General features: G+C 40.3%; 4 protein-coding genes across 5 annotated transcripts; all 4 read left to right on the forward strand.

Moving 5' to 3' along the window:
* The first annotated feature begins 8,318 nt into the window (after positions 1–8,318).
* Positions 8,319–20,093, forward strand: LOC124256102. 2 transcript variants are annotated; one of them, XM_046690043.1, is made up of 6 exons: positions 8,319–8,677; positions 10,558–10,791; positions 11,100–11,250; positions 12,607–12,650; positions 18,789–18,812; positions 20,048–20,077. In XM_046690043.1, the coding sequence occupies exons 1-6, from the start codon at positions 8,400–8,402 to the stop codon at positions 20,049–20,051; spliced, it is 735 nt and encodes a 244-aa protein (XP_046545999.1). In that variant the 5' UTR covers positions 8,319–8,399; the 3' UTR covers positions 20,052–20,077. The 2 variants fall into 2 exon arrangements, with proteins under 2 accessions (XP_046545999.1, XP_046546000.1); XM_046690044.1 differs by lacking the exon at positions 18,789–18,812 and having other exon boundaries at positions 20,048–20,093.
* Positions 20,053–47,118, forward strand: LOC124256091 (polyadenylate-binding protein 4-like; the record flags this gene model as incomplete). Its single annotated transcript, XM_046690022.1, is given in 10 exon segments — positions 20,053–20,083; positions 20,086–20,237; positions 21,023–21,138; positions 34,002–34,161; positions 34,450–34,524; positions 34,775–35,098; positions 35,251–35,413; positions 44,895–45,178; positions 45,699–45,920; positions 46,287–47,118. Coding segments are annotated over 10 exon segments (1,602 nt in total), but the record flags the coding sequence as incomplete, so codon positions are not given.
* Positions 47,119–62,315: 15,197 nt separating this feature from the next.
* On the forward strand, positions 62,316–64,700 carry LOC124256092. Its single transcript, XM_046690023.1, has one exon. The coding sequence runs from the start codon at positions 62,316–62,318 to the stop codon at positions 64,698–64,700; it is 2,385 nt and encodes a 794-aa protein (XP_046545979.1).
* Positions 64,701–65,907: 1,207 nt separating this feature from the next.
* Positions 65,908–69,415, forward strand: LOC124256103. The gene is made up of 5 exons (XM_046690045.1): positions 65,908–66,452; positions 66,653–66,885; positions 68,250–68,381; positions 68,922–69,087; positions 69,324–69,415. The coding sequence occupies exons 1-4, from the start codon at positions 66,431–66,433 to the stop codon at positions 69,081–69,083; spliced, it is 549 nt and encodes a 182-aa protein (XP_046546001.1). The 5' UTR covers positions 65,908–66,430; the 3' UTR covers positions 69,084–69,087; positions 69,324–69,415.
* Positions 69,416–72,089: the final 2,674 nt, after the last annotated feature.

Below are 72,089 nucleotides of genomic sequence, written 5' to 3' on the forward strand. Positions count from 1 at the left end.
GTTCGGGTTTAGGGTCCTAATCCAATATATTAGGTACATGTCCGGTGTAGTACATGAGTACCATTTGTTGTTTTTCCTTTTGCATTTTAATACTGCCGGTTCAGTCAATCCATTCTATTTATTAGGATTATTTCAAGGAGTTAGGGTTAGGGTTAGGGGTTAGGGTTAGCGTTAGGGTTAGGGACCTAATCCAATATATTAGGTAGATCTACATGTCCGGTGTAATATGTGAGTACCATTTGTTGTTTTTCCGTTTGCATTTTAATACTTTTTTTCACACAAAAACGGGAAACGAAAAACGTCGAAAGTACACTATGAAATGGTTTAATGTAGAAATTTGGGGCTAATGGAAATTGGCCTGGAATTGCACTCAAGCCTCTTTCACACGCAACATTTCTTCAGTAATGATTCGACGGCTAACTCACCCTCGTGCCGTCACTACACATGCTCATGTCGTGCGTGAGCACCTTCGGTCAGCGCTTGCCAACGTGTGCGTAATTCGTCGGCAAGGCTTCCTCTCCTCTTCTTCATTGGATTCGGAGTTCAACGGAAATTATTCCACCAACCCTGGTCATCGTCGACACTGTTTAACAATGCCATTCATGACATTTATCGGGAGGTGTGTGAATTTGACAAAGGGGAGACTGCCTTGAAAGCTTTTCAAAAAGGGACAACGTCCTTCCTCCATGCAATCCAACACCTACCAGCCTCGGCGACCGTCTGTTCGGCGTGCCAGAAACACAACGCCGTCTCGTGGCAGGGGATGTGGTGCCAAGCCTAGATCAGACAGGGGAGGATATCAACGTCGCTGTGCTCCCGCCCAGGGCGACGGGCGTAGAGGCAAGTGAAGTGAGGGACATGCACGACTGGACACTCCCACCTCCAGTCGTCCCAGATTATCCTACACCGGTAGGTGGGAGAATAGGTATCTTTTGGGAAAATTGTTCCATCCTAGAGGATCCACACGTCACCGATATATTGAGGCAGGGGTTTCGGCTCCCCCCTCCTCTCCGATCCACCTCTGACGCTGTTCCCGCTCCGGCACAATCACTCCCAGATTCAACACGACCTCTTAGCGGAGAACATAGCGATTCTGTTGGAGAAAAGAGCCGTCGAATTACTCCTGTATCCCGTCACAACACCAGGGTTGTATTCTCCAATATTCTAAGTGCCGAAGAAAGGGTCCACGAAAATGAGGATGATTCACAATCTGTCCTATTTCAACGAGACTTTCCTGGAACGTCCTCCGCACTTCCGAATGACGTGCCTTGAATACCTCAATCTATGGTATGCGTAAACGACTTCCTCATCAGCCTGGACCTGCAGCAACAGGAAGTACCTGATCTTTATTTTCAACAATCAACATTTCCAATGGGCTGTCCTCCCATTTGTAATTTCAACGGCCCCGTGGTTGTTCACGCGTATCACAACTCCTATTTCCCGGTATCTGCATTTGAGGGGCATCAATTTCGACCCGTACCTGGACGATTGCCTTATGCACCTGTTAGACCATCTGCTTCTTATACAACAACGGAATTTCACCCTTCGTCTGTTGCGCCAACTAGGTTGGCTGGTCAACTTGGACAAATCGGAGCTTGTCCCGTCTCACACACTGACATTCATCGGAGGCCATTTCCAGACGGACAAGAACCTAGTTCAGATTCCTCTGGACAGGTGGGAAAAGATTCAGTCTCTGATTCCATGTGAGCTCTCCGAACCTCTGTCTCTCCGAGAGTGGCAGGCACTCTTGGGATTGTTGACGTCGGCGCAGGATCTTACCAGCAGAGGGCGTCTTCAACTTCGTCCTCTGCAGCGTTTTCTTCAACCATTCATTCGTCGGGCAGACGTTCATCAAGGGTTTTGTCTTCCACCTCAGTTACATCGCTATCTTCTGTGGTGGACTCGCCCATTGAGCGTCTTAGGAGGATTCTCTTTGACAGAGCGGCCTCCGGATTACCAACTGTTCGTGGACGCCTCTATGCAGAGTTGTGGTGCTCACTTACACGATCAGACAGCCACCGGCCTTTGGTCGGGTCAACACCAAAGCTGGCATATAAACAGTCTGGAGTTGGAGGCCGTGATCCTCGCTATCCATCACTGGGCGCATCGGCTACGAGGAACTTGGCTTCTGGTGGCCACAGACAACACCACGGTGGTATGGTACATCCGGAAGCAAGGGTCGACACGCTCACAGTTGCTTCTCGATCAGACTTTTCGGCTCTTTGAACTGGTCGATGATCTCCACATTCTGTTGAGATTTCGGCATATTTCGGGGGTGCTGCAATATACTAGCAGACGCTCTCTCGAGACCCGACAGGGTTGCTCCCACGAAATGGATGCTACACAAGGAGGCCTTCACTCTCCTAAGTCACGCACTGGGTTCTCCAAACATGGATCTGTTTGCCACCAGCCAAAACCATCAACTGCCAGTGTATATGTCTCCAGTCCCAGATCCAGCGGCTTGGGCGGTGGATGCTCTCAGCCTATCGTGGGAGGGGCTGTACGCGGATGCGTTTCCGCCACCAGTTCTACTACACAAAGTTCTCGCAAAAGTCAAGGTGACAACTTGCCTGCGACTGATTTTGGTCGCCGGCCAGGAACTGGTTTCCCGTTCTAAAAAGTCTAATGGTAGGAAATCCCTTCCCTCTACCCACGTGGAGGAACGTTCTCGTGCACCCTCACAGCCGTCTCCCGCATCCTGCTCCAGATCAGTTCAATCTGCACGCATGGACTATTTGCAGAAAGCACTGAGTGCTAAGGGGGTTTTCGGCCAGTGCGACGGCGCACAGAACTTCTACTAGACGCTTGTATGACGACATTGTATGGTGCACCTTATGAACCTCTTGAGAACGCTTCCCTCGCTGATTTATCCAGGAAGATGGCTTTTCTTTTGTCTTTAGCGACTGCGGCTAGAGTGGGTGAGGTTCACGCCCTTGACGTGACTAGGGTCAAGTTTGAACGTCGCCGTCATGGTTCTGTGCATTTGGGTCTGTGTTGGGATTTCATCGCTAAAACCCAACTACCAGGTCAACCAGGTCAACCTGATCGACAGTTTTCCATTCCGCCATTATCATCTATTGTTGGCACTGAAGACGATGCTGAATTGCTTTTATGCCGATTCGTGCGCTCAAAACTTACATTGATCGCACCAAAGGCGTCCGTGGTACAAGGAAACGGTTATTTCTTCCCCTATCCCGGGCGTCACTGTCAGATGTCAGCAAAAAACACAATTGCCTTAAAGAACGACCATTCTTCAGGCATATAAAGCGGCTGGGCTGGACCCTCCTACGTCCTCTCATCCACACGAGATTCGAGCACTTGCTTCGACTATGGCACTTCACAGTAATTGTACTGTGTCATCCATTATGCAAGGTTGTTTTTTGGCGGTCGGACACAGTTTTTTCCAGTCATTATTTGCGTGACATGGCTGTCAAGGACGTTAACGATGTCCACAGCTTCGGACCATTGGTGGTTGCTCAGCAACTTGCCATTCCCCGAAGAAAGTGACCCTCCTGCATTGTGTTGTCTTCCCACGGACCACCATGTGGGGAATGAGTTGTTTTTCTTCAGAAACAACTAGGTATGCCAGTTAAGGAGTTATCCTTGTATTTCAAGTCCATACTTTCTACTGCATTCCTTCAGCTTCGCCAGCTTTAAAGTTAGTGGTTTCTTTTCATTTAAGACTCGGTCTTATTTGCGAATTACCACTGTACCTGATCGTCACTCGCCGATTCGCTCTCTGTTATAGGCGCATTACCAACGCTTCCCGAGCACGGGATTTACGGATTGAGCTGGCTGCTATTACCTTCCAGCCTGTCGGATAAAAGTGCAGGAAGTAAGTAGTACAGGATTAGTAGGTCACATGCAACCAAAAAAATCAAACATAATTAAAACACAGTTATCACTTATTCATGACATATAATATACATTGCTGGTTATGAAAAAACAAATAAACAAAATTATAAGCGTACAATCGCAAATCAAAAGTGCAATATTTTGTACTTGGGTTTACTTCCCAAGAAACGAAGCAGCCGGGATACCGAACCCAGTCAGAGCGGGTGGGTGTGCACTCAGTGTAACAGCTGGCTCATTTGCAGATGTCCTCACGGCTCATTGTGTGTGTATATATAGAGATGTTGGGTTTTGTAAATACATGTACATGCTCATTTTTTGTGTATAACATTTCGCAATCAACAGACATCATAACATGTCATGTGTAAAAGTATCACACCTGCCTGTCTGTGTAATTACATAATGTGACAGAGACCGAACTCGGGCCATAAATCAATGCGTTTTGTTTATGGTGTATAGCCTGATAGGTGTTAAGTTCAAATTGCATGTGGTCATATAAAAAGCTCACGCCTGTGAAATATCAACAAAACATTAGAAAAATAGCTCACACCAAAGCATCCACCGAGAAATCACCGGACAACCCGCTTCCAAGCTGCGCGAACCTATTTCACTGCGCATGTGCTATGAGCGCAGCCCAGCTGTTGAAACCACTTAAATTCCCCCAAGCGCTTGGGGAAAATTAGTGAATCGTTTGAACTACGATTTCGCGCGGTTTTTTTCATCGCTTTATTTTTCAACTTTATAGGTTGAATTTGCATTTTTGATGATTTGTTTCGGTAAGTCCATACCGAAAGGTATCAGAATCTGCAAAGTTGTGTTTTACGTTGCATGTGACTTTAATTTAGTAAAATCTAAATATTTTTTATATTTGTATACTTATCCTGCACTACTTATGATAAGGGCCCACCCTGCGCTATCAGCTACCTCCCCGCTTATTTGCCATCTGTGGGTTATTTGGCAATAATCTGAGGTGGCTGACGTCACCTTCAGGTGACGCATGCGCAGACGAGTAGCAGCCGAGACCAGGAAGTGATTGCAGTTCTACGTCTTTTAACATCGTCTGGCAAGCCACGCCTTTTCGAGCCGTAAGCAATAAGTGCAGGAAGTAAGTAGCGCAGGATAAGTACACAAATATAGTTTTTTTTATAGATTTTACTAAAATTGCATATTGAAGTTGTTGACGGCCTGTGAAAAGAAAATGCGCACCACGAGGTTTGGATTGTGAAGGCAGGCAACATGTTGAAACATTTCCTCACGCCTCTGGCACGTTTGCATCATATATGTTTACTTTCATCGTTAAAGACTGTATGGATGGTTTGAATAGACCGATCCAGTCTCGGCCGATAAGCCCCGCCCACTTCGTTTTTGACGTTAGGGGGGACAACCACGGACTAATCACAATGGCGTCACCGCCGGCGAAACGTACGTGATTGAGAACGTTGTTGATGAATTTTGCTTGTAGTACGTTGGTATCCGTCGTTTGTGAATGATATTTAAAGACGAAAGTTATACGTACTTTATTTTTAATATATTTTAGTTGACAGATTGTAATTGGCGAGTGAAAATGATTTGCATGCTCGATGAAAAATCGCCAGCTGCTGAGTGAGAATAAGAAGCGTGTTTCCTTTCGAACCAAATAACATGTCTGGCAATTCACGTCCGTCTAAGATGTTAGCAGGGAAAGGGTAACTGAATTATGTTGTTTGGGTTTTTTCAAAAATTCCCATCGTAATATTACAAAAACCGTGAACACAGCCACATGTTCAAGTTGGAGATCGTTTCGGTATCTATAAATAGATTGTCAAAACTGCGCGTGGCGCCTTTATTTATTTATACCTTGTTCAAATTTAGTTAAATCAATAATGTGAAAACATGGGTTTCTACCTTTTAATGAACTAAGCAGAAAAATATGTCCCGCCTACTACTTCGTCCACCTTATTTGTCTATATTTGTAAACAAATAAATCACTGCATATCCTATTTGATCTTATTTGGGAATCTGGAAAAAGGTTATTGGGCTTGTAAACAGTATGTTTCCATGGATGTATCTGGACATACCCAGAAGCAAATATTCAGCAGCTAATCTGCAGCAATTCTCAGTATAATTTCTCACTTCAAAATCTGTACACAATCCTAAAATGACACTGAATATAAGGAAATCCATTTTTAAATCATCCTTTCCAATATATTTTTCTATGTGTACTTTGTTGTGGTATCATAATTTACAAACTTCCACGATACCGGGCTTCATGAACTGCCAGCATTTACGTACAGTTATGTCACACCACAATAACACAAAGAAGATCCATGATATAGTCTTCACCTGTACACTGACCCATCTTCCAGAAATAGGAAACATGTGATGCAAAATCTTTGAACAGAGGATCCACAGCTATCCAAACAATTAACTAGCATTGAAATAGAATGTTACACAAAATACATATATACTGCTTTTTCTTCATAGATATTTAACTGCTAACTACTAATGTAAATAAGGTGTAAAGAATATATCATAAGTTCAAAGCTTTTCGTCAATAAAATTACATATTGTCATTATTGCTTCTTAAACAATGATAATCTTTGTTTTATTAGATCTGAGACCATATCCCTAAGGGACATAACACTAATTTTGATCTATTTCCTTTTCTGAGATACTTACTAGTGTTATCAAAAATATATTTAAGTTGTTTCCAAATTGGTAACAAAATAAAAGTTTAGGAAAACACACATGAAAATGTCCTGAAGCTTTCACCTCCTTCAAACCCGTGTGCAATTTAATATGAAGCTCATTTTCCAAATAACCATCAACAAACCTTGAACAATTTGTCCAAAACCAACATCTTAATAAACACTACTTTGGCTCAAATGTCTTCAAATAATGGTAACCTCCTCAAAAGCTGATGATTTCTAAGAAGTTTTAAATCAAATCTGGGATAAATATATGTTTCAATATTCATTCCAGTTACATGACTAGTCAACTGAAAATTTTGTTATTCTGTTCCAAGACTGAATAATGCCTAACCAGGGTGTGACCTTTATTTTTTTTCAAATTCTCTGGATGTTGAAATTTATTATCATGAGCTTGATACTAGTAATCATTTTCAGAATAATCCTTTTAGTAAATATATTATTTAAAAACCCCAAAGATATCTTACAGCAGGAGCCAACAAACTGAGTTAATTAGTAGCAAGTGATTGTTCTGCCAGGGTACATATTTAGTGTTTGTTTGCCTAGCTCTGCCTTAAAATCACATGAAACTAATATGTCAGTCAATTAAGTAGTTATGTTATTATTTATTATTTTTATTACCTTTCCACGTTTACTTAAGGGCCTTAAGATTCTAAAACATACCTTGCTGTCATTTCCAGTGAATTATAATTAAAATGACAATTATGTTATTACTCCTAAAATGTACCAGTGCACCTCCCCTACATGTTAAAATTATGTTGTAACAAAAATTCAAAAGAAATAATGTTCTCATAGTTAAGAAATACACTTTTATTTCACTCCGTCCAATATTCCAGAAAGTCACTATTCTTCTCACATAGTTTTCATTTCTGATCCACATGGAGTAACCTAATTCAATTCAAGGTCCCATCTCATTATAGAAATTCTGAAATATTTATGGCATGGTTTTATAGACACTCATTTGAATTAATTTTGTTATTGGGATGTTGTCTGATAGGCAACTGCTGACACTGACTATGTTTCCGTTTGAATAAAAAAACCATTATTCCTGGAATATTTTGCACTAATAACAGATACTGTACTGTAGGCTTTCAGGTTGTGTTTTGAAACTTTAAAACATCCTATAATGTGTGACAAATTTAAGAAAATCTAAGGGCGATGGAAACAACATCCATCCCATTGTTCTTTAATGTAACAAGTTCTGCTATTTCGATCGACCGTAACCAAAATTTGTTTACATTGTGTCATGGCTTTCTCGCCTGTCTCATTTCAGCTTTATGGTGTACCAACTCAATGCCCAGTATTGACAAAACACGTTAAGCAAAAACAATTCTGTAGTTACAAGAATTTCCCGTGTTTATAACACTTGCAAAGTCTTCAACTGCTATTTGTTGTCATCTATTGGTAATGATTTTGCACATGTGCGAAAGTGTGTAAATTCATGCAAATTCTCACCCTCAAGCAGACCGTAGGTTTCGTGAGCGATGATACAGACATTTCATTGATCGTGAGGCCTATCGCGCTCCTTGATCCGCCTCAAATCTTTTGTCTTGGCCGTAATTGTCGTGTTAAAGGTACACATCAAATCGCAGCAATATGTAAGAGATATAGCGAGTGTGAATGGCATAATTCGAAGCACATCGCTTCCGAGGCATCGTTTGACCCGGAAATAAGTCTGACAAATCCACAAAGCGCGCCCGGCCTGCTGATTGGCCAAAATTGACGCATGCGCCAGTTTTGATTGACAGACTGGATCGGTCTATTAACGGATTGCCAGTGGAGAGTTAACCACGCCCCCAAAAGAAAGGGAGATAACTCTCAAAAGGTCCAACAACATAGCTGTCAAAACCAACTGTCAAAATGGCAGTCGTGATAACGTTTAGAGACATTCCCGATGATATTGGCCCGAAATATTTGCCTTATGAACCTCCTTTGCGGCAAAAACAACGTGGAGTGGCTTTTAGTTCGGCCTCATACCTTTATTCCGTTACTTTCCATTCATGTTGTGATAATATCATGTCAATTTGCGGGAGGATTTATAGAAGTCAACGGAAAACCGAAGCTCCTCATGTAATCAACTTGTCCCTTGACAGAATTCACAAATCGTTCACTGACGCCCATTGTAGCTGCAAATGTGGGTGAGTAGTACACGTAATAACTTCGGGTGCCTTTCCAATTTATGGCATAAATCTGTTGGGGTTTTATAAGCGGCATATATAGATATCAAATCAATTACACGTCTGTGTGCCGTCCGTTTCAGTTGTTGACAATGAAACCAATGTTATCCCATATAATTACGTTAAATTTCTATCATCGTGTAAGAAACAGATCTGTAATAAATGTAAGAGGTAAATGCAATATCTGTTATTAGGCATTGCGGGAATAAAACCATGTAAATGTATTTTCTTCTCAATTATATTATATACTGAGTCAAAAAAGAAACTTCACATTCTTTCTTCAGGGCACTATAAAAGAACACGAGATGGTAAGATGGTTAAATTGTTATTATTTCATTGCTGAGATCTGTGTGATGTACTCGATACACTGACAGTGCCATAATCAGTTCCATTAGGCTACACCGCCGTTCCAAAACATGGGAATACCGAATGTCAAGTCACAAGAATAAAAATGCGAAATTTCTCAGTTCAATATCGTGTATGGCCGCCCCGCGCATTCACCACTGCCAAACACCGTCTCCTCATCGACTGCCTGATGCTTGTGAACACGTGGTTGGGGATTCTGCGCCATTGCTCTTGCAAGGCAGCGCCAAGTTCCTGCAAATTCTGAGGTTGGTTCCTAAGACCACGAAGCCTTCTCCCAAGTGCATCCCAAAGCGTGCTCTATTGGATTAAGGTCAGGGGACCTCGATGGCCAGTCCATGACGTTGATTCCAGCGTTTTGAAGGAAATTTTGTGTCAACATCGCGGTATCGCGGCCCGAGCATTATCATGCTGGAACTGTAGACCTGGGCCATGAGCGCCATGAAAGGAACGAGTTCAGGGGTGAGCACCTGGTCGCGTAAGCAGCAGCTGTGAGGTTTCCGCGGATGACCAAAAGTCGGGAACGGTTGTTCCCACAGAAAGCACCCCACACCATGCAACTTCCACCCCGAATCTGTCGACTTCCTGTACACAACATTGGGCATACCGTTCCGGCGTCGTCTCCAGACTCTATGCCTGCCGTCCCGCGAATCTGAGGGTAAACCTGGATTCATCGCTAAAGGCGACTTCGATTCCAGTCTCTCTGGGTCCATTGGAGGTGGCGTTGGGCCCACAGCAGGCGTTGGCGTTGATGAAGCGGCGTCAATATTGGCCCACGATATGGGCGTCGAGAATGGAGATTGGCAGCCATAACCGATTTCAAATGGTCTGTGAGGACAGTCGACCTCTAAACATCTCAGCCCTGGTTCGTGTAGCCGGCAGAAATCTGTCACGTAGGTGGCGTAGGGACGATTTGACGGTCTTCTGCTCGTGGACGTCACACGTGGGCGACCGACCTTAGGCGATCAGAAGTGGTGCCAGTTTGTTGCAGACAACCTCACAAGTCATACACAGTACGACGACTGCATCCCATTGCTCTTGCGACGTCAATAACTGATCTTCCCGCTTGCAACATGCCAACGGCACGTTCACGTTGCACATTAGACAATCGTGGCATTTCAAGTACCGTTAGAACTGTGGTTTAAAAGTGTTTTTTCAATTCTTGAGGCCAATGCAAACACGTGCATATGAAGAAAACTTCGATGCGAAGATCACGTGATCGACTGCACGTGCAAAACCTGATTTGGCACTAACGTCGAATGGATGCACGACGAATAGATGGGTTTGAGTGGGTTTTGCTAACGTTTTTCTAGAGTCAAAAGAAAGGGATCCCATTTCGGATACATAGATGTATCATCAGAGAAAAATTATTCATTCTTTTTCAAATTACATTTTGTGAAGTTTCTTTTTTGACTCAGTATATATTCCTGCTGTCAATCACAGTTCTGTAACAAATTTATTCACATTATTCTCTTCAGTGCAAGTGGAAAGTGTTCCCATGTACTGGCACTTGTCCCGATACTGGAAGGCTGGAAGATATCAGGCTATCAAGCCATTCCTTCACAGCCCTCTTCAACTAGCCTGCCTCAGCAGTGGGATAAACCAAGGGGACCAAAGATTGAATCTGAAGCAGTGACACAGATAATTATTGCCAGGCCTGGAAATCTTAATAGGACAAGGAGACCTGTGATGGCCACATTCAATGACAACAGGTGATGTTATTATATACTTAAAGTTTTATTTCAGATTCTGAACTTGTTTTATGAAAATGATGTCTCATAATGCAAGCATTATCTATATGACATTTTTACTCCATGATCATCAGATATTTCCAAGGTAGAAAATACTCATCACAGTTTAGAAAGCAATATTAGATGACTATTGAGCAGTTGTTTGCATAAATATTACAGTTCAGTTAAGTGAACAAGGAACAAGAGCACGTACAAAATATTCATTCCCATTGCACGTTTTTAACATACACAAATACAATATTTGTGACTAATACTTTTTGTACTTGCAGGAAAGTTCAAATACAGGAGTCTGACATGTCTCTGCTGCACAGTATGAAGGGATTCCCTATTTCATACCTGACAGATACATGTACCAGCACCAGTCAGACAGTTCACACACCAATAGGTCCTCAGGTTGTTGGATCAACTCTTGGACATCAAGTAAGTAATCTTTATCTTGAGAATTAAATATGGCATAAAACAGCACACAAACCAAATTTGATTTACTGAGGAAAACAAACTTAAATGCAATTTTTTACCAACAGTTTTGAATTTTTTACCCTTCCAATGGCATTTTCAACCACCACTCTCTGTGTTGCAATTTTCACTGTTTCTGCCACATCAGACACATGCATCTGACCTTTACCTGGTGCAAAAGGGGGAATGTTGAGGTGTAATCCAGTGGCCCTTATTTTCTATGTTAAAGCCCTTGTCTGCCATCAAACCATCTCTTTAAGTTTCCCACACTTAACCATTTCTCTGAGGAGGGACAGATAACTACTTTTTTCAGTTAATTCTTTGTCTGATATCGCCCCAGAAAACAGCATTGATATGAATGTAATTGAACCTCTTGGATCCACACCAATGAGACCTTTCAGGGTAGTACTTGATTTGTAATCTGAGTATGTGTGACTTTGCCTTGTCAGTGAAGAGGGTCTGAATTTTTATTTCTGTTCCATCGATGATACTTAAAGTGTTTGGAAATTCCTGGCGAAATTTTGAAGGCATATGTTGCTGCAAACCATCACGGTGAGGCAAAATTGACACAGATCCAAACCTGTAATACAAGTAATTCATCCAATTTGAAAACGCAGTACTGCAATCTTGGGGTGATATCAGAAACAACTTTGAGAGATGTTTAAAATCAAAATTCTGTCTAAGTTTGATCAGAACAAGCAAAAACTGGTCTTCAAGACCCATACACTTCAAACTGCTAACTGTTCTGGTAAATTGAAAAGGTTCATCTTCAGCATTGCCAGGGACAACAAATTTATATCTTTTCTGAAACTGTTCATAGGGAAATCCTGTGTAATACTTGTAATCGTTTTTCTCTATATTTTTACAAAAAGAATACACATCATGCTTAACATTTTTAGCACTAATTTTGGTGTTGATCTGCTGGGCACACATGAGCTCCTCCTTTTCTAGGATCAGTTTGGCCATATCTTCTTTAAGTTGCTTGTTCTCTGTAGAGCCAGCATATCCAGTGGCAGAGGACCTGGCAATTACAACTGTTTCAAGCAATAATACATTCTACAGAGAAGAAATGATCTGGCTAGTTTAGGGCACCAAACTCATTATTAGGCCTGAAACAGACTTACCTATTATCAATCTGACTTCTTGTAATGTTTAAAAAATGCTTTGCACACAAAAAAATAAGTTAAGAATGAACACATAGCACCCACAACATACTTGTTTCAATTTGAGATTTAAGCAATAAAAACAGCCTTATTACCTCTGTAACATATTACACTGTATAAAACTAAGTGTGAATAAACAGACTTCTTCTCTTTACAGGCACCCCTAATCAGACCAATAGTGGTTCCAAAGATGGAGGACAGGTGCGGAGATGTCACATTTCCCAAAGATGACAACTTACCCGAACTGGATTCATTTGCAACTTTAAAACATTAGTGGAAAGATTTAGAACTTTCAGTTGACGAGTCCCAGAATTTAGAAAAAAATACAAGATCTCAAAGCAAGTCTGATTTGTGGTACAAATCGAGGAAAGGGCGAATTACTGCTTCAAACTTTGGTCTGCTTATGACTCGCAAAAAACAAATCAATGACACATTTATCAGAAACACCTTTGACAAAAAGAAAATTTCCTCCAATCCAACAACTTATGGGAATTCTAATGAGAAAATAGCTAAACAAATGTACATGAAAAAAACTCAAAATCATCTTCATGACATTGGCTTTGTTGTAAACCCATCTATTCCATTTATAGGAGCCACCCCTGATGCTATAGTGTGTGACACTTCTGTTTCTTGTATTGTGGAAATTAAGTGTCCTTATGCTGTAAGGGACTTTACCATTAATGAAGCCTCCCGTATGACTGGTTTCTTTTTGAAAAAAGAAGGAAAATATTACAACTTGAAGAGAGGTGATAGGCATTGGTATCAGGTACAGGGCCAACTACTTGTAACTGGGGCACCATTTTGTGACTTTGTAACCTACACCAGACAAGACTTTAACATTGAACAGATATATCCAGATAGGAATACCTTGAGGACTATGCTTGAAACTCTGTCACAAACATTTGTCAATCACTTCAAACCATACTTTGCAAGGAAACAAACGTCATAAAAAATTACCCATGGTGTCACTTTGTTGGACAAGAATATCAGATTCCTGCTGCATGGTTGTAGGCTCTGGATGTTCCATATCCATATGATTTGGTGTATCAGAAATACCAGTACCATGATTACATCTGAAAAAGAAGATGAAGACCAAATTATCTTATACCTGAACTTTAAATGTATTTCAGCCTTTAAATGGTTACCATCTTTGTTGATTTCCTATAACTTCTTGATTACCTATCAGGACTATTTATGCCTGGATTAACTTTTCTAATATATGTGTTTATTGCTATTACAATTCAGCGATAAATAACTTTTGGCTTCACTTGTTAAGTGCCCACAGTTGACATCATATGACTGTTGTTGTTTCACATGTAAATTTTTAAACTTATCCTATCTCACGGTATGCACCATCTCTCTCTTCTACGACCATGTGGGAAACGTGCTGTCAGGTAAGTTGAGTCAAATCTACCTGGCCTCTGACCCGCCCTGACCTCTGCCCTCACCCCGACATCAATGCTTGTCAATCATCCACCAGAGCGCTCGCCCAAATGATCACATGACCACCTCTACCTGTCATTCTCTTTCTTGTCGCCACGTTGTGTGGACGTGTGTTTGTCTATAAGAGAGTTTGATTGTGTTTCTACAATGGGAAAATCGAGTCGTTATGGTTCTAATAAACGCAAACATTGTGATAACTGCAACAGTAATTTCTCGGCCGCAGACCCACATAACCTATGTGTTGACTGTTTAGGCCGGTGTGAATGGTCTAGACGTTGCACTTTGTGTGCAAACCTTGACGACGATGTGTTTTCCGAATATCGCCGGGTAGCTTGTAGACGCAAGTTTGACAGAGATTGTCGGAATCCATCTGAGGGTCTGAGGGTCTGAGTAGTAAACGTCCTAAGTTAGATCGCCGTTTGATATCTGCAGTATGACGTTCGAAGTCGAAGTCTCCTAATGAAGATTTCTTAGAGAGGCGTCTGATTCCTACCTCAGTGAAAATCTGCGTCAACTCTTCTGTCCGCATTCTTATAGCCTCATTACTCTAGAAGATTCTTCTGCACCATGAGTTGTTGTATTATCTACGTCTGGTATTCATCCCGGCCGTCTTTGGTGGTGAATGTTCCTCAGCGCCTTTACGTGTCGGAGATGGGGACTACTCATGCGGCGCCTATTGTGATTCCTAACATTACATCACAAGTGACGTTTACTTCCAGTTCGACGCTTACATCAGGAGTTACCTACCTTTAGAGCGCCGTTTGTCACTGATTCCACGTGTTTGCTCAGAGTGCTGCTTACTTCCAGTTCGGCGATTTTCTACCAGTGCGCCGATTACTTTTGACGCGACGCTTACATCAGGACAGGTATCTACGATCAGAGCGCTGATTGTCATGGATCCAATATGTTTGGTCAGATCGCCGTTTACTTCCAGTTCGGCGCTCTTGTTTGGTTCCGGTTCGACGCTTACTCCCGGTTCAGCGCTTCCTCCCAGTGTTCCTTGTTCGGCGCTTCTCCCAGTGTTCCTGGTTCGGCGCTTCTCCCAGTGTTCCTGGTTTGGCGCTTACTCCCGGCTTGGCGCTTCCTCCCAGTGTTCCTGGTTCAGGGCTTCCTCCCAGTGTTACTGGCTTGGGGTTTCCTCCTGGACTCCCGGTTCGGCGCTTACTCATATTGACTTTGGTTCGGCGCTTGCTCCCGGTGTTCCCGGTTCGGTGCTTCATCACTGTGCTTTTAGTTCAGCGTTCGCTCACAGTCTTCCTGGTTCAGCGCTTACCTACAGTATTACCGGTTCAACGCTTACTCCTGGGATTCCTGCTTCGACGCTCACTCATGGTGCTCCAGGCTCAGCGCTTACTCATGGTGTTCCCGGTTCGGTGCTGCCTCATAGTTCGCTGGCTTCTGTATTGACTCATGGTACAACGCTTCCTCAGGTTTCAGCGCTAACTGCCAGGTGTTGACTTCGGCGCTGGGTCCACTCAGATCAGCTCATGGATTCAATGCACTGGATCTTACGTCAAGGCTTTCTGTTTAGTTCCCAACAACGTGACATTATCATCCACTGGAAGGGGGACTTAATCTTCCTCAAGTTACCAAAATCCAGAGACGTTGCCAATTGAGTGATACACGGTCGAGGTGGGAACGTGATGGAACCAAAATTACCTGGCTTCATATCAAAATGGATAATAAATCTCCCAACGAAGTACTACGCTGTATACGGAGGTTATCGGCAATCCTGACGAGTAGTTAAGGTGTGTCAACAACATCCATGCTACCATCCGATTAGGACGTACCATCCTAAGATAGAGACGATGTCATTGAACGATGAACCTGCTCTAAAGGTAGAGCTGGAGTAGTCGCAGGTCTTGATGACTGATTAACAGAGGAGGATACTGGCGCCTCATGCCGTACGCTGAGGCTACTGCTAACACAAGGCATCAAAGTCAACAAGTGGCAGGGCTTGGTCTATCATGGATCGCGCCTGTCGCATCAAGGTTCTGGAGTTCAGGGGCGGTGATTTTGGCAATCAGTCACTGGAACGATGACCTATGAGCAACTTCCCTCATGGTCAGATCGGACAACGCAGCAGTGGTTTGGCATATCAACAGAATGGGGTCAACGGGGTCTCCACAGCTTCTACAGTGGACTCAACAGTTCTTGGATCTGGTGGACTTTCTCAACATCATGGTACGAGCCAACCACTTTCCGGGGGTGAAGAATGTCATCGTAGATGCCCTGTCCCGACTGAGTCGTCCTTCTCCAACGGAATGGAAATTACATCCTCAGGTGTTTCAAACCTTCTGCCTTCCAATGACTTCTCCGACAGTAGACCTCTTCGCCACGAGGTTCAAGTATCAGCTGCTTTGGTTTGTGTCACCAATATCAGACTTTTGGCTTGGGACCTCGAGGCTCTAGCCATCCCGTGGGAAGACCTGAATGCTTACGCGTTTCCGCCAGTGGCCCTTTTTCCTCGCATTCTAGGGAACTGTGAGCAACACGGAGGTTGACTCTACTATGGTCGCGCCCTACTGACCGGCCAGAAGTTGGTTCGTAAATCTTCAAGACCTAGCCTAACCAGATCCCGTACCGCTTCCCGATCGACCCGATCTACTGGTTCATCCGCACTCCCACCAACTACATTGGTCCCTGTTGACGCTACATCTGCATTTGGCGCATCTACATCAATCCTTAACGGCTAAAGGTTATTTGAAGCGGGTTGCTACTGCCATTACAACAGCGCATCATACTTCTACAAGGTCACTCTACGAGGACAAGTGGGAAAGTTTTAAGCATACTGCAGGAAGAAGGGCATCTCATCCCCCACTACGGCATTCCCGCAGATGGTGGCAGATTATCTTCAGCATCTCTGAGCCTCCAGGGAACTCAGAGGTTCTACACTGTCTACCTACCTGGCTGCTCTTAACATGGTTATTGCAACGGCCTTGGGTGTGAAGATTTCCACTGTCCATGAACTCCAGTCTCTCCTAGGTCTTTCAAATTGGCTGACCAATCCTGGAAGTTCCGGATCCAGCTTCGGATATCTCCGTTGTACTTGCTCATCTCGCGTCAGCTGAATATGAACCTCTGGAGGAGAAGATTTCGAACATGTCTCATTTAATATCTTTTCTCTTGGCCTTGGCTGCAGCTGCCCATATATCTGAGTTGCATGCTCTTGATGTTTCTCGGGTATGGTTTGGAAGGTCTAGACATGCGAGAGTTGTCCTTGGTTTGTGGTGGGATTTCCTTGCCAAAAATCAGGTACCAGGACAGCCGGATCGCAAATCACGATCCCACCATTGTCTACTATCTTGGGCCCAGAAGACACTGAAGATCTTTCCTTATGCCCAGTTCGAGCATTGAGGATTTATCTAGCTGCCTCGCAGGATCGTCGAAGACTACATAAGAGACTGTTTATCCCTATATCTACTGCCTCCACCCGGAAGTCTCCCGTACTACCTTTTTGGATGAAAACTACAATCCTGCGTGCCTACACCTTTGCTGACCTACCTCCACCAGCAACGGCCAAGCCTCATGAGACCCGAGCTCTTGCGTCATCCATGTCGAGAAGACTATGAGGCAAGTCCTGTACTACATGCAGAGATGGTCGACATTCCACTTACTGACCTCTACTCTTCAGTGAAGTGTTGATTCAGATTACCTGTGTGGTTTTCGAAGCGTTCTGCTCCTAAGTCCTTTCTCACCTTTGGTAAGTTAGGGAGATTGGTACTGAACGTTAAACTAGTTGAGCAACCGGGCTATTCCCTCTTTCACCGCCTTCCAGCGTGTGTCTGTGGGGGGTAGTTTCGAAGCAGGGACTGGCCAGATTAAGGTCCTCGACTTTAATTCACTGGGGTCACCTGATAAATCGCGGGGCGGCGGGGTCTACTTCCCAAACTGCGTCCTTTTGCTTGTCAAAAGTTGTGGCTGAAAACCACATTAATTCGGGAGCGCCCACTCCCTAGAGTTTTTGTGCTGTGTAAGCCAAGGGGTTACCTGAAGAAACCCATCTCAAGTTTGGAGTTTGCATATCGGGAGTTGGTGCTTTCTCCTGGCCTCCTTGGGTTATGCGTTTTTCCTGGTGGTAGTAGTAACGGGGTAATCTGCGACCCGCCTACCAACCGTGGGATTATGCATACCGTGAGATAGGATAAGTTTAAAAATTTGTAAATTTGATAATAAATTGTATATTTATATACTTATCCTATCTCACGCGATAGAACCCACCGGACCTGCCCCACATCACAGATTACTGGAAATGACAAGTATGAATGGACTAGTTGTATGTGGATATTACCATCTGATTCATACATTATCTCTATATTTGAGAAGTCATCTTTTCTGTATGAAATATTAGCAATCTCTGGATAGGGGATTAATGGCTGTGTCTGGCCATGCCATATAAAAAAACATCTATAAATATGTAAATTAATGTTGTATTTAAACATATTTATAAAAGAACCACTGTCGTGGCTGATTTCAGTGGTTACAGCAAATGTCCATGTAAATTAATGTTGTATTTAAACATATTTAAAAGAACCACTGTCGTGGCTGATCTCAGTGGTTACAGCAAATGTCAGTGTTGATGAAATATTCATGATGGATTGTGATCAATAGTTTGAATCCTTCAGAGTTATTGTGTATTATCACTCAATGTTATGGGACCTGCGTGAAACAGTTTTGTCTGGAGCAATTAGATTTTTATGTCAATATGCACCTGCGATATCAGTCCCTTCATCATGCTTATATGAATAGAACTTGAGTATGATTGTGATCTTGTGATGCATGTGATACTTCTGTCTTTTCGTAACTACAAAGGATCAAAATGTGTGACATTACCTTTACTAACTTTCTGTGATACTCTCAGAATAAACAAGGATTTGTTTGATTTTTATGTTTCAATGGTTTCTTCGTGTTTTGTGAGCAGTAAGTATAAAGGCAACAATGTTTTACCTGTGTGTTTCAAGAATAACTTTCCTCTTTCTGTCACCCATAAATGTCAAGCGTGGTTTGGGTCGTGGTCTTACTGTCTTTGGATTTTCATTTTGTTCATGTGCAGACGCAGGGTCCGGAAATGTCTTGGAGGGTTTTCCATCAACAAAGTGCTGTAAATAAGCTCGCATTTATTAGTCGATAGAAACGACGAAAAACAACATGGATGTATCTGAAATCGTATGCTCAAACACAGACATCGTCTGTCCTTGACATACCACGCGGTGAAATATCAATAATTAAATCAGTGAAAATCGGTGTAAGCTGGTTATATAACAACTAAAAGGCATTGAAAGTCTACCAAGTCAAAGATTTCTAACTTTACATTAACTTCAACATTGGTTAAGATGTTATTAAATTTTAGTTTCCATACCTTTGTACATACGAAGAAATGTTTTCCTCGGCTGTGGTCACGAAGTATGTCCATGTTCAGTTGATACTTGGGGCGACCACACAAATGTATCCATCGTTGACATTTGTCAAAATTTCTGGCAGGCGTGGGAAATGGAATAAAGGTGATACCACCAGCAAGTCATTCCGGGTACAGCGTGTCTGAGTTGTAGGTACCCCAGCTACACCTTTTCACCATGATCAAAAAGTTGACTGTAAACGTCGATTTATTTTTGAAAAGTCCGCCAGACCGCTGATGTCAGACAAAATGGTGGTCAGCTGTCAGCTGACAGCAGCGCGATACGGATTGAATAATTTGACGTTTCTCATTGGTCAGGTCATTTGTTTGATTGACAGGTGGCGATACATTAATTAGAGCTATCAACCTCAAGTTTAGTTCATATGAATAAACTCGTATTCCAGCCAAGGCCTACATCGTCGAGCACACCTTGGTATAGTGCAAAGTCGTCTAGTTATATGCTGCACTACCTCAAGCTGTGTTTCCTTGTTAATCAAGGATTTGACATTAACTTGTTTTCGTAATTACTCCCATAAATTTACATCCATGCACTTGGTGTTTTTAGCTGTAGTGTTGCCATTCATATTTAGATGAAATGTTGTGCATTTCTCCTGTAATATCATTCTCAGCTATTATTTGAATGTACCCATTAAAAAATCAGTTATGTTGCATTATACCAACAATGAATACAAGCTTTTTGTAGTCTAGTCATTTTTTTTACCATGTTCATGTTCTTCAAGTATTTTCTATGTATTTACAGCTGAAAGGGCTTTGGACACGATGAACTTTGATACTATCAAGGTAGACCAATCAGAATAATGTCTCGAAGTGACCCTTCCTTGAGAAAGTCTGGTGTGGGCAATGTGTTCATCAAGGATTTGGACAAGAGCCTTGACAACAAGGCTCTATACGATACTTTCTCAGCTTTTGGGAACATCCTGTCTTGTAAGGTATGTTAGACAAGATTATGTTGATCTTGACATTGGATTTTTGGGTAGTGGCAATTGACAAGGAATTGAATTGAATATAATTTTTGGTAGATTATTGGTATTTTGGTAGACAGTTGTGAAAGATACACTGGTGTATTGAGTTTTAATGAAATAAGTTTTTCCTCTATTATACAAGGTGATATGCTTAGTGTGCTTATTGTTTGTGGACTTAATGCAAAATGAATTATAATCAGTGTTTTGAATTTACTACAAGAAATAGCCATTATGTACATGCTTCTACTGCTATCTTTTTCGGTAAGAGCTCCTCCCGTTCCCCCATCCCAAATAAATATTTATATTTATGAAAATATGAAATTATTAACAAAACTTAACATAACAATTACTGGAGAACTCATAAAGTGACTAAAAAGTTAGGGTTAGGTTTAGAGTAAGGTTTAGGGTTGGGTGAACGGAAGGAACTCTTTCTCCTTTTTCTTCGAGATATGACATGACTGTCTATATCGCATTGTCCTAGCGGGTCCTTTGTCATAATATTTTTATATAGTGGCCTTGGTGTATTGTTTCACACCTGATGCACACAACTAATCTACATTTGATTTCGATCGGTGCAAGCCTGACTTAACCACTAGCCCAAGGCTATTGTCAAGTTTATTTTGTGTAGTAAGCTCAATTGTAAGTCTAAAAAGTACAATTATCTGATTTCCAACAATTCTTTATAGTCATTAATACTGACATTCCTTTAGTCTGTAGATTTTAAGTAAGGGCCCCAAATTTTGCTTTTGCAGATAGCTTCCGATGAAAATGGCTCCAAGGGTTATGGCTTTGTCTATTTTGAGACTGAAGAAGCAGCCAGACAGGCCATTGAGAAATTTAATGGCATGTTGCTCAATGGCAAGAAAGTGTAAGTTTGTCTTAAACATAAACTGTCTTAACACAGGAAAATGTGTCATGGCCGGCTTTTGTTGCAAAAGTTTCATGAAATAGTGAGGTGAATGCAATCCTCTTTATGGATAGTACTTGCAACATTGGACATCTCTAGGGACAACCATCCTTGAGAAATGCTTATGCAGGTTAATCTGGTTGTATTTTCCACTCAGTGTCAAATTATCGAATGGCTTGTTAGACAAGGTCACCCAGTCCTATGGTTTTCTGTTTAAAGGAATGTTCCGTTTTTAGGTATTTTTGGCCATTATCAAATCCTTGGTGTACCTTGACAGTCTGTTACATTTTTCCTTATCCTGACTCATGCTTAATTGCTTGTCTTCTTCTTCTTGCGAACTATAGTGGAACACTTGAATCCTCTTTCCAAGCTCCCTTATAAAAAGTGGATGTAAAATCACTCACCCCAGTAGTCTCCCTTTCCCCCCATCTTTTGGCGCGAAAAGTTGGTCACATGATCAGACATGCTTGTCACTCTCTCCTTCCTCGCCCTAGTGGACGGTTGTGAGAGCGCCTGGGTCCCCTATACGGCTTTTATACTAAATTAGGCTGTATAAGGGCTTTAGCAAGGATTTACCAGCAATATGGTTTGCAATTTATTCTAAATTTGTCTGTTTTTCACGTTGTTGACAACATGTTTACATTTCATGAAGACTTGCATTTCTTGCAGGTTTCGGTTGTCAGCTGCTGATCCGCATTCTTTATGTCCTAACTGCACTTCTGTATGTTCTTCCAGCCTCCGCTGTAAACTTTGTCAGCATTTATCTCAAATTGAATTTTGTAATTATTTATATTCTATTCATAGACGTGCCAAGGACAAGTTGAGGCGGCAATTACAAGTCATGTCTCAACAGGGTGAATGCGTTAATAACCGTGGGTTGTTGTCTGTCGAGGTACATCATTCCAGTGAGCTGCCGGTGGCGTCTTCAGAGCAGAGGAATGAGGTTTCCGGCCTTAGGGAAAGATCTTTATCGACTCAACAATCCTCGTCGCAGTCCAAGAAGACTAGGACGTCGTCTGCTGTGAAGACTAAGCCGTCTTCAGACAAGTCTACAGTCAAGTCGTCAGTGGGGGCAGCGAAGAAGTCGAGGTCCTTCGCCGCTGATATCAACCAATCGGACGAAGCAGACGTTTACGATGAGCAGCCGATCCTCATCCATGAAGTACCGGTGAGGAAGAAGACGAGATCTTCTTTTGCACTGACGTCTGCAACTATATCAACGTAATCAGACGTCCTATCTACGCAGACTGCAGATACCAGAGAGGACAGGCAGTCCTTAGATGACACCTCAGCACTGTCAGATGCGGCGTCATCTGTACAACAGCACACGTTATCAGCGCAGACCTTCAACCCGGGCATCTTTATGCAGAACTTAATTATTTTTCCTTATGGCTAATGGATTGGAGCTGACTCATGCTCTTTTGCTTGTCTTCTTCTTCTTGCAAGAACATAGTGGAAACACTTGTATCTCCTTCCTTATTGAAGCTCCTTCAATGTAAAATCACTAATCAGTACTCACCACGAGTTGCTCCCCTTTGATCCCTTTTGGCGGGAAAGGTGTAAGCCACCCTCTACCTCGTGCTTCACTCTCTCCTTCTTAGCCCAGTGAGCAGGATGTGAGGCGCCTGTGTCTCCTTACACAACATATCCTTTGATTTTTCTTAGTTTTTACCTCCTATAGTGTACTATAGAGGTATAGCTAGTATCCTTCAGCAATTTGTATTGATTATTTATCGTATTTCTACTGTTTATTCCGTGTATTCGTGATTGTTCAGCTAGTATTACGTTGATGAAAATCTGTACTATTTGTAGATTACGTTTTCTGCCTCAGATCCATGTAATATGCCCTAGTTGTTCTCGCCGTGTGCGTTTGATTCACGTTGCAGTTATTGCATTAATTTATCTAATTCTGCATTTAATAAATACTATCTTTGCGTCTTAAGGCGTGCTGCAGATAGAGTCCGCGCAAACAAGGGCTAAATATGGCTGATACTCCAGATACTCCATCTAGTCAGCTGCTGGCGATCGACCCCCTACCGTCTGGTGTTCTGCTAGAGACCCCATCGGAAGAGGGGCGTGGGGCGCAGTCCGTCACCTCTAAGAAGCGTCCGGCCTCCCCAGACATCCGTCATCGCAGATAAAGTCAAAGAGGGCCTCGGCGTCTTCTCAGCGCAGACCGTACCCCAGGGCAGCGTCGACATCAAAGGGAAGTCACGAAGACAGCGAGAACTTTCTCAGCGAGATCGTTCCAGCCGAAGAAAGGGGCCTCTCGATGACCAGCCGATTATCATCCCGACATACGGCACAAGAAGCGGCCCGGTGTCAGCGACAGTGACTTCAGCAGAGATCTTCATGCAGCCTGATGCCTCTACACCGATGTCAGGCGTTATTGCTGTGGACCCCATCATTAACACCGCAGAGAAGGCGCAGACAACATCGTCGCGCAGACCATCCCTGATGACCTGATGCAGCAAATTATGGCGATGATGGAAGACCGATATAGACTGCAGAAGCAAGGACCGAGCCAGCCAGCGAAGGCTCCAAGCGTGAACAGCACCCCAGAGGCACCCCCGTCAGCGTAGCAGCCAAGGCGATGTCACCTTCAGCGAAGGAAGGCCGCGGACCACCTCCACGAAGGACCTAGATGTACAGCCCAGCGAAGGCCTCAGCGGCGGGATAGATCTTCACCCTCGTCATCTTCATCCCAAGATGTGGACTCGGACCATCAGACATCACGAAAGCCAGCGAAGGTCTTATCGTAAATCCCCGGACGGACGCAGAGGAAGCTTGGCGAAGGCATTAGCGAAGGCCAGCTGAATCAGATCTTCATCATCTAGAAGGACATCGAGGGACTACACAAGAGCTTCAGTGAAGCTATCAGCGTTCTCCTCACAGGTCACCGAGAAGATCAACCCATAGGCGTAGATCACCTAGGCGATCGCCTCTTCGTTCATCACCGCGTAGATCACCTTACAGATCACCATACAGAGCTGCACAAGCATCGCCGGACGTAGAGACAGAAACGCGCGAGTCCAGAACAGCACCAACCTCTCATCAATGATGATGGTATAGAGGATGATGGAGGAGTTATTTTCTCCGATGCTGAGATACGGTATTGGATGGTCAATAACCTAGATCTCTCATCACCATCTAAAAATGGCAATGTGAAGCAGACATATCTGATGAAAGAAGGCGATGCAGATGCTATCACACTACCACCCGATCGACCCGATTGCAGCAGTTCCACAGAATCTAGATGCAGCATTCCACAAAGCCACGAAAGTTCAGACACCACATCTACCAAACTTTCATGCCAAGAAGTTCTCCCGCATAACATGGACCCCTTCTTCAAAGCTCAGGACATCGATGAGAACTATAAGTTGATCAGCGATGTCAAAGTACAAAATTACAAGATTGATGATGCCAAGTTAGTCCAGATAGAAACCATGGCCGAGGGCGTATATGTTTTGGTTTAAATAGATCTAGAGCGATCAATGAGACTCTTATCACCAGATTTTCGTGATCACGACTTCTGAGGATGATAGAATGATTTATTCTGCCTTACTTATGCAAAGAAAGACCAGCAGTTCCTAACAGATCATCTTACATCTATTTCAGCAGCACTGACCTTAGCTCGTCGTCAAGGCCTCCTCGCTTCCTGTAACTGGGGTGAGAACTTTACAGCCCCACTGTATACAGCCCGTGGTCTTCAACATCCATCTTTAATGGAGAAATAGACAAAGTTTCCAAGGAAGTCACTAAGGATTCCAGAGAAGTCCTGATGATTAAATCGATGGACACACTAGCCAGTGTCATCCGACAGACCTCTCAAAGATACTCAGGAAGATCTAAATTCACGGGCCTACAGAGAGCACGAGACAGGAAGATAGCCAGCTCTAGAGGAAAAGATTCTTTTAAAGTAAGCCCATTCGGCAACTATAGAGGAGGTTCAGGAAGAGGCAGGACACCCAGAGGTTCCCGCAACTATAAACGCTGAAAGACAGGTTCGGAACGACTGGAGTCTTCCACCCCCAGCCGTTCCAGTACAACCATCTCAAGTGGGTGGACGCCTCCAACTTTACTGGGAAAACTGGGGAATATTACAAGACCCTTATGTCTCCAACATTCTTCGTCACGGATTTCGTATCCCACTAAAGGCCAAGCCTCCGCTGACAGTCAACCCTCACAAGTTCGACGTACAGGCACAACAACTACCGAAGTTAAGAGAGGCTGTTACATCACTCTTAATAAAGCAGGCCATAGAAGTACTAGACCAAGACAACATAGAACCAGGTTTCTACTCCCCAGTTTTCCTAGTTCCCAAGAAAAACTCCAAGGAGAAATACAGACTCATCTACAACATGAGCTTTTTCAACAAGAACTATCTCGCCAAACCACGAAGTTCCGCATGATACATTTACCTCAGTTCACGGCAGTTGATTAAGCCCCATGGACTACATGGGCAGTATCGATCTACAGGGCGCTTACCTGCACATCCCGATACCGCGCCAAAGCCAGGAAATACCTACGGTTTACCTTAGGCGGGCAACATTACCAGTGGAAAGTGCTCCCCATTGAATATCATCAGCCCCTGGCTTTTCCGCGAGGATAGCGAAACCGATTATCACCTATCTTCATCATCAAGGGCTACGCAGTGCGTTTTACCTCGACGACGGGATACAAGTAGATCAAGATCCACAGCATCTCAAACTACAGTTAAATTACATCATAAAGCTACTAACACAGCTAGGATGGTTAGTAAACTTACTCAAGTCGGACCTAGTACCGTCACAAGACCTACAGTTCCTAGGCATTTGATTTATCACAAATCTCAACCGTATCGTCGTACCAGAAGACCGTTGGATCAAGATCCAACAGACCATTCCACCAGCTCACGGCTCTCCGTTACCCGCCGACAATGGCAGAGCCTCCTAGGTCTCCTCACATCAGCCCAAGACATGACAGTCAGAGGCAGGTTACAGTTCACGTCCCTTACAGGTCTTCATCAATGCACATCTCGACGATTTACAGCCATTCAGTCTACGAAACATCTCAGACCTCATCTACTATGGTGGACAAAGAAATCGAATGTCTGCGAAGGGATTTGTTTAGCAGAGCAGAATTCAAAACCCATCTATATGTGGATGGCGTCACTTCAAGGTTGGGGAGCTCATCTAAGCCAACCAAAGCGACATCGGGAATATGGAATCAACAAGAAAGCAAACTCCACATAAACAACTTAGAGATGAAAGCTGTAATCAGCGCCATTCTACATTGGAGCACATTTCTACAAAATCGCACCTGATGATTCATACAGACAATTCTACAGTGGCGTTCACGTAAACAAGCAAGGCTCAAGCGAGATCACTGAACCTTTTGAATCTAAGCTTTCAACTATTCGATCTAACCCACGATCTAAATCTACAGATCAGAGCAGTTCACATTCCGAGCCAAGAATGTACTAGCAGGCCGGCTATCTCGGCCTCATCTACCATCACCGACAGAGTGGATGCTCAATACGGAAATATTTGCTCAGATAATCAAGCCCGTTAGCGCCGCTAATAGATCTATTAAGCCACAAGATTCAACAATCAGTTACCGACATTACGTGTCACCAATCCCAGATCCACAAGCTTGGGAAGCGGACGGCTCTAAGTATATCTTGGGAAGGCCTCCTCAGCGTGCAGCGTTTCCGCCGCCAGCAATAATACCTCTAGTATTACAGAAAATCAAACAAACACAGAGTCTACAACTCACTTTGGTGGCGCCCTACTGGCCAGCCAGAGTATGGTTTCCCAGTCTAATTCAAGAAATCGGTCAACCAGTATTAGAGCTACCCAAAGCTCAAACCTGTTAATACATCCACACACAAAACAAGTGCGCGGAAACCCAGAAGTTTACCAACTTCGCGTATGGACTGTATACAAATGTGTTTAAACAAGAGAGGATATTCTGCCAGGCGGCAAAAGCGGTCGCGCTTGCCTTACGACACTCAACTTCGTGGCAATGCGGCGACAAGTGGCACAGTTTGAAAATTATGCAGCTAATAAAGGATTTACAGCGAGGGATGCTTCACATCCTCAAGTGGCAGACTATTTGTGTTACCTGCGGCAAAACAAACATTTAAGAGGTTCGGACGATATCAACATATCTTGCAGCTTAGCTCTGTGATTACTATGAGAGCGGGTGTCAAGCTGACAAAATCTCCAGAGTTACTGGCCTTACTACGTGCTTTCGATTGGAGGACCAAAGCGGAAGTTCCCGCCCCAGCTTGGGATCTGAATATAGTGTTACAACACCTCACAAGTGAGGCTTATGAACCCTTGGAATCGACAAACTTTGAATTTCTCTCACAGAAAACACTATTTCTGCTATCTCTATACGGCAGCAAGAATATCTGAAATTCACGCTCTGGATTACGAAAGGATACAGTTTGATGACAATCAAAACATAAGCACCTCGGAGTTAAGATGGGATTTCATCGCTAAAATCAACTACCAGGTCAACCAGACAGGTTATTCCATGTACCAGCTATCCTCCATTCTCGGATCACAAGATACACAAGACTTGTCACTGTGTCCAGTCAGAGCTCTCAAAGTTTACCTCTGACGATCCAAAACAAAGCGAAGATTTCTCAAAGATTATTCATCCCTTATAAGCCAGCGAATCAAACAGAAGTCTCAGCGTACTACCATATCTATTTGGATAAGGACTGTCATGCCGGCATACAAGGCAGCAGGCTTGGACCCACCAACAGCATCAAATCCGCATGAGATTAGGGCACTGGCTTCCACCCTAAGCCCTGCGGTAACTGTTCATTGAACACTATTATGGAAGGATGCTTTTGGAAATCGAACATGGTGTTTGCGAATCACTACTTGAGAGATATCACCACAGAAGATGTCTCTGGCATTCACCATTTCGGCCCTTTGGTCCTAAAGCTCAACAGCTGACAGTCCCTGCGTAGAGGCGTTAAAATATTACAATCACAAAGTTAATATGTATTATATACATAATTTAGTTAGCTTATAACTCTGAGGAGTTCTAGAGCTATGTATATATATTCAGCTTAGGTCTTTCACCCCTAAGTATATATGGACATTATATTTAGTTGTGCAGCGACTCTATCAGAGTCTCTTATGTATATATAATTTATGTAATGGGGTTTTTTCAATATATATCAATGTAATACACAATTATGGCATTATAAAACCTATGGTTATATACAGGAAATATCCTAAGTCTATGCCTTCATGAAGTTCCCATACCAGTTATTACAGTTATATTTATACAAAATCACTAATTATAAATCCAAAGTATTCTGTTACTCCCTCCTCCGTTCCGTAGGATTCTACAAGCAAAAGAGCATGAGTCAGGATAAGGGAAAATATGTAATTTTTAGAATAAAATTGATATTTTATACTTATCCTGACTCATGAATCAACTCCCTCCATCCTCCCCACATAACACTTTGGATTTCCCTGTAAATTCAAGTGTTGGGCTCATAAAATCAGGAGAGAGTGAAGCCGCGAGGTATGAGGTGGCGACACCTTTCCCGTAAAAGGGATCAAGGGGAGCAACTTCGTGGTGAGTACTGATTAGTGATTTTACATTGAAGGAGCTTCAATTAAGGAGATACAAGTGTTTCCACTATGTTAGCAAGAAGAAGAAGACAAGCAAAAGAGCATGAGTCAGGATAAAAGTATAAAATATCAATTTTATTCTAAAATAGCTGTGGGAGGAAGGCTCCATTTACAGTCCAGTTAGCAGGGTACAGCGTGATTCGACTGTCTTCACGGTCATAAGGACCTTCCCTGTCAGCAGTTTGAAGATTGGTAATCTGACGAATTGCAGCAACATACTTTTGACGATTTCTGCTCGAGGCAGCCAGTCTACTATAATTAGACTTCACAGCGATGGCAATTCCAGTACATCTACAGACGATGAATTATGCATCATCACTGCACTTGTGGTGAATCTGATGACAAGTCCTTTTGACATATTATCGGAAGATTGAAGAAATAAACTTCCAAGTCATGATGCCAGAACCGGACATTTTGCCTCGCTGCCATTACGGACATGGCAAGGGTACCTACAACGTAGTATATGAGCAGATTTTTGGGAAGATGTTCATCTCACCGCAGAATCGCATTGTCGTCTCAAAGAATAGTTGAGTCTAGATACAAACCATGGTATCTCAAGCACTACTCTCTCCGTTACCACTACGAAGTTGGCAGAGCCTTCTCAGTTTTCTCACGTCAGCACAAGACATGACTCGCAGAGGAGGTCTACAATTGTGCACACTACAAGTGTTTGTGAACGCCCATCTCAACCGTCTGGTCTCCTTAGGACTACCGGACGGATTGAAACCATATTTTCTATGGTGGACTAGGAAGTCGAATATTTGTGGAGGATCCTACTTATCAGAGCTGGAGTGCAACACTCATCTCTACGTAGATGCATCACTTCAAGGCTGGGAAGTTCACCTTGACAACGAAGTGGCAGCAGGGAAATGGTCGAATCAGGAGCAGAGTCTGCACAACAACATGCTCAAGATGGAAGCAGTAATAAACGCCTTACTACACTGGTCCAGCATACTAAGGAACGCACAACTGATGATCCATACGGACAACTCCACAGTGGCGTTCTTCATCAACAAACAAGGGTCAAAAAGATCAAATAATATGTTAGACCTCAGCTTTCATCTATTCAGCATAGAAGACAACCTGAACATCGACATAAAAGCATCGCGCATTCCCGAAGCCAGAAATGTGGCAGCAGATGCCCTATCCCGTCCAATGAATCCATTACCGACGGAGTGGATGTTATATCCAGAGGTGTTCAGAGACATCATTCAGACAGTAGGATCCCCACTGGTACACTTGTTTGCAACCAAGTTCAACAAACAGCTACCAACATTCGTCTCTCCGTTTCCAGATCCACAAGCATGGGCAACAGATGCTCTAAGCATATCTTGGGTAGGACTAAACGCTTACGCGTTCCCTCCTCCAGCGTTAATACTGAAGGTATAACAGGGAATCAAGGTGACAAACAAGTTACAACTGATTATGGTCACGCCCTATTGGCCAGCGAGAGTGCGGTTTCCCAACCTTATACAAGATCTAGGAAAGCCAATCCTACAACTTCTAAGTAGCTAAATCTACTGATTCATCCACACACCAAGCAAGCACACTGAAATCCAACAATGTTTCAGCTACATGCATGGAGCGTATCACGACTTGCTTGAAGAAAAGAGGATATTCCACCAGAGCGGCCAAAGCAGTAACTTTAGCCTTACGTAGATCAACCCGTAACTTGTATGATGACAAGTGACAAAGTTTTGAGAAATATGCACGGAATAAAGGCTTCACTGCGATGGAAGCAACACATCCTCAAGTGGCGGAATATCTTTGTCATCTTAGACAGACAAAACGATTGAAGGGATCTACACTCTCTACATACCTAGCGGCCTTGAGCACAGTTATCACGATGGAATCGGGTATAAAACTGATCAAAGTACCAGAGATACTGGCACTACTACGCTCATTCAAGTTGGAAGACCAACAAAGGAAATTCAAGGAGCCCGCTTGGGATCTCAATGTGGTGTTACAGCATTTTACCAGTGAAGATTACGAACCACTAGAAAGGACATCATATGAGAAATTAACTCATAAAACCCTGTTCCTCGTAGCCCTAGCAACAGCGGCAAGGATGTCAGAAATTCATGCTCTAGACTTCGGAAGAACAAAATTTGACATGCATCGTGACACAACAGAGTTACGGTTTTAAATTCCATGCGCACGTCTAGGACAGGCTAGCATGAGTGATGGACCCTGTACTTGTAAGGACTTACTTGTACACGAAGTAGGGTCACTTCTCCACTTGATGCAAGCATCAAGAGATGGAGTTGCATAAATCCACACAGAATGTCAGGAGAAGATATTCCAGGATAAATCTGACAAGCTGTGGTCCCCCACATTCATCAGAAGAAGCTGGAAGAAAGGACAAATGCCATTAGAAGTACCCAAGGGGGTATAAGGACATAAATCAGCAGAGAATCCAGAGTGGCTTGACCCACCACCGTTTCTGTCGGATTCTACAAGCAATTAAACTTGTCAGGATAAGGAAAAATATGTAATTTTCTGATTAAAATTGATATTCTAACTTATCCTGACTCATGAGGTTAACCCTCCCAACCTCCGCTCATGGCACTCTGGATTTCCCTGCAAATCCAAGTGTCGGGCTCGAACATACGGAGAGAGTGACAAGCATGGCCGATCATGTGACCAACTTTTCGTGCCAAAAGATGGGGTAAAGGGAGACTACTGGGGTAAGTGATTTTACGTCCACTTTTTTCAAGGGAGCTTCAAAAGGGGATTCAAGTGTTCCACTATAGTTCACAAGAAGAAGAAGACAAGCAATTAAGCATGAGTCAGGATAAGTATAAAATATCAATTTTAATCAGAAAATTACATTTTCCTGACATATGCAACTGTATGTTAGGAATCATAACTGCATCAAATTGTGTACATCTGTTAAAGGTCACATGCAACGTAAAACACAACTTTGCAGATTCTGATACCTTTCGGTATGGACTTACCCAAACAAATCATCAAAAGTGCAAATTCAACTTATAAAGTTGAAAAATAACGCAATGAAAGAAAACGCGCGAAATCTTGGTTCAACTGCATGTGCGCAGTGAAATAGGTTCGTGCAACTTGGAAGCGGGTTGTCCGGTGAATACTCGGTGAAGGCTTTGGTGTGAGCTATTTTGCTAATGTTTTGTTGATATCTCACTGGCGCGAGCTTTTTATATGTTATGACAGTAAATTAACTGTTTATATAATTTCATTTGTCTATTTCACCACACGTTCTTCTTACCGAGACACTTTCTCAGTTCCATACTTAAAAGCAATGTCATTATTTAGTGTTGACAGAATTTCTAACTGTGATATAGATATGTTGTTGTCACAGACAAAACTCAATGCCTTGTTTTATTGACACCTGTGTGTCTGCCTGCCTGTCTGCTAATGACAATATTCAATACACAACTGCGATCACTGACCACATGCAATTTGAACTTAACACCTATCAGGCTATACACCATAAACAAAATGCATTGATTTATGGCCCGAGTTCGGTCTCTGTCACATTATGTAATTACACAGACAGGCAGGTGTGATACTTGAACACATGACAATGTTATGATGTCTGTTGATTGCAAAATGTTATACACAAAAAATGAGCATGTATTTACAAAACCCAACATCTCTATATATACACAATGAGCCGTGAGGACATCTGCAAATGAACCAGCTGTTACACTTGAGTGCACACCCACCTGCTCTGACTGGGTTCGGTATCCCGGCTGCTTCGTTTCTTGGGAAGTAAACCCAAGTACACAATATTGCACTTTTGATTTGCGATTGTACGCTTATAATTTTGTTTATATGTTTTTTCATAACCAGCAATGTATATTATATGTCATGAATAAGTGATAATTGTGTTTTAATTATGTTTGATTTTTTGGTTGCATGTGACCTTTAAGGTAGCCAAAGATGATATTGCTTGAAAACATGTTTAAAGAAGGAAAATGTCCCGCATGTTACACAATGCCAACAAATGTGTGGCCAAGAAGCAGTCGGAGCATCCGTGAAAATGAGTATCTGACCAAGACTGAAAGTTCGAAGCTTCAGAGAAATTGTTGAAGGCTGCTCAGTGGTGCAGATAATTTCTGTCAAACTGACATCTTCAGCCCAATCACAATGTATCTGCCTGTGAGGTCATAAGTCGTTTGCGAATGCTTCCCCAATGTGACAGACGGCGTTGCGACGATTACACATCAAGCAGACATTTTAATGTCTCAAGTGTTCACAAGGTCACTTTTGAGTAGGGTGAAGTAATGTCTCTGCAGTTAAGAGAGAATGGTTTTACTGTTTTGGAACAGTGTTGACCACCTGCATGTTCCTGGGAAGCTGATTCAGCCGTATGGTATTGATTCCATGCCATGCTCGTCACTTCGGTTGATACCAAAGATGTTTGCATTGTGTTGCTGACCCAAAAGTCACCAATCCTTAACTGTTTAGTTGTCAGATGACATCTTTGATACTGAGGAACATGAGTGCATTCAGTTGCATATAGTGGCCATGGTGGTATCTAATAATGATGTGCAATGTTAGTCACAATAAATCCTAACACAGGTTTTCTCTTGCCCATGATTACATGTCTGTTTATACTTTGTGGAAGATCCTATGGGGTTAACCAATTATTATGCACCAGGAGATTTCAGTCTGGTTGCTTTTTAATCTCATTGAATTGAAGGGGAATTGATGGACATCAGCTTTGTAATATGATGAACATTTCAGAGTACATTACCTCATTACTTCATCAGGTGGAGGATTAAGGACATACTCTGAAACGTTGTTCCTCATTACAGAAGTTCATGTCCATATGTTCCCTCATTTGCATATGAATGCCATTCAAAGCCTTGAAACGTTTAGTTCTATGAATTAAATCAGTTCTGGTTTTGCATACATGAAACTAGTCTTTTAGGCATGGTCTGACATTTCTGCATGCTAGTTACAGGTTTCAAAGTGACTCTAAATGGAATGTGAAGATACTTGTTTCTTTCCAGAAATGTTGGTTAGGGGTATTTTATGTCACCTGGAAATGCTAGAGTCATGGTTTTAAACTGAGAATTCAAACAAGTGCTTTCTAAAGAAAGGTTCTTGTGCATGAACTACAATTTTACATGTATAATGTAGTACATTTTGTACGCAAATGCATTTTAGCAGCTTTCCTTACTTTCTCACTCTTTGTAACAGGTATGTTGGCAAGTTCATCCCTAGAAAAGAGCAAATCGCCCTCCTTGGTGACAAGATGAAACGCTTCAACAATGTTTACATCAAGAACTTGAGAGATGAGTTATATGATGACAAGATTAGGGAATTGTTTGATCCATTTGGCAAGATCATAAGTGCCAAGGTATGACCTTTTACAAAAACGCTTGGTTAATCTCAACATTTGATATGTTACAAGTCACCTGACGATAAATTCACCGAAGTTCATAATGAATAGGCAAACTTTTGTCTGTAATGTTTGAAATAGCTCAAGCAACATTTTGCCTCGCATGGTAAATGATCACTAATTATAACCTATTTCCTACTGTGTGAAGGATATTCTGCATCCGCTTATTGAAGTTACTTGACATAAACAGGTGTGCGTTTAACCTTTGGGAATCCGTATTTGACTGAATTGAATGTTTGTTTGCAGGTTATGACTGATGAAATTGGCAAGTCTAGAGGGTTTGGTTTTGTTAGCTATGAAGAACCTGAGGCAGCTGAGAAGGTGTGTATTGCTTTAGTTGATCTTGATCTAATTGGCTCTTGTGGGCGTGTCACATTAACACTACCTGTGTTTATGCAATATTAAGCCAAATGTGTTTTTTGGGGGTGTTTTTTTATATTGTCAAGCTTTTGGATCACATTCTAATCATTGTTACACATGTTAGTGAAAAAAACCCATACTACCCCTTTTACTTAAGTTGGCTGAAGAGTTAAATCTGTCTTTATATAATAAAGTAATGATTGTCTGTTAGGCCGTAGACAACTTGAACGGCATGGAGCTTGGAGGGGGGAAGGTGTTGTATGCTGGGAGTGCACAAAAGAAAGCAGAAAGTCAAGCTGAACTGAAGGACAAGTTTGAGAAGATCAAAATGGAGAGGATCAACCGATACCAAGGTGTGAATCTGTATGTAAAAAATCTGGATGATGTGGTTGATGACGAGAGACTTAGGAAGGAGTTCTCACAGTTTGGAACCATCACCAGTGCTAGAGTAAGTAAACTTTTGTTTTGTGGAAGATTTCATAAATGGTTGATATTGTATCATGCCCAGACACCCTGGTGTGTAGCTTTACCCAAATAGCTGTTCACCTCCTTAATACTGGGCAATATTGAACATCAGACAAGTGTATCCATATGGCACAGTTGCCATGAGAGATTTCTGTGATCACTTGCCTGTACATTAGTAAAATGTGAATGATTTGTTAAATTTTTTGCAATTGTCTTCTTCAGCAAACCGCACAGTTTAACCAGATGTTCCAGCCAACTGGAGGAGGTTACTTTGTGCCCACCATGCCCCAAGCCCAGCGTGGATTCTTTGCACCAACACAGATGCCCCAGGTCAGAGCCAGTCCCAGGTGGCAGACCCAAGTCCGACCCACGCAGCCAACTGCTGGTGAGTTGAAATGTTTAGCCAGTTGACCCTTCTGTTGTTAAAAGCTTGTAGGAGTATTTCAGAAGTCTTTTTTTTTTCTTATCCTGACTCATGATCTTTTGCTTATCTCCCTTTCCCTTGCGAATGGTAGTGGAACTCTTGAATCCCTTGAAGTTCCCGAAGCGGACGTAAAACTACACTCACCCACGAGTTACCTCCCTTTTGCCCTTTCCCGCGCAAACAGTCATGTGGCCAGCCTTACTTGTCACTCTCTCCCTTTTCATACGAATAACCAAGCGTATCAGCACCTATCTGCAGCATCGAGGTCTACGCAGTGCCCGGTTATCTTGACGACAGCATACAGGTTCTTCAAAGTGCCGATCAACTCAGACAGCAGCTGAATTTCACAATTAAGTTGCTCACGCAACTAGGATAGCTAGTGAACCCGATGAAGTTGGAGTTAGAATCAAACAAGATCTTCAATTGCTGGGAATAAGAATTATCACAACACAGAATCGAATTGTATCTGTAATCGTAACATGTATGATGACAAGTGGCTGAAGTTTGAGACTTCAAGGTGGAAAGGCTTCATTGCTATGAAAGTTACTCATCCTTAAGTGGCGGAATACCTGTGTTATCTTAGACAGACTAGACATCTGAAAGGTTCGACATTATCTACATACAGTCAGCTCTCGTTAATCCGACACTCATTAATCCGACAATCACGTTAATCCGACAAAAAATTAGGGAACCATTTAAAACAGTGATAATTACTCTCTCGTTAATCCGACATTCTCGCATTCCGACTCCGACACACCAATCTAGCAGCTGATTATTGTAAATACAGTGTAAAAACATTCGTTAATCCGACAATCAACACAGCCGGTCGGATGATCCGACCGTATATCCGACCGTATACAAACAATCACACGTGAGTGATAATTAGCGTGTGCCTTACTGGCTGCTTGACAGCGGCGGCGTCAGTGAACATCAAAGTTGTTAATTAGGAACACAGGATAATTAATTGAGACGATTTAATCAAGAAATAACAGTGGAGCGAGCTGTATAAAATGTTTATGATACAACCGACATGAGTTTTCATCACAAGATATTGGACACGAGTACACCACCTGCTAAGCGACCCCTTGTAGAAGTTACGCCATTGATCAAGAAAGAAATCTCCTTTTGAAGAAAGACAAACCCCAGACAACACAACAAGAAGTCATCACTTTTGCTGACACACCACTTAGATGTGTTTGATGTTAATGACCATCAAAGATTTTTTCAAGTTAGAAATTATATATGTTATGATACACGCCTGAGTGTACATTAGACGTCCACATGTTATTATGGAATTAGTTGTATGGAAACTGTAACATCCGGGTCATAATGGCAGCTGATATGCGGTAAAAACAAACGTGAGTTTTGTGCCAATGTGGTCATGAAATAGATATGAAACTGTTCGCTTATGTGATTGTATATGTATGTTATGCCATCTATGAATGTTAATAAATGAAAACAAGTATGTATTGTTAGTATTTTTTATTTCTGTGAATATTTTTACATACGATGAAGATAACTAGATCTACCATTTCTGATATGCATGCAACAGTATGACGATCATGACATTTAGTAAACATTGATATTTTCACACAAATACATTAATCCGACATTTTCATTAATCCGACATTTTCGTTAATCCGACATATTTCTCTGCAACCACAAGTGTCGGATTAACGAGAGTTGACTGTACCTCGCTGCCATCAGTACAGTGGTTACCATGAAAACAGGCATCAAGTTGACGAAAGTATCAGAATTACTTGCTCTGCTGAGATCTTTTAAACTGGAGGACCAGCAAAAGAAGTTCAGAGCTCCGGCCTGGGATCTGAATGTAATTCTACGTCATCTTACGAGTGATGCCTAAGAACCTCTAGACCAGACTACCTTCGTGTTGCTGACACAGAAGACTGTTCCTGCTTGCGCTAGCCACGGCAGCTTGAATATCAGAGGTACACGCGCTTGACTTTGGTCGAACCAGATTCGACACGGGGCAACATGCTGCAGTTCATCTAGGACTTAGATGGGACTTCATTACCAAGGACCAACCACCTGGTCAGCCAGATAGACAGTTCCACGTACCAGCGCTATCTACAATCCTCGAACCAGAGAATATAGAGGACCTATTCTTGTGCCCGGTTAGAGCCCTGAAGATATATCTTCAAAAGACTTGAGACAAGGAGACGAAAATTCAAGAGCCTTTTTATCCCATTATCCACAGAGACATCAGCAGAAGTCTCAAGAATGGACGATATCGTTCTGGATGAGAGCCGTCATATTGAGAGCCTACAAAGCAGCAGGACTAGAACCTCCAAGAGCTTCCAACTCACACGAAGTCAGAGCACAAGCATCAACACTAGCTCTGCACGGGAATTGCTCTATGTCAGCAATTATGGAGGGCTGCTTTTGGAAGTCGGACATGGTGTTTGCCAACCACTACCTCCGAGACATAGCCACCGAAGACGTCTCAGGCATTCACGAATTTGGGCCTCTCGTTGTAGCACAGCAACTAACGGTTCCTCAAAGGCGCTGAGTTGGAAAATCTCACCCTTTATCACGTTGACTTGTTGATAACTTTTACTAAGGAAAAGTATTAGTTTGAAAGTCCATGCACGCAGTCTAGGACAGACTAGCATGAGTGATTAAAGATGCTGTACGGGTAAAGATCTTACCTGTACGTGAAGGGGTCGCAACTCATTTATGACAAAGATCTTATCATAATCTATGGGTTGTTATAGATATCTAGTAAAAAGAAGATACTAGTATGTCTTAAGCCACATGAATCAAGATAATTCAACTTGTCTGAGATGGAAGTAAGACAAGAAAGTGGTCCTCCCGAGTTATAAAGGAAGTTGGAAGAATAGGATCACGGAAATGCCATTTCGCAGTTCCCATGGGGGGATACAGGATGTATCTAAGGACAGCTGATGAATCCATGAAGTGGCTTGACCCACCACCAATCCGTCGGATTCTATAAGCAAAATTGATATTTTTATACTTATCCTGACACATGACGAGAAGCCATCCTAACCTGCCCTGCTGGAAACACTTAGGATTTCACAGCAGATCCAAGTGCATGGGCAGAAAAATCAGGAGAGAGTGACAAGTAAGGCTGGTCCCATGACTGTTTGCGTGGGAAAGGGCAAAAGGGAGGTAACTCGTGGGTGAGTGTATTTTTATGTCCGCTTCGGGAACTTCAAGGGCTTCAAGTGTTCTGTTACGATGTTAGATTGTATTATGATTGCTCCCCTTAGGTTTATACAATGACTGGTCCTGGGATCCCATGATGCCTAGCGTGTACCAAGATGGAGATGTATGCATTAAAGGTGAACGAAAGTAGATCCGCTCGTTGTTATAGAATTCTGGAATGGCAAAGCCATGTCACCACGAGAACCCAACGAAACATGGTGTCAGAAGTGAGTAGGGTCGCATTTTTGCCGACAATGTGATCAATTGAGCTGTCAGTGAGCGTCATTAGCGTGATAACGATGGCTGAAAACGGTCACGTGGTTGAACAAGGCGAAGCACATGGCCATGATGGGGGCAATGAGCAACCAGAAGTGCCAGTCCAGGGTAATCAGGCTGCTGCGGGAAGACGCATAAACGTTCCCTTACCAGCGAAACTCGAGCTGAAAGGTAGTCTGGCTACGTATTGGAGGAAATTCCGTAGGATGTGGGACAATTATGAGATTGTAACACGACTGACTGATGAAGATACGAGGTTCAGAACTGCTACCCTGTTGACGTGTACAGGCGGTGATGCTCTTGACATATATGATGGTCTGTCGTTTGCCAATGATGTAGAAAGAAATAACATTGATGTAGTGTTACAGAAGTTTGAAGAATTCTGTCTTGGAGAGGTCAATGAGACTTACGAAGCTTATGTATTCCATAAGAGACACCAACAGCCAAGTGAAAACATTGACACTTATGTTACACATCTTGGAAAGCTAATCAGATCGTGTAATTATGGAGAGATAGAAGCCAGATTACTGAAAGATCAGATTGTTGCAGGTGTCAAAGATGAAGCACTCAGAAGTAAACTACTAGAAGTCAGAAACCTCACTCTAGCAAATTGTATTGATATCTGTAGAGCATATGAAGCAAGTCAATACCAAACCAAAGCTATGAATGCTACATCAAGTCATGATGAGGTACATGCTGTAGCTAGAAAGAACAAACTTAAGAGACCTGAAAAGAACCGAAGATTTCAAAAGAAAGGAAAGAAAACGAAAGTTTGCAAGTATTGTGGAACAGATTGTCCGCCAAAAGATTGCCCAGCATATGGGAAAACATGTAGCATCTGCAAGAAAAGACATCACTTTGCTTCCATGTGTAGATTTAGAAAATCTCAACCAGTTCATTTGGTGGAAAATGAAGATGATAGCTGTGATGAAAATGACAATGACTATGTCCTAGCTGTGAACACTGATAAAGATTTTATGAAAACCATATGTGCAAACATGAATGTGGAAGGTCATGTGATGAATTTCCAGTTGAACAGTGGTGCGACAACTAAAGTACCGTCGTAAATGCTAGAAAAATGCTTTTTGACTTATATTTAAAAATCAGAGGTATTACAGTTACATAAATAACAAATATCACTTTAAGAAACATCTACCTAATGTAGACCGAGGGAATAAATTTTGAGACATGCCCTAAAATGTGTTTTTACTGATGAAAATACCAAAAACTTAGAAAAATAACGGGTAGTGGGACGTTATTTGATACAAACATTAACTGCCTGTGCTACGTCATCAGCATGCATGGTATCGACAGGTGAAATTGACACCTGAGCACACGCTCGGGGGAAGGGATCATCTCAATAGATGTTTTCTTCAAAATGTTGAATATGTGTACGTATAGTATACGTATTGGTTATGTAAGGGATCATTTGTGTATGTGTGTTTGTTTTGAAATAAACATACGAATTACTGTACATTGGAAAGATTCCTATCACTTGTGTTATCTTATCGATTGGTTGTAGAAAATAATGTGCAACGTTTTAATAAATGTTTTGCCTGTCAACAGTATATTTCACCGCAAAAATATGGATGTAATTCGGTCACTTTATTCTAGTTGTGAACATTGGCCAAAGATTTAACGAAGTCACTGGTGTAGCTTCTTTAGAATATATATATTATTCTTCTCATAAAGTTTGTAGACCGCCTGTCTAAGTACTCCCTTGTCAAAGTTGTCATGGATGGTTTTTCACGTCCGGTTTTGCTTTTGAGGCGGTCTCTGTCTTGTCTGATTTGTGTACAATATTGTAAACTTGTTGGTAAGACATACCAACAGCTCTACAAGTTCTGTAATAAACCCTTTCTAAACTAATGAAAGGTTTACCTCTGTCTTTTTCAAGCACAAAAAACTTATAAACCTTTGCAACAATTGACTGCAAATAGTTGGCCATAGTGGACGCTGTGATAAAGATGTGCATGCATGACGGGACACTTTTTTATCAAGACTTAACATTTATATTAATATTTCTTCAATAAAGAAACGATAATTAAGTAAAGCAACACAAACATTCAACATTTATTTGTTAAAGAAAAACGTTGATTCATATTTTTACACCAACTGTATTATTAGCATAAATGTAAAGACTATTTCAGATTTCTGTTGTTGAACTCTGAAAAAATCTTAAGTTGTTGCTTTGGTACCATATTCTCTCCTGTAAACTGCTCTTTAAATACATGGGAATGTTAAATCGATTGAAATAAAAATTAGGTACACTATAGGCGAGTTGATATATTGACAACATAGTACATTTATCACCTTTATCAAAGTATTAAGGCTAAAAAGCATTTTTCTAGCATTTCCGACAGTACTTTAATGTTATGTCCAGTAGAGACTATGTTGCTATTACAAAGGATACAGCACTTAGGAACACAGAGAAGACACAGAAAAGTCTAGTGATATACAACAAGACAGAAATACAGACAATGGGTCAGAAGATTTTCACTGTGACAAACTCAAAGACTGATGAAAGCTATAAAGTGAGATTTGTGATTGTTAACCAGGACTGTAAGTCTATTCTGGGAGTCAGGGCAGTCCAACACATGCGTCTGATTACAGTGAATAAGGAGAACATTGCTAAAGTGGATGTTAAGACTGATCCAGAACAGGAGCTGTTGAAGCAATATGAGGACGTCTTCAAAGGTGAAGGTCAGCTTGAAGGTGAACTGCATTTAGTGACAGATAGCACAGTGACACCCGTCAAGTTACCATGCAGAAAATGGCCTCTCACTGTGAAGACCAAGGTGAAAGATGAACTGGATAGGCTTATGAAGCTAGGAATTATAACACCAGTCGACACACCAACAGACTGGATCAGCAGTTTAGCAGTGGCGATGAAGACCTCGGGAGCTGTAAGGCTCTGCATTGACCCAAAACCATTAAATAAGGCACTGAAACGGAATGAATACCCGATTACAACCATAGATGATATTCTGCCTGAGTTACAAGGAGCCTATTATTTCACTCACCTAGATGCCAAGAATGAATTTTGGCACGTCTGCCTCGACCAAGACAGTAGTTACCTGACTACATTTGAAACGCCCTTCGGAAAATACAGATGGCTCAGAATGCCATTTGGCATCTCCCCAGCCCCAGAAGAATTTCAATGGAGGATGGACAATGCTTTGAAAGGGCTGAATAGTGTTTTTGCTGCACATGATGATTTGCTTGTATGGGGCAAAGACAAGACACCCGAGGATGCTTCCATTGATCATGATAAGAATCTTGAAAATCTGCTTCTACTATGCAGAGAGAAAGGTCTGAAACTGAATAAAGCGAAGGTTGAGTTGAAGCAGACACAGGTCAGTTACCTAGGTCATGTGATATCTAAGGATGGTTTGAAGGCTGATCTGAGTAAAATCGATGCCATTGAGAAGATGCCCTCACCAGAAGACAAAAGTGGAGTACAGCGCTTGATGGGAATGGTTGGTTACCTTCAGAAATTTGCTCCAAATCTTTCAGAAGTATCTGCGCCGTTGCGTGAGTTAGTAAAGAAGGATATCAACTTTCGCTGGGATGAAGAGGTGCATGGACAGGCTTTCAATGAGATCAAGAAGATCTTGTCAAGTCCTCCAGTCCTAAGGTACTTCGATATGGATTGCCAAACAACAACACTTCAGTGTGATGCATCTGAAAGTGGGTTAGGAGCCTGCTTGCTCCAAGATGGACAGCCAGTTCAGTATGCGTCGCGGGCATTGACCAGTACAGAAAAGGGTTACGCCCAGATAGAGAAAGAGATGTTGGCAATGGTGTTTGGATTAGAGAAGTTCGAGAGATATGTTTATGGACGAAATGTGATTGTTGAGACTGATCACTAGCCTCTTGTGACAATACATAAGAAGAGCTTGCTATCTGCGCCAAAACGTCTACAGAGGATGCTTCTACGAACGCAGAAGTATGAGTACAAAGTTGTGTACAAAAAAGGGAAGGAGATGTATGTTGCAGACACACTCAGTAGAGCCTTTGTAACGAGACGAGAGAAGGATGCTGAAAGAGAAGAAATCTTCCAAACTTCATTTGTGAGAGAGCTACAAATCATAGACATGACGGAAAACATTGCTGTATCAAGTGAAAGACTGCAACAGCTACAAGTAGCAACAAAGGCTGATGACAACCTATGTCACCTGATGAAAGTAATTCAGCAAGGATGGCCTGAAGAACTGCACAGAGTTCCAGTGAATTTGAGACCATTCTTCAACTTCAGAGAAGAATTATCTGTGCAAAATGGACTAGTGTTCAAAATAGACAGAATTGTTGTGCCTACAGCTTCAAGACAAATGATTATGAACAGATTGCACTTGAGTCACACAGGTATACAGAGCTGTGTTAGACGAGCACGTGAGACAGTATATTGGCCTAACATGTACAGGGACATGGAAGACTACGTGGCAAAATGCAGTGTGTGCAATAGCATACAGAGTAATCAGTGCAAGGAGCCAATGATAAGTCATCAGATTCCAGAGCTGCCATGGCAATATGTAGCTTGTGACTTGTTTGAATGTGACAAGAGAGACTATCTCATTACGGTTGATTTCTACTCTGATTTCTTTGAAATCGATCGCCTGGATGGTAAAGCAGGAAACGAAATCATCACCAAGCTCAAGGCCCACTTTGCCCGTCATGGAGCCCCACAGGTGGTGATAACTGACAATGGTCCTCCATTCAATTCTCAAAGTTTTTCAGACTTTGCATCAGCGTACGGATTCGAACACAATACTAGCTCTCCAAGATATGCCCAATCCAATGGCAAAGCTGAAAGTACAGTCAAGATCGCAAAGACATTGCTACAGAAATCGCATGAGGCTAAGACGGATCCATTTCTAGCTCTCCTTGAGTTACGAAATATTCTAAACGAGAAAATGGGTTCATCACCAGTACAGCGTCTTTTCAGTAGACGTACCAGAACTCAGTTACCAATGTCCAAACAACTTTTGAAACCAGAAATACAGCACAAAGTGAAACAGAGGCTTATTGAGAAAAAAGCTGTTCAGATGTCATTCTACAACAGGAATACCAGAGAACTGCCGTCACTTTACAAGGGTGATGTTGTGAGATTCCAGCCTCCGGGTCACAGGAAATGGATTAAAGCTAGAATTGAGAACCAGGTATTGGTGCATGTTGCGCACAATTTTCAGTATTACATTTATGATTTAGCATTATATTAAGTAATTGATACTAAGTAGTGTTATGCAGATAGTTTCCATTGATATATATGCTTGAGTGGCAAGAATTATGTTCATCTTATTTGAGTAATGCTGAAAGGGTTTAAAGAAATGGAACTTTAATAACCTCTAGGGGTGGTTACTTTGTCTGAATATTCATGGACCTTATACATGTTTTTTTTAAAGAAAGAGGGATGTTATGATGTTAGATTGTATTATGATTGCTCCCCTTAGGTTTATACAATGACTGGTCCCGGGATCCCATGATGCCTAGCGTGTACCAAGATGGAGATGTATGCATTAAAGGTGAACAAAAGTAGATCCGCTCGTTGTTATAGAATTCTGGAATGGCAAAGCCGTGTCACCACGAGAACCCAACGAAACATGTTCCACTACCATTCGCAAGGGAAAGGGAGATAAGCAAAAGATCATGAGTCAGGATAAGTATTTTAAAATATCAATTTTACTTGAAAAATTACATTTTTCGTCTCCAAGAAATTGGGTATGTGCTGAATGTACAGAAGTATTTGTTAGACTAAACATTAGTTGATCCAGTTTTAAATGATGTAGCTAAACCTGTTATTGAACATTGTACACTTGCTTGTGTAACAAGTTATAAGACTGTTCACAGGAATTCTAATGAGTCACTTCTGAACTTTGCTATAGTTTTGGTTACATGGAAGTAGTCTCCAGCTGTTATGAAACATTTAAAGAAGTGCTGTAAATTAACTACCCTGCAAAAACTGACCTGTTGCTGTTTGCAGGTTTCCAAGGCATGCCTGCCAGTGGCCAGATGCGCACCAGTGCCCCACGAGCTGGTCAGCCAGCTGTCCGTGCAGGTGTCAATGCCCGGCCAATCACTGGACAGTCTGGTGCAGTGCCAACCAATCCCAATGCTCGCATGGCTGCGATGGGCCCCAGTATGGGCAACCGACCAACAGCTGCTGCTCCAGCGTTGCCGAACGCCCCCACCAGACAGGGATTCAAGTTCAACACCCAGATGCGTAATCCCCCAACAGCTGTACCACAGTCACAGGTCATGCAGCAGGTAGCTTTAAATTTCAGCTTGTCTTCATTTTCTATTGCACAAGAGTAGGCATCCTTCAATTTTAAAGACTATACTTCTAGGCTTTTAGAGTGATTTCAGTCAATCAGAACCTCAATTGGGTTCAAATGTAAGGTTTGTTATCTTAGTGATAATTTGATTTGTTAGAGCCACATCGCTGCTTTTAGTAGTAATATTTGACCTACATGTCTTCAAGTGTCTGAAACATAGTTCAGTAGAGCTTTCTGCGTTACACTTGACTGAAAAATGGCTCAGATGTTTTCGAGACATCTTTCTGTTGAAATGTTGTAGTTGGATGTTGTAATACTATGGTTTATATCCCAACATCTAGTCAACCACCAGTTTTTATGTTATGTCTTCTGTGTGATGCAATAGAACTAATGTATGAACTAAACAATCTTTCAAGATGGAAGTTTAGGCATGTCAACTTGTGAAGCTACAATACTGTTTTGAAGTTACGGGAAGATAAGTTGCTAACAGGTCTTCATTCCTCCTGTTACAGCCCCAGCAGTCGGTTGTCATCCCAGGGCAGGAGCCTCTGACAGCCTCCATGTTGGCTGCTGCACCACCACAGGAACAGAAGCAGATGCTAGGAGGGAGGCTGTTCCCTCTGATCCAGAGGATGTACCCCGAGCTTGCTGGAAAAATCACTGGCATGTTGCTAGAGATCGACAACTCAGAACTTCTTCATATGTTGGAGTCAAACGAGTCTCTCAAGGCAAAGGTAGGTGGAGCAAAGAAAATATCTCTGTATGTGTACTACTAAACACCTGCAATTGCAAGACTGTTGCAATATCCACCAGACATTATAAACAGAATTGGGGGTTTACCTTTTGAGTAAAGTATTTTTCAGATTTATTGTCTTGTAATCCTTTTTGAGTGAATTTTCTGTAAAACTGGATGCAGTATCGGATTGATATGTTTGTAATTTCCTGTCTTGATAGATCATACTTGGCAAAGCACTGAGAATGAAAACGGCTTTCAAAATATTTTGGCTATAGATTGTTTCTGATATAGAATAGGTTGATGCTGTCAATGAGTGTTTTCTCTAATGTTAGAGATGCTAATCAGTATGTTGTTTTGTCCCCAGGTTGATGAGGCTGTTGCTGTATTGCAAGCCCACCAGGCCAAAGAAGCCGCTGCCATGTCCAAGGGCGACAAGTGATCTCTCATCACTTCCTCCATTTGTCATTTCTGCACTGTCAAGCTAGACAGGGAACATCTGGACAAAAGACAATTTAGCTGAAAAGAAGCTGGATTGTAAATTGCAGCTGTTTGTGCAAGCAAAATTTGTCTTGCATGGTTTTGTCTGTCCTTTTGATGGTGCAGAAAAGGAGCCCCAGTGAGATGGAGAAATTAAGATCCTGAGGAAATCTACTTTTGCTGTGAATTAGGGCTTTAGCATTGCATGGAGGGCCAGGCAATATGGGAAAATAATGTGGTTCAGGGACTGAGACAGACCACTTGAGACAGTGAGTTGCATCACTCCAGGGTTGTTATTTGGCACACATATGATGTAAACAATTACACGGGGAGAGAGAGAGAGAGGAGGGATGCAACTGTCATTTCTACGATTTGCAGTGTGTTCAATTTTCTGTGATAAATGTAGCGCTTGACGAACCCACAAGGCAAGAGGAAAAGAGGAGGTCCAAAACAGACCTGGAGACGAAGCCTGGAAAAGGAACTGAGGGAAACCAGTTTAACCTGGGAGGCTACCAAGAACATAGCCACTGACCAACAAGTGTGGAGGACAACTGTTGAGGCCCTATGCTCCTCAAGGAGTAGAGGGCTAAGTCAAGTATTTTGTCCACTTTGGTGCAGTTTTCCATTCTTAAATGTGGGTAGGCAACAACAAATGTAGATTTGTGGAGCCATCTCTTCGCTGTCCCTTTGATATGATCCTTTTTGGATTGGAAACCACACAAAAAATGAGCTTGGGTACACTGAACATGCTGTCATCAAACTTTCTTAAAAAGTTTCTTAAAAAGGCTTCTCAATATGCCATGTTTTACCCACAAATGCATTCAAATAGTTAACCAATAAGGCTGTGCAATATTACCGGTAAACCGGCATATCCCATACAGTATCTCGCGATACGATTATTGCGATATGGTTCGGGTTCTGCACTATTGGGGCCGTCCAGACTTAGCTCCCTTTCAATTATCTGCCCTTATTTCCATAACAACAAAATATGCTCGGAGCCTCTGAAAGTGCCAAATATACTTTTATTTCTGTTGGTTTCATGTAACATTTTACAAGTGGAAGTGTCTTTATAAGTGGCACCCAAACTGCCAAATATTTTACCAAATGATTTAAGTTTTGTGGCTTTGAATGGTTTCATATGTGACGTTTTGGAGGAATCAAGGGACCGTTCATAATTTATGGCTAGGGGGTGATGATGATTTTTATGGAGAAGCATGTACAATGTGAACGACCCCCCCTAAAATTTATGTACAAAATAAATTACCCCCAAGCATGTCATGTACAAAATCAGTGGCCCCTCCTCCCCTTCCCATAATTTCTAAGTGTAATTTTAGACATAATTTTATGTACAAAATTGCTGAAACACCCCCACCCCCAGTATGTGTGTACAAATTTGCTGACACCCCCAGCTCAAAATGGGTGGAACCCCCCTTAAAATCATCATCCAAACTCTCCTACCCCACATCCATAAATCTTGCTTTTCTTATTTTTTTATTTATTTGGTTTTTATGCCCCCGCCATATATGGCGGTGTCCGTCCGTTCGTACGAAACAGGGAATGTATTCTGTCCACTTCTCCACCATAACCGCTCTGTGGAATTCAATGAACTTATACATGGTCTTTCTTGGGACTCTAATGGTGTGCATCTCATATTTTGTTTTTATATTTTATTGTTTTTTTTTGTAAGTTTAGAGACATTTGAACTTAGGTACATTTTGCTGAATTTCTCTATGATGATAGTGTAATAGGGGATGAAGTCTATCCACTTCTCTACAAAAACTGCTCAACAGAATTGAATGAACTGCTACATGTCTTTTGTAGGGACTCTAAAGGTGTGCATTTCATACTTTTTTATGCAATTTCTTAATTTTGTCACTTCTACAGATGTTTGAACTTAGTTGAATTTGGTTCTATTCATCCAGTTCATCCCATACAACAGGGGGTGTACGTTATCCACTTCTCCTCAAAAACTACTTTATGGAATTCATTTAGATTACACATGTGCTTTATAGGGACTCTAAAGGTGTGCATCTCATATTTTGATTTTGTATTTTATTTATTTTTCCAATTTTAATGCCGTTTAAACTTGCATAAATTTTGTTGAATTTCTCTCTGAATATAGTGTTATAGGGGATGAAGTCTATCAACTTCTCCACAAAAGCTGCTCAACAGAATTGGCCTTCTATGTGTGTTTCATTGGGACTCTAAAGGTGTGCGTCTCATACCTTGTTCATCCAGTTTCTTAATTTTGTCACTTCTACAGATGTTTGAACTTGAATTGGTTCTATTCGTCCAGTTTGTCCCATACAACAGGGGGTGTACTTTATCCACTTCTCCTAAAAAAACACTGCACAAAACTCATTTAGCTTACATATGTCTTTTATAGAGACTCTAAAGGTGTGCATCTCATATTTTGTTTTCGTATTTTATAATTTTTTGTATGTTTAGAGAATTTTGAACTTAGATAAATTTTCCTGAATTTCTCTCTGATGATAGTGAAATAGGGGATTAAGTCTATCCACTTCTCCACCAAAACTGCTCAACAGAATTGATTAAGCTTATACATGTGTTTCATTGAGACTTGAAAGGTGTGCATGTCATAGTTGCATAGATGTTTATTGAACTTGTTCGTGAATTTTGTTCAATTATTGATCTTTTTATGTCTTATGAATGTCAGCGGGGGCATCCGTGTCCATGGACACAATTTTTTCTTGTTTATACATTTTTATTTCCACTTCATGTTTTACATGTATTATATATAATGCTTATATATATACATATATAAATAATATTCTCAATACATTGTCGGAAGTACAATCTTCAATTTCATTACATTATAACATCTTCTCCATATAAGTGTCAAAGGCACAAACTTCAACTTCCACCTCATGTTAAACATGTTATGAGTTCAACGTTATCCCACATTGTCAAAAAATATAAGCATCGATTTCCACTTCATGCTAAACATGTATGTTGTATATATAACATTGTCGAGAGGATAAATATCAATGGCTATTGATACAGGTATATACGCCATAAATAGAAGTAACATGCTTCCTTGTATTAATTATAGCTTGATATCTACAGATCTTACCCAGATTGTATAACTTGCTGCAATGAAAGGGATTGTTTACATAGATGCCATGATTACATGTGACATTACTTAATAAACATCATAATTGTGTTGCTTGTATCAATGAATACTAATATTGACATATATGACATGATTTACATATTCAATTCTCTTAACTTGATAGGTTCAGAAGATTATATACTCTTGTATAACTTGGAATACTTTAGACATTTTTGGGGGGTGAGTCAGAATGCTGCACATCCTAAATATGAGTTAAACAATATTAGGTTCTCTTAGTAGATTATGTAATGATGACCAGAATGTATAAACTTGTCAAGTGTACATGTTGAAAGGGCACTATATTTTGTTGCTTCATAGTATCTGCTTATCTCCCTTTGTACGTGCTTGAAATTTGGGATTGCTTCTTTTACCTTTTGGGAGTATATGACTTGTTTAACAACAAGACATATGGCATTTAATGAGTTATTATTCCTTCCTTTAAATCCAAGTAAGATATTTTCAGAGTTAAATTCAATATTACCTTCTGCTACAGTTTTAAGCCATCTGGTTAAATCACTCCATATTTCTTTTACATAGCTTCACTAAAAGGTGAACAATTGTTTCTGGTTCCTTTGAACGAAAGGTGCACAAAGCAAATTCTTTAATACCAATTCTATGTTAATACTTACTTGTAGGTATAATATTATATAGCATTTTCATCTGTAACCATTTTAGGTTACTACTTCTAGTACATCTGTTTCTCATCATGTATATATTTTTTATCATTTCACTATCATATTTTCTTTCAAAAAGACTCTCCCACTTTTCGTGTACATATGATTTTTCGTAGGTTGGTTCTAGAAGAGACAGATAAAAGTACCTAGTACCCTTGCCGTTGTTGATAAGTTTTGATATATTGAAAGGCATTATTGGAGAGGTAGGTAAGGGGTCTAAGTGTACAATATGATATCTCTTCATACATGTTTTAATGGTTGATTTCATGCTTTGATATCTAAGGATATTTATCTTGATATTAAAAACCTCCTGCAGTTCATCATGTGTATAGAATTCACCTGTATTTGGGTTAATCAAATCATAAACAAAGTGTATCCCTGCATTGTACCACTTTTAAAAAAACCCCGTTTCGTTACCCACTTTGAATAGGGTATTATACCAAAGAGATTGCTTTAGGAAATCTGTTGCCTTTAGTGCCTTGTATTGTTTGTTAAAATGTGTGTCATATGCGATAATTACCTCTTTCCAGAAGGTATTTCTTATGTTGGGGATAATATTATTTCTTATGTATTCAGGGTTGGCTACCCATAGTCTGTTATCAACTAGTGTCTTCCATTTACAATTACTGGTATAGAACCTTTTTACCCATGAGATTTTCTGAGCATTAATCATATCCTTTACAATTGGAGCACTTATTCCACCATATTCAGTTGGCAAAGATAATGTTTCCCTCTTAATCTTGGCTGGTTTAGATTTCCTTATAAAACTGAAGCACTTTTTTGGGAATGACCTAATCAAATCGTCGGGTGATGATGGAATAGATGAAAATAGAAGATTAAGTTTCGAAAGTAGCAAAGATTTCAGTACTACATTTCTTCCTATTGGAGTGAGTGTTCGAACTGACCATAGATTCATTTCATTTCCTATTTTCTTAAGTTTATCTTCATAGTTTAGTTTAATCATCTCATCAAGGTCACCGTCAAACATGATCCCTAAAAGTTTAAAATTACTTTGTGTCCAATCTAAGTTCCAGTCTTTACAAAAGCTTCAATCTGCATATCTTTTTTGAGCCAATCCAAATCAGTCTTGTCTTGTCTGCATTAACTTTCAGACCAGAGAATCTTGCATAAAATGATAGGGTATTCAGTAATGCATATAGACTACTTTCACTGCCATCTAAAGGAAGGGTGGTATCGTCTGCAAATTTGGCTAAGTTGGAATTCTATATTTCCCTTTTTAATACCCTTTATATTTTTATTATTTCTTTTAAGTATACCTAGAATTTCAGCACATAAAATAAAAATATATGGTGAAACAGGATCTCCCTGATGACAGCCCCTGCTTATTGGGAAAAATGGACTAGCAAATCCATTTACAAGTACACTTGAAGACATATCATTTAAGAAAGTCTTTATCCACCTTAGAATACTTGGTCCAAATTTGAAAAATTTAAGTACGTTTAATATAAAGTTTCTGTCTACAGAGTCAAATGCTTTTTCAAAATCAATAAGGACTAAGAGACCTGGTATTTGGTAAGATTCAGTGTATCCCATAAGGTCATATATTAATCTAGTGACTTCACCCATATATCGACCTGGTACAAATCCTTTTTGGTCTTCATTCATTATTATTGGTAATATTGTTTTTAATCTATTAGCAGCAGAAGCTAATTTGTAGGAAGTGTTCAGAAGTGAAATTGGTCTCCAATTTTTAAAATACTTTTTTGGTTTATTATCTTTAGGTATACATGTAATCAATCCCTGTTTCTGTGTTACAGATAAAGTTTCATTATTATAAGCAAAGTTTAGTGAGTTTATCAAGAGTCTGCTTAGATCATTCCAAAAGAATTTTAGGAATTCAGATGTAAATCCGTCTGGCACTGGGCTCTTATCATTTTTCATTTTGTTAAAGCTTCAAAACTTTCTTCATAGGTTAGTTCTCCCTCTAAACTTGAGGCAATGTCATCATTTAATTTTGGTATTTCATATTTTCCAAGCAATGAATCTAGATCTAGTTGGGTGCAATTTTCACTTGTATATAGTTTTCTATAAAAAATTTGAGTTTCCTTTATTAGTTCCTCTTGCTTTTTAACTGTTGTTCCATCCTTTCTTTTTTTTTCTGATATAGATTTATTTAGAAAGTTTCTAAATTCTAAATTTAAGAAGTATCTGCTTGGTTTTTCACCTTGCTCGATCTATTTGGCTTTTGATCTAATAAATGCTCCTTTAGTTGTTTTTTCTTCAAAATCGTTAAGTTTTCTCTTCATATCATCTATTTCTTTGAGAATTTCTAGTTTATCTTGCGGATTTTCCTTTGTGTCTAGTTTTACTTCCATTTCATATTCTCTAAGTTATTTATAGTATTAGTGTCATTTTTCTTTTTGTGGAGGTATAATAGATTGTTAGTCCTCTTATTTCCTGAAGAATCATTTCCCATAGGAGTTTTTCTTATGCATTCAACTTGACTCTGAGTAACCATTTCACAATTCACATTATTTTTGTTTGTTTCATAATGGGTCATATGTTATCAATTCATCATAAAGGCCAAAGTCTTATCAATGTTGTACCACTGTATAATGACATTCCAGTCAAGTATCTTAGTTATTGGAGGTAACATGAGATTTTAAGCTCAAGTAGTTCACCTAAATCATGTTTTTGTTTCAGTTTGCAATACTTTCATGTTAAGACATGTTTAACTTGGCATGAATCTGAATGAATCACTGACAGTAACAATAAATACATACTGCATTGAAGAGCATTCTGTTGAAGCAAACAACACTGACATGAAAATCATGTTATACTATTACCTTTGTCATTATGTTTGCAAAACTTTGTTGCAATACAGTACTTCAATTAAACATTCTACATTAAGGCTCTATATCATTTTATTTATCTGTAAACCATTGGCATACAGCCTTACACAATGGGGACGGGGAGCCTGAAAGTATGGTGTAACAGCAACCAGGAAGATGATGTCACCCGTGGGTGAGAAACCCATGAGAGAAAACTGGTATCACACATATGTGTGAGATCGATTTCTAATCCCGTGATTGGCTACTCCATGGTGATGACCTAGGGTCAGGTTATGACGGACTACTTTCCAGATTAAAATTCATTGATAAGTTACTCGTGCTTCAATCGAACAGAATGTGTTAAGCCCATTTCTGGTGTCCCCCGCCGTGATATTGCTGGAATATTGCTAAAAGCGGCGTAAAACTAAACTCAGTCAGTCAGTCAGTCAGTCAATCGAACAGAAACCTGTTACTCGTGCAAAAAATACCCCTTTACACCTACCTGTTATTTTTGCGATTGCAACATAAACAGGTATTTATACAATGAAACAACTGGAATAAATATGACACAAATCTATTTATTTTCTTATTCCTATTATTAAATTGGTTTCTAGTCATGAATTCAAAATGGCTCGAACGATCAGTGATACTTGTGAAAACAATTATGTGAAAATCACCGTTAGAGATAAAGCCCGGGATTCCCTTCGGATATTCAAAATGTACAACATTGGTACTTTTACTGTAGAGATGCGACAAGTGTCATGTGTCGTCTTGCAGAAATACCTGACACGATAATGTCAGTGCCTGTCCATTGTGAGATCGATTTGCCTCGCTGTTTCTTTCATGCATTGATGAAGATGACATTTTTCACTGATAAACATGATGAAGACCCACTTTGAAATCTATTCGACCATAACATGGTGCGATTGTATGGAGTGTAAGAAACAGATTACTGTACTCGTGTCTGTCACGTTAAATACGTTTTGAAACAACTCGTAAGATAAATGGTATCTGACAGCACCCGATCCAGGAAATATTACCTACTACTAGCAGGTCTTTGTTAGCAACTGTTAGTTGCTACTAGCAGTTACAAAGACAACCTTTCCGCCCCTGGAGACTAACAATTACTGCTACTACTAGCTAACAGACACTACATGAAATATTATGACCATATTAGGCATCATTATATTTCGAATCCAAAGCACGCGGCCGAGGAAACACACAGTAGGTTGTGTAGTTTATTTAACCGTAGTTTACAAATCATGAAGCACAGTGCCTTATCGAGTTTGATTTTGCGTGTGTACATGTGATATTTGCGTTTCCAACTGGTATACTGTATATTATTTACAGATTACAATGGTACCGTGTGTATCTAAAATTTGCAGTTGTCTAATGAATGTTTTCACTTTTCAAGTGTGCTCTTTATTATCTTCTCTACTCTTGGCCAAACATTAACTGTCCACCAACTAATATTGGTGTATGTATCTAGGCTACATTAAATTTTAACTGTATAATTAAATGTGGGGAAAATAGGTGAAAAATGGTAACCCCTCTCCTTTTTAAAAAAATTGTTTCGTTTCTTTATCATTTCGAAATATATACCTTTTTTCTGTTACCGAAGTACATGAACCTGCTGCATTTACTGTAAAATAAGCCAACAATATTAAACGATTCTGTGATTTTTACATTTTGCATAGATCACTAACTGGTATCCTTTCTTAGTCACCCAATTCGTTGGTTTCTCATTAATTTTCTGTCATACACTTGTCGGCCATAGATGGCCTTGACATTTAAGTGACCTTTTTACAACCTCTAAAACTATTCTTAACAATTTACTGTTCCGTACATCATCGAAAATATAGGATTATTGCAAAGTTCATATTTCGCGCCCATTAGCAAACAGTCAAAATCTTACAGTATATTATATTTTCCACCAATCGAATGGCCTAATTTCGTTTCTGCTCAGATCACTTGAATGTCCACACTCCGGCACAGCGATGACTTTACATAACTTCACTGCCACAGGCTAATTTGCATATCACGTGACCGGACTTTTCTCTTGTTTGTAATCAAACGCGCACATCAATAATAAGAAGAAACTGGACTCACGAAAGCTTTTCGGCGCGCTCTTCATAATGTTTTACATTGTTACATATATATACTTCCACAACTGCGACAGTTAGGTCTATGACAGTACATATTTAGATATCAAACTGGCTGCATCGTTTGCTCTCCGTCGGCTTCGATGACAGCACGTGGAGTCGTACAACCTATGTAAACAAAGGATCGCTACGCAAATCGAAATAGTGTTACATGTTTTGGGATATTTTCTCAGTGAAACTAAACCATTCTTTTAAAGATGTTTAGTTAGACGTGTAGAATCGTCAAAAATAAAAGAGTAAAAGGAATCTGTACATTATATTGAATGGACATTGCAAGATGTGACGAATCGTCACATTTTTCTGGCCTGTGGCAGAGGTACTATGCTGGCTTGCCGCATGGAACTCTGGGTAGGAGAGTGTTGAATGTCAAGGCCATCTATGGCAGACAAGTGAGTATGATTACCGATGGTTTTGGAGAAGATGTTTGCTTACTGTCGAGGAATGATTTGTAGATGTTGCAATAAGTTTTTAGACCCGTGGAATGCCGCTGCCGATCGAATCTAGCCCTAGATAGGTGCTGTCAACGTGGCTGGAATTAATAAACGAATTTAAAAGGCGAGTTTTAGCCGTTTTGGGTGATCCATGATTTTGGCTTGGAATTGCGGAGGTAGCTTTTTTCGGGGAGTCGTGGCGTATAACTTTTGAAATAATGATCCGATTGTGACCATTTATAGCTCATTTTGTAGGGAAATCATCTCGCTTTGATCCGTAGGCCTCGACGGGGCCTTAAGAATAGTTGACGTGGTGAAATCTAACTTAGATTGAGGAGGGGGTGGTTCCGTCGTTGCCCCCTATCGCAAAATAGGTGCAAGGGGGAATATTAATAAAGGCAAGGTGTCCTTGCACAGGGAGCAACTGCAGAGACTGAGTAAAAAAAAGCCAGTAACGGTCATCAGTGAACAGATGGCAGTGGATCAAGAACATCTGTCCACATCAGGGTTTTAGTAAATGTATATTTAGGCCAGTAGAAAATCCCTGTTTTTTTAGTAAACCTAGACATTTGCGATAACAAGCCAATTTGTTGACAAAAATGATTATCATGATCCTGTGTGTCTGTAATAAAAACCCAACCAAAATCAACCTTAGGGAAATATGTTGAATTTCTCATTAAGAAATTGTTACTTGAGCTCCGTGTGTATGTTTGACCTGTAGGTAGTTGTCAGGCAACTAGTACCGTTTCCAGTCACAACAAAGATGTCAGCCTCCAGGTGCTACCTCACCACTCAAGTGCATTTAATGCCAATGTGATTTCCAAAGGTGAGAATTTGAAAGTGAGAAACATAATAATATGATCTGCTCACTTGATAAAATCAAAATAATAGAAAAATAATGTATTATTATCAAAAATATGTTCACTACATCGTCTGCTAGAGGAAGCGTCATATACTACTTTCCCACAGGCAAATTACATGTGTCAAAGACCCTATGCTGAAATCTTCAGTAATATACATAATTTTTTCAAACAATTTAATAAACATTTTTAGATGTATATTAGCAGTATTCAAAGCCTTGTTATTTTGTTGTTGTTGTAATTTATCCTTTTTATATTTATATAAAATGGGATTTCTTTTTTTTTTTCAATCATATTTTGTTCTGAACTAATGTAAAGTAAACATAGCAAATATCTGTAATGAATATTTTTTAAAATCCTTCCAAAAATGTTTAATCCCACAGAAATCACTGATTTTCAGCAGTTATTTTTAGGCAGTAAAATTTTAAAATTAATAATGGTACAATTTGAATAGTGTGAGACTTTTCACAAATTTTCTTTTAACAATATGTAGATATTCAATAGTGAAGTTTTCTTTTGCTATTTTATCTTCATTTAATTTTCTGAAGTATCTCATACTAAATAAATCAGAAAAAACCTATTAAAAATAAAAAAAAGATAACTGATGTATCATCAAAATATTTCATTCTTTATTCTTGTTTTGCAGAAAGCACAAACACTTCTTGTGTGATCTGTAACCAGGAGAAAGGGAATGTCAAGCTTTCACAAAAGGGAATTTCATCTCTAATTGCTGCTTCGGGGAAGAGGGAAGATGATTTACATGAAAGGTTATTGCAGGACAAATTATATTTTGTACATGAGAAATGTCAGAAAGGGTATACCGCTTCAAAAAACGTCAAAAATGCTGTTTGTACAAAGTTTACTCATTCAACCTCTCGTGTTTTCAGGACTCTGCACTCTAACTTTGACTATAAAACCCACTGCTTGATTTGTGCTGAGCAACTTGACTATGATGGATTAAAACGTCACCCTGATAGATGTTCTGCGATAAGCTGTATTGAGATTGTAAGCTCAATTGAGAAAAAGAGCAAACTTCAAAGAACAATACTTGAAACCTGCGAAAAGAGACTTGATGAACATGCATTGCAAATTAAGGCAAGAATCGTTTGTGCAGGTGATCTCCAAGGTGAAGCCAAGTATCACAGACACTGTATGCAGCAGTTTCTCACAGGCAGAGGTGGAGGAGAGTCCAGTACTAAAAATAATGACACTGTAAACTGTAATGCATTCCAGCTTTTATGTGACTGGTTGTCAAGGAATCCTCAAAGTCAGTTCACAATATATGATCTGCAGGAGAAAATGAGCTTGTATCTTCCTGATGATGTTCAGCCTTACAGTGTCAAACATCTCAAGCGTTGACTTCTTGAATATTATGGTGGAGATCTGACAATATCAGAAACAGATGGCAAAGCTAATGTTGTGACATTTGTGAAAAATGCATCATCTATCTTACAGGATTCATACAGTTTGGAAGATAATACCCTGGATGATGAGATCAAGCAGGCACAAAGATTGGGACGTCATGTCAGGACTTCAATAGAAAACATTACATCATCAGATGTGTTTTATCCATCCCCGCAAGACATAAACATAACTGAACTTGAAAAAGACATCCCTACAGTCCTGTTCAATTTTGTAAAAAGTATGATGGGAAAACCAAACTCAAATTCGGCTGCAGAAAAACAACACCTTATTTGTCACCCTTGCTTCTTTCTACTGGTCTTTTTGTTCATCAGACTACAAGGTCAAAGATCCTACTGAATGTCCTATCTGCTCTTGGACTCACCGTATCCTATGAGCATGTTATGGATTTTGAAAAGTCAGCTGTTTCAAGTGAAACTATAGATGACCTTCCGACTGGAATCTCCTCCAATGACACAGGTGGCGGATTTTGTCAATGGATTGCAGATTATTTTGACCATAATGAGGACACTCTCACAGGACAAGGATCAACACATGTCATGGGCGTCATTGCATGCCAAACCCCACCTTCAGAGCATAGATTGGTAATTAAACGGCGGAAGAAAACCACCGAGGATATTGCTAGTGCTGGTGATTTTGGGGACATTATCAGGCCATACCTACTGTTCTGAAGGGTTCTCAGACACAGTACGTGATAGCACAAATACACCTGAAGCGCGGCAAGGACATTAGCTTTTCATGCTGCACGAGATTCTGTGCGAAGGTCGAACGCGTATGAGACAGATGTAAAAACTTTCAGTTGTAGGCTAGTGACGGTTGTTAGTGGGTAAATCTCTCCAAGTGATAGCTAGCAAGTACAGATAAAATAGAAATAGAAACAGAGATAGTTGAGAGAATTATTCACTAACATTTAACACTTGCTAGGTAGACAGTTTCTTCATATTAAGTTTAAACTTCATTATTTATTAGTTTATTTCACATTTCTCATTGCATTAAAAAGGGGATTTCACGTTTAGTTGATTATAAGGGGATTTCACGTTTAGTTGATTATAAGGGGATTTCACATTGATTGAAAGGTAAGTCCAAATTTATGTAGTTTAGTTTAACTTCCACTGCACACCATAGATAATTTAGTTTAATTTCCACTGCGTAACATTGGTAGCAGAGCGTGGTTGCTCTGAACAAGGCTTAGCTACATTTAGTTACAGTTATAGTTTTGATAGGTTTTAGAATCAACCTACTGATTCAACATAGACGTATGCTAGTATTTTGATACTTGTTTGATTACAATGGTTGACAAATCAACAAGCATGTCTGATATAGATAAATCAGGTGAAATAAAGATGTCTGCAAAGGCTACAAGTGATGTTAGTAAGCTGGAGTTAAAACTTGCCCAACTTAAGAAAGAAAAGACAGCAGCGAAGTCTGCATTGACAAAGGCTCAGAATAAGATGCTGAGTCTAATTGATAGTGAAGATCTTCCTACAAGGAAAGCAGTTAGGGGTGAGATAGATCAGGTGAGTTCACTGCAGGCTAAAGTTGTTAGCTTACTGTATGTCCAAGGTGTACGACCAAGGTAATGATTGTGATAGAGCTAAGAAAACCAGTAAAGAAATAGATGAGGTCCTGGAAGTTAGTGATGAGGCAATACAGACTGCAAGAATTCATTTGAGCGACAGGTCAGATGAAAGTTCATCTACTAGTTTAAGGTCAGGACTGTCAAGGCTGTTTCACACAAATGACACAACGAAACACATCCCTGTTACACATGACGCTACAGGTGTTCATGAAGATAATAAACAAGGTATTCCTTCTGTAGATCAGAGAGATGATACTAGTATGATAATTAATCAGGAAGTAGCAGCATCTGAAATAGAAGGAGTTAAAAAACAATTGACATTTGAGCAGATAGACCAAAAATCTGGCCCTAAAATGAAATCTTTTATTGAATCAAATACAACATCACATGACAGCAAAATAGGTGCTGATATGTGGACTAAGCTGAAACGGGTTTCAATTCCTGTGTTTCATGGCAACATCAAAGAATATGAAAGCTGGAAAGCAGTCTTCATTGCATGTGTAGACAGAGCCGATGCTACTAATGAATACAAGTTGTTACAACTGAAACAATACGTAGCTGGAGAGGCTTCTGATGTCATTTCAAGGCTAGGACACACTGCAGCAGCTTATGATATAGCTTTAGAACGACTGGAGCGAAAATATGGGGGTAAGAGAAGGCAAATCGCTTTGAAAATGGTGGAAGTTTATAACTTCCGACCGATTCATCCAGGGAACGCCAAGGACCTGGAGAACTTTGCAGACCTTTTAGACATCACTGTTGTCAGTCTCAGAGAAACTGATAAAATAGAAGAATTGGGTGACGGGTGTCTGTATTCCCAATTGTTGAGAAAAATGACAGGGTCAATGATAACAAATTATCAAAGATGGTTGTTTGAAATCCAACATCAGGAATCAGTAGAATCTTTAAGAGAATGGGTTCTTAAAGAATCTGAATTTCAAACAGTTGCATCTGAGGTAAAACTAGGTATCATTGAAAAGACTAAGGAGAAGGAACATAAGTACAATCAAAAGTCAGGGTCGTTCTTTGGAAAGTCACAGGTACTGTTCTGTAACTTCTGTCATGAGAAGGTCATCAAATAGGAACCTGTACACGCTTCAGGGATTTAGATATCCAGAATCGATGGGCTAAAGCTAAAGAATTGAAATTGTGCTTTCGATGCTTAGGAGTGCGTCATGTTGGGAAACTATGCTACACAAACATCCCATGTGGTATTGAAGGATGTCGGTCGACACACAACAGATTGTTACATGACAGTAACTGGGTTAAAACACAGACAAAGAATTATGTGAACTAAAGTAACAACTCTGAAGAACATAAAACGGAGAACAAACAAACAACAACAACAATGTCAACAACAAGAAAGGGATATTATTTTTCTTCACTCAGAACAGTTCCAGTTATTCTAAAGAATGGGTTGCGTAGAATAAAGGTCAATGCTCTTCTTGATGATGCTAGCACCCAAACATACATCAATGAAGACGTAGTATCAGAGTTAGGGGTCAAAGACAGACAGTATCTGTAATTGTTCTGAACAGCAAGCAGGAAACCTTTAATAGCATGGCTGTTGAAGTAGGTTTAGAAAGTGTTGATGGCTCGGTGGACATGGCAATATCCGCACTTACTACAACAAAGGTCACAGGGATGATGAAGGTCCTTGACTGGCAAAGACATGCACATGACTGGAACCACTTACGTGACATTGAGTTTCCAAAATTGAGCTCCAGACCAATTGTAGACATATTGATTGGCATGGATTATTTGGAACTCCATTGTTCTCTTAAAGATGTTTGTGGCCAGCCTGGTGATCCAATAGCAAGGTTAACACCACTGGGTTGGACGTGCATTGGTAAAGTGCATGATTCAGAAATAGATAACACACAAGTGACAGGCTCATTCTTTATTCACAATGCTAAAACAACAAGTGATGACAAAGAACTTGAGGCATTGGTAGATAGGTTTTGGGAGGTTGAATCCATATCAGGATCCAAACCTATGATGACAAGAGATGAGGAAATGGCTGTGAATGCTGTAAAAGAATCACTTACCCATGATTCAGAGAGGTACACTGTTGGTGTTCCATGGAAGGAAGGTTCAAAACTTCCTGAAAGTAATTATGATATTGCTTTCAATCGCCTGAAACAAATTGAGAAAAAGTTATCAAAAGATGTGACAATTCAAACAGCATATGAGGATGTGATATCACAGTATGAGAAAAAGGGATACATAAAAAAAGTGCCTGAAAAAGAAATCAAGAACAAATCCTGGTACTTACCACATTTTCCTGTTGTCCGGCCTGACAGAAATACAACAAAAGTACGGATGGTTTTCGATGCATCAGCTAAATGTGATAATGTGTCTTTAAATGATGTTGTGCAACAAGGTCCAAAACTGCAGAATAATCTGGTTGAAATACTGCTAAGATTTAGAAAACATCCAATTGCGATCATATGTGACATTGCAGAAATGTAATTTACAAATTCAGATTCCTAAAGGTGATCAGCCTTTCTTCAGATTTCTTTGGAGGTCCATGAATGTGGAGAAAGAACCAGATGTGTATGAATTTTCACGGGTAGTCTTTGGAATGAATTGTTCGCCCTTTCTAGCACAGTATGTTACACAGGAACATGCTAAGGCATGTGAGAGTCACCTTCCTTTGGCAGCAGAAACAGTTGCTAAATCAACATACATGGATGACACAATGGATTCTGTTGAGACAGAAGACAAAGCGCTAAAGCTTTATGATCAAATAAATGAACTGTGGACAACAGCTGGAATGCATGCCAGGAAGTGGGTCTCCAATTCATTGAAGGTACTTGAATGTATTCCAGTTGCAGATAGACTATCTGAAATTAATATCCAGATGTCTGAGCTGCCATCTGTGAAAGCTCTTGGGTTACTTTGGAACGCAGAGAATGATAAGTTTCAGTTCTGCTACAAACTTCCAAATGATCACTTCCACATGTCGAAGAGAGCTTTCTTGAGAGAAATTGCAAAGATATTTGACCCTCTAGGGCTTCTAGCTCCATTTACAATTAGGGCAAAGATTATTTTGCAACATATTTGGTTGTCTGGTGTAGGATGGGATGAAAAGATGCATCCTGAATTAGAAGAAAATGCATTTCAGTGGTATGTGGAATTGGCAGATTTGAAGTCGTTAAGTTTCCCAAGGTGGATAGAATTTAGCTCAGAGATAGCCATTCCATGTCTGCATGTGTTTGTAGATGCATCACAAGATGCGTTTGGCGCTGTGATATACCTGGTGAGTGGTCATGAAGATAGAATAGGTAGTCAGCTTGTTGCATCAAAAAGCCATGTTGCTCCAATCAAGACTGTCAGTGTTCCACGACTTGAGTTAATGGCCGCTGTTCTTGGAGTGAAACTACTTCTGGCTGTTGCAAAAGGACTAGACATGTCACCACATGATGCACAGATCTGGTCTGATAGCATGAATGTTTTATGGTGGATTAAGAACCACAGTAGAAGCTTTAAGCAATTTGTGGCCAATCGTGTAGGCTACATTCAAGAGATGACAAAACCTTGTCAGTGGATGCATGTGCCAACAAAGCTGAATGCAGCTGACATACTTACCAAAGGAAGTAAACCTGAAACTCTGGGCACAACAACATGGCTGCATGGTCCTGAGTTTTTAGCACATGATAAAAGTCAATGGCCAGAGCAGATAAATGCGTTCGAGAAGGTAGATCTGGAAAGGAAAACTGGAACAAGCTTCAAAGTTACTATGAATGTTCAACATGATGATGCACCATGGCGTTTAGATCCATGTAGGTTTTCTGACTGGAATAGACTTTGTAGAATCTTTGCATGGGTATACAGATTTCTAAACAACTCTCGTACAGCAAAATATATCAGAAGGAGAGACAATCTTGACCTAGAAGAGATTGAGGAGGCTGAAAGAAAACTAATAGCAAATGAACAAAAGGAAGCATTTCCTACAGAGTATATGGCACTGAAACAGAACAAAGGAGTAGCATCCAGTAGTAAGCTCATTGGATTGCAGCCTTTTCTTGATGAAATAGGGGTGATGAGGTTAAATGGTAGATTAAGGTTTGCAGAAGTACTGTCTTGGGATGCTAGGTTTCCCATCATTCTCCCCAGAAAAAGCTGGGTGACGAAACTGATCGTGAAACACTATCATGAAAAGTGTCTTCATATGGGAACCAACAGCACATTGGCCTCGTTGTCTTCCAAATTCTGGATTGTATCCTCAAGAGAGGAAATTCGCGAATGGGAACATGAATGTGCTTGGTGCAAAAAACAAAAGGCAAAACCAGCACAACAGCTCATGGGAAATCTTCCAAAGAGTAGAGTAGTCTGTTCAATGAGAGCATTTGTTCAAACTGGGGTGGACTTTGCTGGTCCGTTTGTAACTGTACAGGGTCGAGGTAGAAGCCGCCAGAAGAGGTATCTGTGTCTCTTCACGTGCCTTGCTACTCGTGCTGTACACTTAGAGATTGCTTTCGGACTAGACACAAATTCATTCTTGAATGCCCTGTTCCGCATGGCACATAGAAGAGGTTGGCCCAAGGAGATTGTATCTGACAACGGCACGAATTTCGTTGGAGCCGTAAAAGAGCTTAAAGAGCTGGTGAAATCTTTAGATTCTGACAGCATGAAATCAAAATTGGCAAACAAAGGCATTGTTTGGAGGTTTAATCCGCCAAATGCTCCTCACTTCGGAGGCATCTTCGAATCCATGGTCAAATCAGCTAAACGGGCCATTTATGTGGTACTTGGATCAAGTGATGTCACCGATGAAGAATTGATGACTGCCTTTACGGGTGTTGAAGCTCTGTTGAATTCGAGACCACTAACCTATCAGAGTGCCCACATTCAAGATGATGTTCCGCTCACTCCAAACCATTTTTTACATGGACAGCTTGGGGGAGACTTCGCTCCAGAAATAGATTCAACTTCCTTTGCGACCCAGAAGCGTTGGCGGAGAATACAGGAACTCATCAGGCATGTATGGAGGAGATGGATGAGAGAATGGCTTCCAACTTTGAATGTTAGGAAAAAGTGGGTCACGCCATCAAGAGATTTCAAAATTGATGATGTGGTTATTCTCGTATCACAAGATAACCCACGAGGAACTTGGCCTCTAGGGAGGATAGTGAAAACTTACCCAGGGAAGGATGGCCACGTCAGGGTGGTAGATGTTCAAGTTGGAAAGTCGAGGTTCACTCGACCAGTGACAAAGGTTTGTCCTTTGGAGTATAGCGACTGACTAAGATACTCTAGAAGATACCAGTTCATAGTGTAAATAGAACACAACGTTCAAGTGTTGTACAGTGATTGTTGTAAATAGATTGGGTATTTTAGTATTTATTTGGTTGTTTTGAGGATGCCTTACTCTAAATAAATGATGATAGACAGGGGTCTATCATAGAAGGGGGCATGTTCTGAAGGGTCCGTAAAGAACTGATGTTCTCGGACACAGTACGTGATAGTACAAATACACCTGAAGCGCGGCAAGGACATTAGCTTTTCATGCTGCACGAGATTCGCGAAGGTCGATCAGCGTATGAGACAGATGTAAAAACTTTCAGTTGTAGGCTAGTGACGGTTGTTAGTGGGTAACTCTCTCCAAGTGATAGCTAGCAAGTACAGATAAAATAGAAATAGAAACAGAGATAGTTGAGAGAATTATTCACTAACATTTAACACTTGCTAGGTAGACAGTTTCTTCATATTAAGTTTAAACTTCATTATTTATTAGCTTATTTCACATTTCTTATTGCATTAAAAAGGGGATTTCACGTTTAGTTGATTATAAGGGGATTTCACGTTTAGTTGTTTATAAGGGGATTTCACATTTAGTTGATTGAAAGGTAAGTCCAAATTTATGTAGTTTAGTTTAACTTCCACTGCACACCATAGATAATTTAGTTTAATTTCCACTGCGTAACAATCAGCAATGCAATAATATGTCATGAAGAAGTGATAATTGTGTTTTAATTATGTTTGATTTTTTGGTTGCATGTGACCTTTAACAGGTTTTCCATGATCTAACAAGATACATGTACATACTGAATGTTTCAAAATGCCCTTCTCCCAGCAAAATTCGTACTGCGTGTTATTGTTCATATTTTAACTCAACACTTAACTTATTTGAAAAAGTAGCCTCTATAAGTTTTCACAACAAATACCGTTACTTTTTAGTGTAAGATTAAGTCAATCTATATTCAGAAATGTGGAAAATGTCACACTCTACCTTTAGGCCACCTCTCTTGAACAGACGACATGGTCCTGAGATAATCCCCACAATTCACCAGACAGGAAGTGCACTGTCTGTACTGGGCCAGTACTAGGCTGGTACAGTATTTCGGTGCAGTATTTACGGTAACCACCAATATGTGGCCCAGTACAGTTTTGCCTGTAATGGGCCACTAACAGAAAACAAGCATTTGCCCAGTTCTGGCTCTATACTGTCGTACATTATGCCTGTATCAACAGAACGATGCCAGTACTGGCCCAGTTAAGTGATGTTAGCTGGGGCACCTGTAATTTCAACGTTGTTGCTTTTCATTTTAATGTTTTCTCTGAAACATAAATAAATCTTACATGAAGTAAAGCATATGCACATTGTGTCTAAAAATCAACTCACAGTATTTCCATGTAGTTTGTACAACTTTTGTAAATTTAAGAACTGTAGCCCTTAACCCACTAATATGAATTCCGAGTTCATTCGCATGTCACCCCACACACACTTCACACCACACCTTTATACACCAGCAATTATTCATCCCTAAGTGTTTGCATTTTTGTACAACTAATAGTATTTAATCAAACCAACCATGATCTAGCATTAGTACCTTCCTATTTTAGTATTCCTGTTTTAAGGTGTTACCAGAATTCAATATCTGTTTTTAGAATGGCACTTATGTCAGTGTTTCTCAAGACACCCCTGTATGGAGCTCAGCCTGCACCACACAAGGTTGTAGCTATGAAAAGGACATGGTGGTCGTTGATGACAAAGGTATCATTATATACTTAGTATAAAAAAAAAATGTTTAAAACATGATCAAAAGACACAATTGTGTTCACTTTGAACTACTGATTTTGTCTTACATCTTACAAACTATCTTAAACAACAAATGCTGCTCTTAAAACAAACTGTTAGCCAAAGTCTTATCATCACATGATTCAATCATTTCACTTATTCTGCTGTGTTTGCAGGAAGACAGCATATTCGGCGCTTTCAGTTCTGTAAATGTGAATTGGAGCCAATCACACTTATCAAGTTCAATCTCTGGCCAGCTTCACCAAAGCACCCAAAGCTGGCTTTCCACACAGACCTTCTCAGGTGGATTCACGGACTGTCAGTGGAATGTCATGTTTCTGTCAAAGGCTTTTGTGAAGCCCTGAGTGCTCGGCTCCCAAAGCAGCATCAAGGCTTTGTTTCTTTGGAGGTTAGTTCTTTCTGAGTTTATTCAATCCATGAAATTGCAGAAACGAAAGTAAAAGGCCAAACTGAGTGCATTTATTGTAGGTACAATTTATATGTTAAGAAGCATCACCATATAACAATTGAAAAATACTGCATCTCTTAAGTGTTGAGTCAGTTATGTTTACTATTACAATTTTCATTATATGGCAGATTTTCAGTATAGCTGAAAGAGGGAAAGGAACCAGTTTCCTATCATTTGCTTTCTCACGAGCCATTATAAATCATCTCATAGTGTAACCATGAGTTTTATTACAGAGAAATATTGGACACACTCATTATGACTTGTATCTCCATCACTTGGAATTTAATTCAGTACCGTTATGTATCTTCTAACTGATTAAGTAATAGGTTTGCAGTGAAAGAATATGTTGCTTTGTGGTTTCTCTGTATATTTTTGCAGGAGAGGTCCCATTACTGGATGGTAATTTGTTAGTTAGTATTAGCCAATCAGATTGATTAATGACGCGATTGTCACGTGATGATTTGTTTCAGTTTCATTGATTTATGTAACCCTTATCATTCCTGTGGTTAAATGTCTGTTAAAGTAATATACATTTATCATTGTAATACAATCATGTTCTCAACTGTGATATTTGTTTTCCTCTTTGGCTAGCTCTACTGTGAGTTTATGTTCAGTGGCATCTGTCCTTTTCTGTCTCTCCATTAATCTTATGTGTACTTTTACTATGATGAGGAGGGAAAGAAGAAGCTGACAAGTATACGTTTCTGGCTTACATGTTGCAAGTGCTACCAGTGACCAACATTTAAGACTTTGTTTATTTGCAACACACAGTGATGCACTGCTTGCAGTGCTTATGTGTGCTTGTGTGTGTGCGTGCCTGCATGCGTGTGTGTGTGTAATAAGTTTTCATGGGAAAAGAATATGCCAGTGTATACTGATATTGTCATAAATCTGTAGAACAAAATACAGTCCTTGAAAATGTACTGTAATGTTAATTGGAATTTTCCAGCTTATAGAGAAAGCATTAGAAACTTGAATTATTGTTACAGAAGCTCAGTGTTATTCTGGTCTTGTGGGGAAATAGTCTGTGTAATCCATATAATTGTGCGAGTGGATTTGTGGTACACCCCTTTACTACACCTTCACTCGTAACACTGTTCATATCATAGTACCTATTTTATTTGTTACCATGGCAGTATATTATTGGCATCACACAATTATCTCTTCCCCTTAATTCAGTACAACTGTGGAGGATGTTGCTTAACTTTGAGGTCAACTGAACAATCTACATGAGGAAGGTATATCTTGTTTAACTAAATCTTTGTGTAAATCATATTCATTTTTTTAACTTTTTTGTTCATTAGGTGAAGAGCATATATAAAGTTCTTATGAAAGAAACTTTGGAGGAATTCAGATACTTCCTGTACAACATGAACCATTTACACCAATTCCACCCTCAACTCAGTAATGGAGCAGAGTGTGCAGCCTGCTACAAAGTAGGTCATTTTAAATTTAATTTTATTACAAATCTGATTTTGTTATAATTAAAAAGCATAAATTTGAAAGGTTTGTGGTCTATACATAATTCTCAAACAAACAGTTTCTTTGTCAGTTGATGAAAACTAAAAATGTAACAAAAGTCACATATTTAATTAACATTAAGATTCATCACAGTGGAATATTAAAAAATAGCCAGTTTATACTTTTCAAATTTAACAAACTGTTAAAGGCATAGGTTTAGTATGTGGGAGCTGTTTTTAAATGTGCAGGTTATTAGCTGGCAGTATATAGGGGAGTGAGGTTTCCAAATTATTCATGTGAAGTTGGTTGACAGAATGATAGGTGGGTTGAACTGCACAAGTGTCAGCTACACACTTTTGGTAAACAAAAATATCTATAGTTGCTTCAAAAAGCATGTAGTATGTGGAAACACGTTGACTACAAATTAATTTTTAAAAAGGTTTGGTCAGATTTAGAGTAAAGTAAGAATTATCTACTTTAGCATTCACCATTTATCTTTATTATTGTAATTTCAGTTGCCAACAAAAATAATCAGCCTTGATGCTGATTTCCAGCTCGTCCGTAAGGTTTCCTCAGGCTATTCATGGGGAAAATCAAAACATACCACCTTCTTCCTTGAACAAGAAGAAGTTGATGAATACATGAAATCATACAGTGGTGATTCAAAAAAAACCTAATGTGGTAAGTGAAACATAGATATCCTCTGGTGAACTAGTGAACACTAGAATATGAATGGTGATAGTGTGTTAGAAGTAGGTGTTGTAATGTGAAGAATACTAGGGCTGAGAGGTAGAAGGGTGACCAGCGAGGTGGTGAAGGGAATGGAGGGGTAGGTATTGACACCTTGAGATATTAGGCTGAGTTAGAGAAGAACATTTTATCATTATTTTAATTTTATTAACTTTTATGTCTGGCAGGATTGCAGTGAATTCCAGGCAGGGAATAGTTTAAGAGCAAAAAATAAGACAGCAAAGCTTTCCGAAACCGCTGTATTTGGATCAGCCTGTAGGCATGACTTCCCCCAGCTTTTCTTCAGCCTCAAACATGGGGAAAGGTAAGCAATTATGTGTTTGCCTATTTTCATATTGGTCAATAGCATGGTGGTATTGTCACATTTTTAGCCAGATAACCTAAATCTCAACTATATTAATCTCATTCATGAAGAAATTTAAACATGATGTAAGTTCAGATTTACTTTGAGTAAAAACATTTTTCATGATGCTAAATATGAAAGGTACAGATTTACTTCTTATTGAGAGAGATATAATTATTCACACCAGTAATGAAAATTTATCAAAATCATAATTTATGAGGGAAATATTAAAAATCACGTATGATTAATGTCAATTAATACTTAAAGGCGCATTGTAACGCTTTTTTTTTATTTCAGCCTACATTGTATATATTAGGGCATATAGTGCCTTTAACTTGCCTAATACAAAATATTTCATTATTCTTATAGGTTAGGATACTCAGTTTTTCTTATTGAAAAACTTTGGGAGAAGACTCAAACGGGCACAAACTTGCATATCATGTATGACATCGCATGTGTTCTGCACAGCCACCTACAGGTATTATAAATCATAAATAACTTGTGTCAACTTTTTATTTAAAATAGCCACAGTCAGAAGAAGAAATTTATTTGCAAATCATTACAGCTTAGGCACCGTTCATAATTTAGGGCTGGGGGTGTTGGGTTGGTGGTTCATCCATTTTGTTCTAGGGAGGTGGGGGGAGGAAGCAATTTTGTACACATGTACTAGGTTGGGGGGTCAGCAATTTTGTACATCATAATATTAAAAAAGTATGCTTAAAAATTATAGGAAGGGGAGGGAGGTCATTTATTTTTTGTACATACATTTTACATTTTGGGTGGGTGGGGGTGGGGTCATTCACATTGTATATGCCTCTCCATAAAAATCATCATCATCCCCTACAGTCAAAATACTGCTAAGTTTTGAATACATAACTTGCAGCTTATATATACCTCTCTGTTAGCCAACTTAAGAAAATGCAGGTAGTGAATATCCAGCCAAACGTTGAAACAGTCTTTTCTTATTATCAGTCTGTGTGAATTATTATGTTCTCTTTTCAGAAAAGCCAACATCACAGTTACTTAGTTAACAAAATTAAGCTATCTGTGCCCATATTTCACAGCTATGGACATAAACGGTCTTGCCAGGTTTGTATTTTTGTATCATTTTAGTAATGCTATTCTTAAACAGGAACCCGTGAAGGTCCGGGTTAGAATGTACCTTCAGCAACCCATGCTTGTCGTAGGAGGCGACTAACAGGATCGGGTGGTCAGGGCCGCTGGCTTGGTTGACAGATGTCATTGGTTCCCAACTGCGCAGATCGATGCTCATGCTGTTGATCACTGGATTGTCTGGTCCAGATTTGATTATTTACAGACCGCGGCCATATAGCTGGAATATTGCTGAGTGCGGCGTAAACCTAAACTCACTCACTCACTCACTCACTTAAACAGGAAATGTGCTTATTATCAAAAGCATATATTGTCATAAAATACAAATTTATTTTCAAAGATATTGTACAGTCCAAGGAGGACAGAAGGAGTCGGCCTGTCAGATGGAGAAGGTCTTGAAAGACTGTGGTCGTACCTGGGCAAATTTGCAAATATCACAAAGGAAATGACACCGGAAAACAGGGTTGATCTCCTGAGTGATGCCCTTCTCCACTTTGGCCAAAACATTCAAGACAAATTTGGTGTGTATCAAACATATTGTGTTATCTTATTTCCATTGTTAGCTCAATGGCCCAACAATTTTTCTTTTTCACAAAAACTATGAAATATATGTACAGTAGGGGTGGGTATTGCCGTGAATTTTCATATTCCGATGCGAAAGCATATATTGTGATATGTATTGCAATATATTGCAAGATTTGTTTTTAAACAATAAAAACTACTTATATTATAGTTGAAACAAGGAAAAGAACAATTTAACATCAATACAGTGGTTACTAGTTTGAACTAGTTTCTCCACTCTCAAAAAAAGCCCTGAGCTTTTAGACAGCAACTTGACCTGGTCAGGCAGAGATCACTGGTCATTAATGAGTAAATATTTAAAACATTCAGATCCAAAACATTGCGAAACACTTGAACAAAAGTTTAGAAGTCAACTTCAAACCGAACTTAACTTGACTTCCGGTGTGAAAAACGGAAATATCCGAACATTTCCGAGTATTACGAAGTTTTCCGAATGTATGTCGAAATACCGGTTTTTGATCAGCGTATCGCAATACGTATCGATTTCATGTCTGAACCGCTTGTTGCAGATTACCTTATTTTTTTATAGTGAGCAATTCATCGGTCTCAAATTAAATCAAACGTCCTGTATAAATAATTGATATATTTCTGGTGGGCTCTCTAAGTTAAAAGGTTTCTCTTTCTGATGTATATGTTACATGTTGAGGCATATTTGTTATTCAATGTTTTTCGTGATGTTTGTTGTGTATTTGAACTGAAAATTAATCTGTACTGCTTTAATTTCAACTAGCAATAACTTTGGTCAGAAGACATGAAAAGGCCACTCAAATGGAGCTGTCAAGCAAGGCTGCTCTCCAGGATTTGCTGTCTTTTCAGCAAGGTATTCACATCAGTTTATGATTTGGAACTTGCCTTTATAGCAAAACAAGGAAACGTTTTCAGAATGTGTGTGTTG

Source organism: Haliotis rubra, unplaced genomic scaffold, assembly GCF_003918875.1.
Source record: "Haliotis rubra isolate DU_JTF1 unplaced genomic scaffold, ASM391887v1 Scf618, whole genome shotgun sequence".
NCBI classification, from domain to species: Eukaryota; Metazoa; Mollusca; class Gastropoda; order Lepetellida; family Haliotidae; genus Haliotis; species Haliotis rubra.

Excerpts from the sequence above, each read along its gene's own strand:
- LOC124256092 (XM_046690023.1), top strand. The coding sequence starts at position 62,316 with ATGTCTGAGCTGCCATCTGTGAAAGCTCTTGGGTTACTTTGGAACGCA.
- LOC124256102 (XM_046690043.1), top strand. The coding sequence starts at position 8,400 with ATGGCAGTCGTGATAACGTTTAGAGACATTCCCGATGATATTGGCCCG. Across the intron at positions 8,678-10,557 it reads CATTGTAGCTGCAAATGTGG|TGCAAGTGGAAAGTGTTCCC; the intron begins GTGAGTAGTACA and ends TATTCTCTTCAG. Across the intron at positions 10,792-11,099 it reads GCCACATTCAATGACAACAG|GAAAGTTCAAATACAGGAGT; the intron begins GTGATGTTATTA and ends TTGTACTTGCAG.
- LOC124256103 (XM_046690045.1), top strand. The coding sequence starts at position 66,431 with ATGGTGGTCGTTGATGACAAAG. Across the intron at positions 66,453-66,652 it reads GGTGGTCGTTGATGACAAAG|GAAGACAGCATATTCGGCGC; the intron begins GTATCATTATAT and ends CTGTGTTTGCAG. Across the intron at positions 68,382-68,921 it reads AGTGTGCAGCCTGCTACAAA|TTGCCAACAAAAATAATCAG; the intron begins GTAGGTCATTTT and ends TTGTAATTTCAG.